This window comes from Peromyscus leucopus, chromosome 2, assembly GCF_004664715.2.
Source record: "Peromyscus leucopus breed LL Stock chromosome 2, UCI_PerLeu_2.1, whole genome shotgun sequence".
NCBI classification, from domain to species: Eukaryota; Metazoa; Chordata; class Mammalia; order Rodentia; family Cricetidae; genus Peromyscus; species Peromyscus leucopus.
The window spans coordinates 26,584,347-26,646,662 of NC_051064.1; the positions used below are offsets into that span (position 1 = coordinate 26,584,347).

The 62,316-nt window shown below is 42.0% G+C and overlaps 1 protein-coding gene across 2 annotated transcripts; it reads left to right on the top strand.

Moving 5' to 3' along the window:
* The first annotated feature begins 9,186 nt into the window (after positions 1 to 9,186).
* LOC114710231 (epidermal retinol dehydrogenase 2) lies at positions 9,187 to 34,395 on the top strand. 2 transcript variants are annotated; one of them, XM_037202440.1, is made up of 7 exons: positions 9,187 to 9,581; positions 12,632 to 12,978; positions 17,599 to 17,730; positions 27,202 to 27,301; positions 29,606 to 29,684; positions 31,085 to 31,210; positions 34,056 to 34,395. In XM_037202440.1, exons 2-7 carry the CDS (start codon positions 12,646 to 12,648, stop codon positions 34,147 to 34,149), a joined length of 864 nt encoding a protein of 287 aa, XP_037058335.1. In that variant the 5' UTR covers positions 9,187 to 9,581; positions 12,632 to 12,645; the 3' UTR covers positions 34,150 to 34,395. The 2 variants fall into 2 exon arrangements, with proteins under 2 accessions (XP_037058335.1, XP_028750166.1); XM_028894333.2 differs by having other exon boundaries at positions 9,202 to 9,581; positions 29,540 to 29,684.
* Positions 34,396 to 62,316: the final 27,921 nt, after the last annotated feature.

Here is a 62,316-nt window from a genome sequence, read left to right on the forward strand (position 1 = left end):
CAGGTATTTTGTCACAGTGGCAGATGGCTGACTGAGACATGTTCCATTCCTGGGATTGTTCTGCTCAAGGAGCACCAATGTCAGAGACCAGGTTGGGTTCCAGACTCACTCAGGAGAGCCGAGAGTAAGGACAAAGAAGGCAAAGGCTTCACAACACAGGGTAGACGTCAACTCCATTGGCTGCTGACCCAAGCAGGGGACAGGTGTCCTTGACCACACTGGAGAGGATGGACCTCCTTCTATAACACATCTGAAGAACACATACTCGAGTTTATTACTACTGTCACCTTCAGACTGTGATTGAAAGGATATATGCCAATGCTATGCATTTTATCATGTGAAAGCTCTCTGAAATGAATATGTCTGCTGTCAAGTTTTGGACCTAAAATCAAGAGATTGCCTCTTTTGGTGCTGTAGGTTAGGAACCTGATGCAGAGTACCCCAGGAAGCAGTGAAGAAGGTGTAAAGCGTGGGGTGCCAAGAGTTCAGTGGGTTGAGAAGAGAGGAGGAGCAACGTTAGTATTAGCCAGGAGTCCTGTGTCCCTCTGCCTAAAGCTCTGTCCACTGTGCTTGGATTTGTCTCTGACACTCAGCTGTCTGGAAACTCAGGCCCCAAGAAGCCCGTAGGGAATATTCAAAGTCTTAATCACATGACAGCCTCATAGCTGAACAAGAAAATCTTCCCATGGGGCTGGCATTATCTCTAGCCCTGGTTCTTTCCCATCAGAAATGAGAACTGGTGCAAGCACACAGCTCAGGTGAAAATGCGTTACATAAAAACCCTGCACACAATTGCACATGTCCAGCAAAGATTGTATGCGCTGGGTCTACAGATAGGCTTAAGTCCTTGACCAGGTGGAACTTTGCCAAAGAGAAAAAAAAAAAAAAGAAAAAACATTGTCCTGAAGTAGCCTATGCTTGTGGCTATGACTATGTATTCAAACTGGTCATTTTTCACCTGAGTACTACCAGTGACACAAAGAACCCATGTTGTCTGCATAGGCTTAGGTTATATATTCTCACCAATATTTCCTGGGTAGGACTGGCCCGCAGCAGTAGCAATAAAAGATAAATAAAAGAGATTGGGGGGTGACCCGATGGAAGAATACTCTCTAAGCATGTAGGAAGCCCTGGCTCAATTATCAATATAACTAATTTATTAACTAATTAATTAAGTAGTTAAAATAAATGTTTTTGGTGGCTAGAGAGATGACTTGATGGTTGAGAGCATTTACTGATCTTCCAGAGGAAAAACTCTTCTGAGTTCAATGCCTAACACCCACGTGGGCTGCCCCACAACTGTTTATAACCCCAACTCTGGTAGCTCCAATGTACTTTTCTCGCACATACATGTGGCATGCATATACAAAGACACGTGCATACATACACAAACAAAAATAAATCTTTAAAAAATTTCTTTGATCACAAACAGTCTTTTCTTTTTAAGTAAAGTTTTTATTGAAATAGAATTTACTTCCAGAAAAAGCCTGTGCATAGATCAGGTGAGTTTTACATACTAAACACAACTGTAGCCACCACCCATGTCCATCTGAGGACCACAAGACGACTCCAGAAAACTTTCTTGTATTACCTCTCATCCATGAGACCTCAAAGGTCACATGTGTCTTTACTTTCATCACACAGATTTCTACCAGTGGCTTGAACTTCACAAACATGAAATTACACAGTATTTATTTAAATGGGTCACTTCACTCAGCATTTTGTTAATGAAAATCATCCACAGATTTTGTGTAGTGGAAACACATTCCTTTACATTACTGTGTGAAATTCTGCTGCAGGAATACTTCATGTGCTTTCTGAATATTAGGTCCAGGTTTAGGTTATTACAGACAACACTAAAATGAATACTTGGTACATGTCATTTAAATGAGTTTGGTATAAGACAAAATTTATTTTCAATCATACCTGTCCTGTATTTGGTAGCTAGATTGTCTTTCTGATCTCTTCCCATAGTTTCTAAATAAAAATCAGATTTCAAAGTTTTGCTGGCCAGTTAGGTGAATTATCAAGTAAAAACACTTAACCACACAAGCTTGAAAACCTTGTCAGTCCTCAGAGCCCATGATGAAACGGGGGAACTGAGTCCTAAAGTTGCCCTATGACCTCCAAATGTGCACTGAAGCACGAGTTCCCATATGCACACAATCATAAATTTAAAAGTTCATAAGTTTCACAAATTAAGAACTAGAAATCTCCAAAAATTATTACTAACATTAAAAAAGTGATAAAATGTTAAAACATGAATTATGAAAATACAAAGACAAAACATGGAAAGAAGAAAAAATGGAATATGCCATGGGTCTTCAAATATGACTACCCCAAAAATAATTTATCTATCACTTTAGGTGTTTTAAACTTGGCACCTAAAACTTTTTAAATCACTATTTTAATTGAAAGATATGCATTCAATCGGATGTGTATTTCATATACACTAAGGGTATTTTTCATAATAACTTTGAAGCTATACATTTAGTCCATCCAATTGGTGTTCACAGTGTGACTTTAAAGGACAATGCCAGCCTTCAGTGCCGTGGTGGTTTGAATGAGAATGGCCTACATAGACTCCTAGATTTGAATAGTTAGTCACCAGGGAGTGGTACTATTTGAAAGGATTAGAAGGTGTGGCCTTGTTGGAGGAAGTGTGTCACTGAGGGTGAGCTTTGAGGTTTCAAAAAGTCCATTCCAAGCCCAGAGCCTTTCTCTTCCTGGTGCCCCACTGACCTGGATGTAGACCTCTCAGCTCCTTCTCCTTCATGTCTGCCCACATGCCACCATGCTTCCTACCATGATAATAATGGAGGAAACCTCTGAAACTGTAACCAAGCCCCAATTAAAGTCTTTCTTTTATAAAGTTGTTGTAGCAATAGAACACTGACTAAGACACGTGTCAATCCAATGCACAACATGATCACACACTTAAACTGTTCCAAAAAGTTTGATTTGAAGCTGGGTGTTAATATGCAATCCTGTGATGCTAACCACACTCAACTTTTCACTCTGAAGATAGACTGAGAAAGTGTCAAGAATTACAGTGAAAAACTGGGTGGGGGATTTATGTCTGGCAATTACAAAGACTGGGGAGTGAGGAGTATCATGTAACAGTGGTGTCTTAGTGTCTGAAGTACTCAGACCCGGGGAAAATAGATCAAAACGTGAAAAATGTGGAACTTCATGTATTTTCTACTGCCTTAACAGACTTCAACTGGGAATGACACAAAGAGAAGAAATCTAGCAGTCGCAGAGGCTAAGAAGTTAGGTGATGTCTTCCTGCTGCACCCTACCACAGTGGTGCCTCTTCTCCCCATATCCCACTTGGGGCAGACAACACAGTGCTCTCTTTAGCACTTTGCACTGCAGCTAACTTTGGGTTTGCTCCTGCTGATTTCTTCCTCAGAAGCTTCTTGGATTTCTGAATTCTCCAAGAGTCACTCACATTTTGTAAAGTGGAATGAGGCTGACTCTAAAAAGAGGTAGAACTCCATGAAAGACAGGAGACCTCAGGCTTTTCTCAGGCAGATCTGTTTGAGGAGAAGTACATGTTTAAAGATCTGTAAACCAATTTCCTTAAATTCCTTTAACTCTAAATATCACCCCACCCTATCCCAGGTGCATCTTAGTGCACCATCTGCCACTATCTCAGAATACCACACTCCTGAGAAAATACAGAAAATAAAGTTATTTCTCTCAGGTCTGGAGACCGGGAAGTCACCAGCATTTGGTGAGGCGATCTTAGCATATTATCACATGATGGCAGGCACTCCATGAGAGAAGCTCAGTGGCGGTATGTTCAAGTCTCCTCTCATTAAGCCATTATTCCAGTAATAGGGGCCTCTCCTTTACAAGTTTACATACCATCGGCCGCTGAATCTAGGTGTTAACTTTCCAACAGATGAACTTCTAAAGACAAGTTCAAATCCTAGCAGCCTGCGAAATGAAAGAGAATGGACTTGAAAACATCCATAGGAAATGAGAATCCTGGGAAGTTCAGACTGTCATAGGGTTGAAAGGCAGAAAGGGGGATGCTGAGGGATGGCCATAGAGAGGGACACATTGAAGAAGCTCCTCATCTCAGAGTTCAGTGAAAAGAAAACTGGGCAAAGCATTCCTTGGAGTTGGTTATCACATGTGTTTAGGGTCTGAATCTTTATCATCAATTTTATTTCTACTACCCAATAAAATTTAAGCCAATATGTGGTTTAAAGTGTCTGCAACAGAACTTATTGGTAAAGGTGTTAACACAAAACTGCACAACAGTCGGGCAGTGGTGGCACACACCTTTAATCCCAGCACTCGGGAGGCAGAGCCAGGCGGATCTCTGTGAGTTCGAGGCCAGTCTGGGCTACCAAGTGAGTTCCAGGAAAGGCGCAAAGCCACACAGAGAAACCCTGTCTCGAAAAACCAAAAAAAAAAAAAAAAAAAGAAAGAAAGAAAGAAAAGAAAACTGCACAACATACTAACACTCAGGCAATGTGCTTAAAATGCATGAGCTTTATAATCACAGCAAAATAAAACCAGGAAAGATAGACAAGGGGACAGAGACCGTCATGCTCCCCACCTTGATCACTTATTCACTAATAATTCTTTCCATAGCCAATATAAACAATTAATGTCCTTTGTTAGTAGTATTTCCAGTGATCCAAGATGCCAAAAGAAAAGAAATCTCAGAAAAGAAAGGGAAACTGGGCCATGGGCACTGGCTCTGTCTGAATTATCTTCCAACATGATTTAAATGCAGCAATCTGGGTCACATCACATAAATTCATTACTATGCCATTCACGCTGCAATTACTCAGGGGGAAAATTGTTAGCAGTGATAATGATCTTGAAATAAATAGAAGAGCAAGAACCAACATATAACAATACGTCCTTTTGTGTTTGAGTGAGGTGGAATGAATGTCTGGCTTCCTGCCCAGCCATCCTGAGAAACGTAGTTTATAGCGAAGTCCAGTCATGTGCCTGTTCCGATCAGCACCTTCCTCTGGTCTCAGGTTACTGACATGTCTGCATCTCTTTCCTATGCCCTGACTTTCCCCCAATAAGGTGGCAGGACAAACCCCCACCCACTCGGCCCTTGATGACTCACAGGTACTGTTTGCTCCACTGTTTCCCAGGACAGATGTGTTGCTCTCTAGCCAACCAGCAGAGTTCTCTTGTCCTGGAACAAGCAAATGGAAGTTTTTTACTAATCAGTTCTCAGAAAGTTTTTAAATACCTCCTTCTAGCAGTACAATGTATTTTGATAAAATGGATATATTTTTAATGTATCAGCTGGTGACTGTATTTCAGTATTTTACAAAGTAAAACATCATAAGGAGGAGGTCGCCGCCGCCCATATCTCTCTTTTTTATATTCAGCGGCAGCTTCCTCTAAATTTTCCTCCTCATCTGAATCTAATTCATTATCAGATAAATCAAGTTTTGCAAATTCCTCTAATACTAGATACAAAGGGTTCCCTTTCTTCTCTGAATTTTCTTCCTTCTCTGGCTTATTTTCTTTATTTTCCTTTTCTTTATTCTTTTCTTTCTTCTTTTTAGGCCTACTTAGGTTCTCCCCTTTAAAGTCTGATTCTGATAGACTATCCTGGTGCTTAATTAATGCCTTGCGTCCCTTTCTAATGATTTCCCCATTGCGTCCTTCCTTAAGACATGCATGTAAAAAACAGCAAAGAAGAACAACAAGGGTATGTTCTCAAAATTAGCCTTTTTAAATTGAAGATTTACGTGTTAATTTATTGTTGTTTTTAGCATCACTGACTAACTAATGAGTTTTTAAAAATGCCAAACATCATAGAAGCAGATGCTAACACATGGAAAGCTACCATTCACTCCCCAACTCAATCAGTTCCCCACCACCATGAATGTGAAGAATCCTTCTAGATGAAATGTTCTGTGCATCTCCATGCATATTAAACTTTTTTTTTTTTTGGTTTTTCGAGACAGGGTTTCTCTGTGTAGCTTTGCGCCTTTCCTGGAACTCACTTGGTAGCCCAGGTTGGCCTTGAACTCACAGAGATCCACCTGCCTCTGCCTCCCGAGTTCTGGGATTAAAGGCGTGTGCCACCACCACCTGGCATGCATATTAAACTTATCAGCAAGGCACAAACAGTGTGATTGTGAAATGACCTTGATGGAGTTAGTCTATGCTTTTTGTCTTAACTGCTTTCTGGAGATTTCCTGCAGTGAGTGTGGTGTTAGCCTTGGAGTTCTCTGACCTGACTGCAGCAGGTTAGCAAAGCAGCGGTGGCTCAGTGGTCTCTCGCTTCTTTGCTTTCACAAACAAGCCCCAGCAAAAATTCTTCATGCCCGGGGATCTATTCCAAGCTGTGAAGTAGCAGTCAACAGACATAAGTACTGTCCAACTGTCATCCATAGGAGACACACCAGACCATACACCCTCAGTTCCGGTTTCTCATCTAATTTTTTAATGTATGGATATTGTTAGCTGCGGGGGGGGGGGGGGGGGGGGGGAGACAATTCTTTCAACTGTTTTTTTCCAGAAAGTCAGTGAAATGTAGCCCCTTTTCAGAGGCTTCCCATTATTTCTGTTTTTCAGTGAATTTCCTGGTCATTTCTCTGTCCACTTTGCTTAGTTTATTCTAACTGTTCCACAGAAGCATTACTACTGTAGCTAGTTACCTACCTGTGATCATTTTCCACTGCTCTGCTATTTTACTTTGCTTATTTTCTTGCTGTCCAGAAATTTCCCTGGTTTAGATATGTACATGTGGCTTTTGTCCTGCCTTGCTCCAAATTATAGAATAGTCTCCTACATTTCATTCCAATCTCACTAGCTGCTTGTCACACTGACATTCTTAGTCCATCTGTGTGCCCCGTGGCCTACTTTCACTCTTGTGCTTCTTACTGAATCTGGTTCTCTGAGTTTCTGTGGGGAAGGGTGACTCATTCTGCAATGCCTTTTGGAGTGTGCTGCAGCTCTTGGTATCTTTTGCCTTTGCTTGGTTTCTGGACATGGGATCAATTACGGGCCAGTCTCTAGGTGGCCCTCACTGGGAGCCACTTTTCTTCTTTTCTTTTTCTTTTTTTGTCATACTTCTATGTATTTAACCATGTTGTGCCTTTTCTTTCATTTCAAGGAAATTTTGGGAAAAAGCAGAATCTAAACGCATGTGTGCAGTCCACCATCTAAAAAGAAAATATCTACATGTGTGCACCCTCAGAATCATTTTATCATGGAACAAAAGTATGTGAGAATGGAGCTCTTGAAGAATGCAAACAGAAGCCCAAGGAGATGGTAAAAATCAATCAAAATGCCATTGCTTCAGTGAGCAAAGGTGCTAAGCCTGGGGAATCTTTTACAGTTGCTTTAATGTCTGTAGGTGAAATTCTCATTAAATATTTATGTTTATAAATTTTGCATCTTGTGAAGAGTATTTTTCATAGCCTTGAAAACCTTGAGTTTATACAATTATCTAGAAACTACCCCATTTGCACATAATTCTTAGAAATAAATAATCAAAGGTTTTCCTTGATATAGTTATTTCCTGGACGGTAACAGATTCCATGATTCAGAGCAACAGTCTTTCCCGCTCTCTCCCTCCCTCCCTGAGACCCATTTTCTCTTCTGGAAAGCATCAATAGTGCCTGACTCTCTGGAGAGAACTGGGTCAGAAGGTGTATGCTTTTCCGGTCTAAAGTGTGAGTGTGTGTGTGTGTGTGTGTGTGTGTGTGTGTGTGTGTGTGTGTGGTGTAGGTGTTTGAGAATTACATAACTGACACCCTGTATCCCAATATGAACACCCTCTTCTTTCTCAAAATATCTGTCTATTTGAAAGGAAATTATCCTTTAGTGTGTGTCTATCCAATCCAAGAAACTCAGACTGCACTGAGGCCATGTTCTAATATGTCAATTAGCTCATGAAATGGTTTCCATCATAAACTGTCCATTTCTTTCCCTTGCAGAGGGACTCTGGTCAGGAACCCTCTCTTAGCTTTTGGGGTAGCAACCAAGCCTCTGGTCCCCCACCATCAAGTCAAAGCAGAACCTTCACCTCCTTTCAGGCTTCCGGCTGCTTCACCTGCACCTGCAATGCACCCACATTGCCCACATCCGTATTTTGTATTGATGAAATTTCTAATAATGCTCCATTGCTTCCATAAGGTCTATCCCTAATGTCTGGCCAGAGAGAAGGGTGACATCCCAGGATTCTGCTCAGAGGAACCATGAAATGATGGAAAGCTGATGTTTTCCAGTGTCCGTTGATCTGAACTCATAGACAGGCTGTATGACCTAGGCCCATCAGCCAGCTTCTCTCCAAACCTCAGTCCACCATCATTCCTAGGTGTTGCTAACCTGTACACCCTGGTCTGTTCTCCCTCTGCAGCACCTCCAAGCCCCTACAGCCTGCCACTTCCCCAGGCTGCCTGCCTGCCCTCTCTCATGGCCCCTAGGGGCATCTGAGATGACTCCTCACTATACAATCATTCATGGTCTCCACACTCCTTAGAAACTCTTCGATTCCCCAGAGTAATGTATGAGTGATGATGGCTAACCTAACAGCAATTTCCACACCCCGTCCCACAGGACAGCCACCCAAACCTTTCTCTGCCTTTGCCAGGCAAACTTCTAGACACTGAGAACACAAGGCTTCCCCTGCTCCTGCTTTTCAAGGCTTTTTCTTCTTGCCCAAGCCTGTCCCAGATAAAGCCTGGCTACGGTTGCACTCCTCTGGGCCTTGCCCACTTGCTCTGTCCCTTCCCACTCTTGAAATTTACATCCAGACCCAAGCTGGTCCTTGCTCCTGGTTTTTCCTGTTCACTGCGGTGCCACCCATGAAACCCTACTCTCTATCATAAGCATTTCGTTGGTGAGGTGCTGACATCGGATCGCTCACTAATTTTATTGACTAAGCTTGTTTTCTTGACTGTTATATTATAGCTATGTTTTGTTGGGGGTCTTTGTACACAAGCAATGTCCTAGAAACAGGTCATAGTACACACTGACACTTACTCTGCTTTTATTTCTCAACCCCATCTTGTTAAAACAAACTCTCTCTCCCTTGGCCACCTGCCCTAGCCACAGGCACCCCAGCCACCACCCACCCACCTCCTGGCAGATTCCCAGCTCACACCCACGTTCCTTACAGACACCTGAGACTTTAGGTTCCAAGTGGCAGAATCAGACAGCGTTGAAGAATTTCGCATCTGTGCCCTGAGCTGCAGTTTGTTTGGTCCCTAAACCCTGTGAAACCTTGCTTGTGCTTGCAAACACACCTGATGCTGGGAAGTTTCTTACCACTGACTGCATCCGGCCTGGCACTGGGACATTTTAAACGGGATGGGCAGTACTGGGGCGCGCGTCCAGTCTCCACTATCCAGTTACCACCTGTAGGAAAGGACTACGGACCCACGCGGTGCGCTGAGTCGTGCGTTCGCGGCCCCACCCCCGCGGGAGTCCCGCCCTTGGGCTTGGGCTCCAGCCTACACCCGGATAAACACCCGAACCTACCTCGAACCTTCTTGAGCTGCGAGCCAGGGACCTGGGTGCCTGAGGCCTGCGAAGTCAGCTTCTCCGTGGTGGCCAGAGAGGGAGCTGTGTGAAAGGTGAGTTGTAGAGATCCCAGAGTCCGGGGCTGCTCTTAGAGAGGTGGCAAAAGCCACAGGGTGAGAGTTTTAACCCAGGGGAACCTTAGCCACTGTCAGGGACTAGCACCAAGCCCAAGACAGCAACTTGTCTGCTCCCACCCACTGCAGGGCAGCAGTGTACCGGACAAACCCCTCAGGTGTGAACCGCTGGCTGCTTCTGAACAGAGTGGTGCCTGCTTAGCCCTTGTTCGTGCATTCTGCCCAGGCCTGCACAGACACAACCTCCTCCCTGCAACCTCTAGTTCACCCCTTTCAGGAGTTGTGGTTGTAAGTCTATCTGCCCCAACCATCTGCTCCCTGCAACCAGGCCAGTATTGCTGCCATAAGGGGACCCTGGGCTTGGGATCAAGTGTCATGGGCTTACTTTGTGCCTAGTTAGCTCAGCTTTCGGACTGGGGATGAAGATGCCAAGTTTTCAGCCTGATTAAATGGAATGCACTTGCAGCTTCCTAAGAAAGAATCATTACGATAAAATTGAGGTGTGCGTTCACTTTTTGTTTGTTAGTGTACTTACTGTAATCACCTTTCAAGGGTATAGCCAGAGAACATTGATCCATTTGTTCCCACGAATGCCCATGACAGCACTAGAGAATTACTATGCTGTCTGGGGGCCACAGTTCCTAGTGAAGCATTCATGTCCTCCATATGCCACCTCTGGAGACTGAGGAAGAGATTCGGCGATGATGTGACTAAAAGCCAGCCAGCTCCTCTCCATTGCATTCCCTAAATGGCATCTGTGTACAGGCTGATGCCTACCTTTATTTTTTCTTAATTTGTCCAAATGGTTTTGAAGACTAATAGTAGCCATGTGCTGCTCCTACTCACACCTGCAGCCCCCAGCACATTAGCTTCTTAGAGAAGACTGAGATACCAGCAATGAAATAATTCTGAGCAAAGTTGCCAAGTAAGACCCTGACAGAGGTAGCATTCCATTCCGAAAATCACAGTGTCTGTCCTCACTGTGTGTGAGCACACAGAAGACACCCTAAGTGGGGACTACTGCATGCTACCAGGCTCCTAAATACCTAGAACACATCCTCCAGGGCAGGGGAAAGCCGGTCCTTATTTCAGGGTTTGCGTCATCCTGACACTTCTCCACAGGGCTAGAGACCACCACCGAGGAGAGCTGTCTTCTGGCAGGAGATCACATGATGTTGTACCAGAAAGGGGACATAGTGGCCTGACTGGGTCACCTGCTGTGCGTTTTCTAATGGGAAGAATAATGGAAATGAGATGCTGCCAGGTGGGAAGGGTGGCCAGAGTGTCCCTTTACTATGTACATAATTTGGCATACACCCTGACAGGGCCACAGGTACACACCCTATGACTGCATATTAAAATAGAAGTCTTCCTTCAAGACATTACAGATTGCCTTGGTGGCCTGATCAATCATCCAAAAGTTACTCTGGAAATAAATCAGAGCAAATCTGGCAGAGGATTTTAGTTGGTGTCTCCAAAGTATAGTAAAACCCACTGTTGAACCACAGATCAGTACCTCAGTCCCCTCCCAAGAGCATTATTAACCCCTGAAAAGCCCCAGATGCACAGATCAAGCCCACCCCAAGACACACCAAGCTCTCACCCAGTCTCTGATTCCTACTGCCTATCCTAGGGAAAGTTGCTCCCCAGCAACCCTTCCTTCTTGCTTCTTTCCAATGAATCAAGTCTCCCATCACTCAGAACTTTTCTTTATGACACTCTTGCTTGTGATGAATTCAACTATGTACTTAACAATTTGTTTCTTCACCTAGAACAGTTAAGAGTCCCGGTGCCGAGGTAATGGGAAACCAAATTCCAGCTCCGAAGCACAGAGAACCAACTGAAGCTGATAAGCATAACCTGGACCCAGCCTAGCCTTATGCTAGCACAACGGCCTTGGCAGATCATGTATACATTCTCTTATCTGTCTTATCTGTAGAATAAGCCAGAAACTAGTTTCAGCCATGCCAACTTTGTGTTAAACCCTTGTTATCCCATGTGGTAAACCCTTCTAAAAATGAACTGAACCACCCATTATCATCAACAGCTCAGCCAGCCAGCAAAATGAAGGCCTGCTACTGCTTGCCTTTCTATCTCTGGAAACCTATACCTGCATCTGAACCTCTCAATGGAACACCTTACTCAGGGAAACCCTTTACCCCATCACAAAACCGGTTGCGTGCTTTTTTGGTGATCTGCACTATGAATCCAAGAAAACTGGTCCCATCTATCTGAGCCAGAGCTAGGATAAGTCATGGTGCATTCTCTGTACGGAACTTCCCTTAGACCTGAGCCTAGTAAGGAGGAGAGAGAGGGGTCCAGAAAGACAGGATGGCCTCAAGCCTCACAGAGGCAGAGAAGGCAGCCAAATCTGTCTCACCAAATCTTGCAAGTGAAGGGGAGCTGACCGAATGGGGCCTTCAGCTTTGGGAAGGGACTTGGGGTGTTGATGGAAAACCAGTCACTTCTCTTCAAATACTTCATGCAGATAGGATTTTACAATTTCCTCTTTTGCATTTTTGCTGGGAATCAGATAGAAGTTACCTGCTAGGCAAGTACTCTTACACTGAACTAAATCCTTAGCCTTCAGCTCTTAAATTGCATCACTAAATGAAAGAATTGTACTGCAAATGAGAAGAAAGAAACCTAAAAGGAGACAAAAATGTAGCACCATAAGAGTTATATCATACACATCATGATGTGACAGAGTCATTGAATATGGCATCAGTAGTAGTTAGTAAGGCAAAGGTTAACTAGGAAGAAATACTGGCGTGCCCCTTGGCATAAGTTTGGGTGCAGTGGTTTCAGCTGCCAATTAACAAGCATTGTTGTTATGTGTGACACATAGCTGGCACGCAGATCTGAATGGAACTGGAGAGGGTGTGTGAAAGTTGTGCCGGATATCATACACTGCTGTATTCCTGCCTGTCCCTGAGTTCAGTGTCAGCTGCCAGAAAGAACATTTGCATCACATTCTCAGCACTTTCCTTCAGAATGGGGAACTGAGCAAACTTTGTCTTACTTTAAAGGTGTTGGCCAGAACATGTCTTCCAACCTGGAATCAGTGAAGGACATGCTTGTTTTCTTGGGGAAGTCACTGTTTAGTATTTTGGAGGCGCTATTTTTTCAACTTATCCCAAAGCCAAAGAAGAATGTTGCTGGTGAAATAGTCCTCATAACAGGTGCTGGGAGTGGACTTGGAAGGCTATTAGCCTTGCAGTTTGCCCGCCTGGGATCAGTGCTCGTTCTCTGGGATGTAAATAAAGAGGCAAACGAGGAGACGCTACAGGTAGCTCGGGAAGCAGGAGCCACCAGAGTGTACGCCTACACCTGTGACTGCAGCCAACGGGAAGAAGTGTACAGAGTGGCTGACCAGGTGCGTCTTGGGGGCTCATTCTTTTTGTGGGTTGTCGGAATCCTAGGCAATTACTTTGGCATGCATCAGTTTTGTTCATTGGCCTCTCTGTCTCAGCACCTTCCAATTGTCTCCAGTATCCCTCAACTCTAAAAATGATCTGAGGGAATAGAAGTTAGAAATTTTTCATTCTTACTGAATGCAAAATGTTTTGCTAAAACCCCTGCATGTAGCATATCATAGCACTACAAGGTAAATTATTACCTCCCTTTGAAAATAAGAACAGTGAATTCATGTGGGCATGAATTTAGTTTACTTTATGAAAAGAGGTGACAGTTAACAAAGGTGTGGCCAGAACTTGAATTTCTTGATTCCTGTGTGCACCCTGTGCTCTGGATCACACCCCTACCACATGCCAACTGTGCTACTGTAGTGTAAGAAAGAGCAAGATGTGGAAGCATCATTCTTTAAGGGGTCAGAAACAGATGTCAAACACTTTGCCCAAGATCAAATAGTTAGAATATGTACATCCTGTTTAGTCTGAGTTAAATTCAGGCTATGTTAATCCTCTCCATGGCTTCCATTAGAATATGTGTTTTTCACAGGTAATGATAAGAAAATAAGAATTCTCATCCTGAGAACATTTATTTGGTGGTAATTGGGCTTGAACCCAGGGTCTTGGTGCTTACTCTAGCACTGAATTACACCCAAATCCTCTTAATCAGTGGTCCTCAACATATGTGTCATGGCCCCTTTTAGGGGTGGAACAACCCTTTCACAGGGGTTGCATATCAGATAGTTACATGATAGATATATGATTCAGAACAGTAACAAAACTGCAGTTATGAAGCAAAAAAAATAATTTTCTGGTTGGTGGTCACCAACATTTTTGGTTGGTCTCAGCATTAAGGAGGTTGAGAACCACATATTAAAAGGTCACAGCATTAAGAAGGTTGAAAACCACTATGTTAAAGGTTCTCAGCAGTAGAAAGGTTGAGAACAACTGCTCTAAATGCATCTTTGGTGATAACATAATGGACTTCTAAAGTTTTAGGAAACTGAAACTCTGGTATATTGGCAAAGAGACTGTTACTTCATCAAGGAACAGTTTTGTCCCTCATAAGGACTTCTGTGTCCTTATATTCACAGTAAGATGCATATGCCATATCATTATATCCACACTTGGATGCATATATCCATGCACTACTCTCCCAGGCCAACTAGAGGACTTAGTGTTGCCCAAGTTAGTGAAAAGAGAGGACCCAAGCCAGCTTGCTCCAACAGCCTTTCTGCTTCCCATCTTTCTTACCACTAATTCCAATTACAGGCTATCTGATGCTGTCTGGGGATCCAAACGTGATAAACTCACCTGGGCTTACTCTGGGACCACATCCCAAGTGCAGCCAACTGGCCAGCTGCACCTGTTTACCTATGAAGCACCTATCACCTAACATGTTGACTTGCACTAACTACAAACAACTTCCCTAGCCAGGTTTCAGCCATCATGAGTCTATACTCATACACTGAAGACCTTGACCTTAATGGCAAATTAATACAGGGTTCTATAAATAATTACATGTGGTGATATATTGTGCACCCGAATAAAGCTTACCTGGGGATCAGAGGACAGAGCCAGCCATTAAATTAGACATAGAGGTCAGGCAGTGGTGGCACACACCTTTAATCCTATCACTCAGGAGGCAGAGATCCATCTGGATCTCTGTGAGTTCAAGGCCACACTGGGCTACATGAGAGAAAAGAACCAGGCAGTGGTGATACATGCCTTTAATCCCAGGAAGTAATATGACTGGACACAGAAAAGTATATAAGGTGTAAGGAAATAGGAACTCACTCTCTTGAGGCTGAGGATATCGTAGAGGTGATCTTTCAGCTTTCACCCCAATATCTGGCTCTGGGTTTTTTTTTATTATTAATAAGACTGTTTAGCAATTTCATGTTACAATTACCTCCCTATCTCCTAAATCTGGAACTGCCTGTCCCAGCTGCTTGACTTCTGAAATGTCTACCATGCCGTATTCTAGCTTGTTCACCTTTTGTCACTTTGTGGTCTTGAGAACTATTGACAATGTGCTCTTCTGCATTTAGGAGAAATGACTTGACTTATAAACTCAAATTCCACTTCTCAGTCTAGATAGTAGGAAACTAAGACGTTTTAAGGCATGTTCCCAGAAGAACAACCAGGGAGAACAATTTGAAGTGATTCCTAGTGTTTTCTCTCTGCTCGGTCTTGAGTGGCTGGGTTGCTTCATGGAACATCTGGGTGACTGGTTATTTCAAACAGTAAAACATGAACAGGCTGGGACTATGTAATTTTCACATATCCCTGATATAGCACTAAGGGATCCTAGCTATGTGTTCAATGACTGTGGCCTTCAGACAGTCAGACACAATCATTGGTTTATCATATCTCTGGCTGAATAGCCTCTTCTCAAGTTAGAAAAAAAAAATGAAGGAAGAAAAGAGGAAGGAAGCAAAGACAGGAAGGCAAGAAGGGAGGAAGGGAGGGAGGGAGGGAGGGAGGGAGGAAGGGAGGGAGGGAGGAAATGAAAGGAAGGAAGGACTGACAGACTAGCATCTTGAATTTCATTTGTAGTATCTGAAATTTTCTTAAAATTAATAACTGATTTCCAAAATCATGGACTCAGAATCAGACATTTTTTGCTGTCTTCTAGCACTAATAAGTAGGGGATGGGAAACCTATGCTGTTGGAGAATTCACATCAGCCATCCTGGAAGTATAGAGTAAGATACAGCATGATTGACAACCCCGGGCCTTCCAGCAGGTTCTTTTTTACACCCCAAATCTCTTTCTGAAGTTTTTGACATTTGCTCCTTGTGAGGCTATCTAATTTCTAATCTTGACTGCTATTCAAGTTGAATTTGATGAACTACTAGCTAGTTTTCAAAGCAGACATATATTTAGAATTTTTTTTCCAGTGCTTTATCTGAAAACGGGCACAAAACATAGGTTCCCACTGTTCCTGTGTCCACAGACCTATTCAGCTGAGGTAAATGCACAGCCATGTCACCCTGTTGCTGAACCTGAGACTTCCACAGTTTCCACGTTTCCTCAGTGGTATGTCCTCATCAGCAACATTCTCTGGTACTGTGGTTCATCTCACACTATCCATCCTGTCAGGTGCACACACACACACACACACACACACACACACACACACACACACTCATACACACATGCACACACACATACATGTGCATATTGGTGGAAGTATTAAGGCAACTCCACGTAGTTAAAAGGGAGGTTTATTTGGGGGTTCTGCTTACAACAAGTAAAGGGATAGGTTACAGGGCCCGGAAGAGGTGAAGTGCAGTCCAGTGGTGTTCTCTGGTGAACTCTGTTCAATCTACCGCCAATATCCAGGATCCAGGAACCAAGGGAGCCGGCATATCAGGATCTCAGGTGTTAAGGGCTCGTGTCTTGGCCCGCCTTATATGTGTGACAGTTACTGGAAGCCTCAATGAGTGTAATACTTCCAGGTCAAAGCTGGAACAGCTACCTACTACATGTGTGTACACACCCATATACACAGACATGTACAAACACATATACCCATGAACACACACATATACATGCATACATATACATACACAAGCACACACATGGACACACACAGCTAGTGATACAAGAGGAACTGCTGTGAGCCTCCTTTGTGAACACATGGTAGCTGCGATGGGTAATTCTTTCTCAATGGTGGGGCCAGGACTGCCAGGGTATGGTCTAAACTGCACTGATGAAATTCAGAACACAGCGGAGAACATAAGGATAGAACCATCTTTGTCTTCATCCTGGAAAGGCTCACATGCACTAGGAACCAAGATGACTAGCTGAAGGCTTGTTAGAGGGGAGGGGTCCACTGTTACACCTGGAGCCCTTCGTTTTAAAGTGACCTGATGCTGTTTCAAGCTGGTGTTTCAGCAACAAATACGACTCACAGATGTTGTCCCTAAAAGTTTGAGGTGGCAAGAAGAAATCCATTCTGCTGAGGAAAACAAGACAGCAGACACCAATCTGCCTTGTCTTCAAGATATATATTATCTTTTTTTCATTGGCTCCTGCCTCCTCATCTTTGTGTGTGCCAGGGTGGGGTCTGTGTGATATTTGGTTATAATAAAGCTGTCCTTATATCTATCACTTGACTAAAATGATGTGCTACCAGCCAGAACACAAGACAAGGTTACCAGACACAGGGGAAAGACACGCTGAGTAGAGAAGGAAAGTAGATTTCAGCACTCAAGTCTGTACCGGAGAGGAGAACGAAGTGAGTGTGGGCTCAGAGATCTAGTGCAGTAGGGACTCTGCAAAGAGCACATGGATCCAGCCTAAAGCACGGATCAAGAATATAAAAATAGCCGGGCGGCAGTGGTGAACGCCTTTAATCTCAGCACTCAGGAGGCAGAGCCAGGCGGATCTCTGTGAGTTCGAGTCCAGCCTGGTCTACAGAGCAAGATCCAGGACAGGCACCAAAACTACACAGAGAAACCCTGTCTCGAAAAAAAACAAAACGAAACAAAAAAAAAAAAAAAAGAATATATAAATATTGGGAAAGAGATCATATACAGAATCACTAGTTTGATGGTGGCATTCTTCTTGTCAATTCAGGTTAAAAAAGAAGTCGGTGATGTCTCTATCCTCATCAACAATGCTGGCATTGTAACAGGCAAGAAGTTCCTCGACTGCCCTGATGACCTCATGGAAAAGTCACTTGATGTCAATTTCAAAGCACATTTATGGGTGATTTTTTTTTTTATTCTCACACAAAATGCAAACTTACTCTGGTGTTCAAAGTATTTTTCTATTTTTTTTTTAATTTTATTTATTTTATTTTACAATACCATTCAGTTCTACATATCAGCCACGGGTTCCCCTATTCTCCCCCCTCCCACTTCCTCTCCTTACCCCCAGCCCACCCTCCATTCCCACCTCCTCCAGGACAAGTCCTCCCCCGAGGACTGCAATCAACCTGGTAGACTCAGTCCAGGCAGGTCCAGTCCCTTCCTCCCAGACTGAGCCAAGTGTCCCTGCATGAGTTCCAGGTTTCAAACAGCCAACTCATGCAATGAGCACAGGACTTGGTCCCACTGCCTAGTTGCCTCCCAAACTGATCAAGCCAATCAACTGTCTCACCTATTCAGAGGGCCTGATCCAGCTGGAGGCTCCTCAGCCTTTGGTTCATAGTTCATGTGTTTCCATTCATTTGGCTATTTTTTTTTCAATAATTGAGTAAAAACGAAATTTATTATAAGCCACAGTCGTCCTAGGGACCTCATTGCTATATATATAGCCTCCATGGTTCTATGGGTTGTGGTCTGATTGTTCTTTATTTTATATCTAGAATCCACTTATGAGTGAGTACATACCATGACTGTCTTTCTGGGTTTGGGTTACCTCACTCAGGATGATTTTTTCTAGTTCCATCCATTTGCCTGCAAATTTCATGCTTTCATTGTTTTTCTCTGCTGAGTAGTACTCCATTGTGTATATGTACCACAGTTTTTTCATCCATTCTTCAGTTGAGGGGCATCTAGGTTGTTTCCAGGTTCTGGCTATTACAAATAGTGCTGCTATGAACATAGCTGAGCATGTATCTTTATGGTATGAATCAGCATTCCTTGGGTATATGCCAAGAGTGGGATGGCTGGGTCTTGAGGTAATTCGATTCCTAATTTTCTGAGAAACCGCCATACTGATTTCCACAGTGGTTGTACAAGTTTACATTCCCACCAACAGTGGAGGAGTGTTCCCTTTGCTCCACATCCTCTCCAACATTGACTGTCATTGGTGTTTTTGATCGTAGCCATTCTGACAGGTGTAAGGTGGTATCTCAGAGTCGTTTTGATTTGCATTTCACTGATGATTAAGGATGTTGAGCATTTCTTTAAATGTCTTTCAGCCATTTGTGTTTCTTGTTTTGTGAATTCTCTGTTTAGCTCTTTAGCCCATTTTTTAATTGGACTGTTTAGTATTTTGATGTCTAGTTTCTTGAGTTCTTTATATACTGTGGAGATCAATCCTCTGTCAGATGTGGGGTTGGTGAAGATCTTTTCCCATTCTGTTGGCTGTCTTTTTGTCTTATTGACTGTGTCTTTTGCCCTGCAAAAGCTTCTCAGTTTCGAGAGGTCCCATTTATTAATTGTTGTGCTCAGGGTCTGTGCTGTTTGTGTTTAATTTAGGAAATGGTCTCCGGTGCCAATGCGTTCAAGAGTGCTTCCTACTTTCTTTTCTATTAAGTTTAGTGTAACTGGATTTATGTTCAGGTCTTTGATCCACTTGGACTTGAGTTTTGTGCATGGTGACAGATATGGATCTATTTGTAATCTTTTACATATTGACATCCAGTTATGCCAGCACCATTTGTTGAAGATACTTTCTTTTTTCCATTGTATAGTTTTGGCTCCTTTGTCAAAAACCAGGTGTTCATATATGCATGGATTAATGTCAGGGTCTTCAATTCGATTCCATTGGTCCGTATGTCGGTTTTTATACCACCAGTACCAAGTTGTTTTTATTACTATAGCTCTATAGTAGAGTTTGAGGTCAGGGATGGTGATGCCTCCAAAAGTTGCTTTATCATATAGGATTCTTTTAGCTATCCTGGGTCTTTTGTTTTTCCATACGAAGTTGAGTAATTTTCTTTCCACGTCTGTGAAGAATTGTGTTGGGATTTTGATGGGGATTGCATTGAATCTGTAGATTGCTTTTGGTAAGATTGCCATTTTTACTATGTTAATCCTACCTATCCATGAGCATGGGAGATCCTTCCATTTTCTGATATCTTCTTCAATTTCTTTCTTTAGAGATTTAAAGTTCTTGTCAAAAAGGTCCTTCACTTGTTTAGTTAGTGTTATCCCAAGATATTTTATATTATTTGTGGCTATTGTAAAGGGTGATGTTTCTCTGACTTCTTTATCAGCCCTTTTATCATTTGTGTATAGGAGGGCTACTGATTTTTTTTTTAGTTGATCTTGTATCCTGCCACTTTACTGAAGGAGTTTATCAGCTGTAGGAGTTCCCTGGTAGAGTTTTTGGGGTCACTTATGTATACTATCATATCATCTGCAAATAGTGAAAGTTTGACTTCTTCCTTGCCAATTTGTATCCCTTTGATCTCCTTTTGTTGTCTTATTGCTCTAGCTAGAACTTCTAGTACTATATTGAATAAATATGGGGAGAGTGGACAGCCTTGTCTTGTTCCTGAATTTAGTGGTATCGCTTTGAGTTTCTCTCCGTTTAATTTGATGTTTGCTGTTGGCTTGCTATAAATTGCTTTTATTATGTTTAGAAATGTTCCTTGTATTCCTGATCTTTCTAAGACCTTTATCTTGAAGGGGTGTTGGATTTTGTCAAAGGCTTTTTCAGCATCTAAGGAGATGATCATGTGGTTTTTTCCTTCAGTTTGTTTATATGGTGTATTACATTGACTGATTTCCGTATGTTGAACCATCCTTGCATCCCTGGGATGAATCCTACTTGGTTGTAATGGATAATTGTTTTGATGTATTCTTGGATTCGGTTTGCCAATATTTTGTTGAGTATTTTTGCATCAATGTTCATGAGGGAGATTGGTCTGTAGTTCTCTTTCTTTGTTGCATCTTTGTGTGGTTTGGGTATCAGGGTAATTATAGCCTCATAAAAAGAGTTTGGTAGTGTTCCTTCTGTTTCTATTGTGTGGAACACTTTGAAGAGTATTGGTATTAGTTCTTCTTTGAAAGTCTGGTAAAATTCTGCACTAAAACCATCTGGTCCTGGGCTTTTTTTGGTTAGGAGACTTTTGATGACTGTTTCTATTTCTTTAGGGGTTATTGGTCTATTTAAATGGTTTATCTGGTCTTGATTTAATTTTGGTATGTGGTATTTATCCAGAAAATTGTCCATTTCTTCCTGGTTTTCCATTTTTGTGGAGTACAGGTTTTTGAAGTATGATCTGATGATTCTCTGGATTTCTTCATTGTCTGTTGTTATGTCTCCCTTTTCATTTCTGATTTTGTTAATTTGAGTGCTCTCTCTTTGCCTTTTGGTTAATTTGGCTAGGGGATTGTCTATCTTGTTGATTTTTTCAAAGAACCAACTCTTTGTTTCATTGATTTTTTTGTATTGTTCTCTTGTTTTCTATTTCATTGATTTCAGCCCTCAATTTGATTTTTTCCTGGTGTCTATTTCTCCTGGGTGAGTTTGTTTCTTTTTGTTCTAGAGCTTTCAGTTGTGCTGTTAATTCATTGGTATGGGATTGCTCCATCTTCTTTATGTGTGCATTTAGAGCTATGAATTTTCCTCTTAGCACTGCTTTCATAGTGTCCCATAAGTTTGGGTATGTTGTACTTTCATTTTCATTGAATTCTAGGAAATCTTTAATTTCTTTCTTTATTTCTTTCTTGACCCATTGATGTTTCAGGTGGGCATTATTCAGTTTCCATGAGTTTGTAGGTTTTCTATAATTTTTGTTGCTGTTGAGGTCTAACTTTAAGGCATGGTGGTCTGATAAGATACAGGAGGTTATTCCAATTTTTTTTGTATCTGTTGAGATTTGTTTTGTGGCCAAGCATGTGGTCAATTTTTGAGAAAGTTCCATGGGGTGCTGAGAAGAAGGTATATTCTTTTGTGTTAGGATGGAATGTTCTGTAGATATCTATTAAGTTCATTTGAGTCATAACATCTGTTAGGTCCTTTATTTTTTTGTTAAGTTTCAGTCTGGTAGATCTGTCTTTTGGTGAGAGTGGTGTGTTAAAATCTCCCACTACTAATATGTGGGGTTTGATGTGTGTTTTAAACTTTAGTAGTGTTTCTTTTATAAATGTGGGTGCTTTTATATTTGGAGCATAAATGTTTAGAATCGAGACTTCATCTTGGTGGATTTTTCCCGTGATAAATATGTAATGTCCATCCTGATCTCTTTTGATTGATTTTAGTTTGAAGTCTATTTTATTAGATATTAGGATAGCTACACCAGCTTGTTTCTTAGGTCCATTTGCTTGGAAAGCCTTTTCCCAGCCCTTTACTCGAAGGTAGTGTCTGTCTTTGAAGTTAAGGTGTGTTTCTTGTGTGCAGCAGATGGATGGGTCCTGTTTTCTTATCCATTCTGTTAGCCTGTGTCTTTTTATAGGTGAGTTGAGACCATTGATATTGATGGATATTAATGGCCAGTGATTGTTAATTCCTGTTATTATTTGTGGTTGTGTTGTGTTGTCCTTCTGTGGTGTATGTTGGTGTGGGATTATCTATTGCTTGATTTTTCATGGATGTGTTTAGCTTCTTTGGGTTGGATTTTCCTTTCTAGTGCTTTCTGTAGGGCTGGGTTTGTGGACATGTATTGATTAAATCTGATTTTATCCTGGAATATTTTGTTTACTCTGCCTATGGTGATTGAGAGTTTTGCTGGGTATAATAGTCTGGGTTGGCATCCATGGTCTCTTAGTATCTGCATAAGATTTGTCCATGATCTTCTAGCTTTCATAGTCTCTATTGAGAAGTCTGGTGTTATTCTGATGGGTTTGCCTTTATATGTTACTTGGTCTTTTTCCTTTGCGGCTCTTAATATTTTTTCTTTGTTCTCTGTGTTTAGTGTTTTGATTATTATGTGGCGAGGGGATTTTTTTTTTTTTTTTTTTTTTTGGATCCAGCGTATTCTGTGTTCTGTAAGCTTCTTGTATCTTCATAGGTATTTCTTTCTTTAGGTTAGGAAAGTTTTCTTCTATGACTTTGTTGAATATATTTTCTGTGCCTTTGAGTTGCTATTCTTCTCCTTCTTCTATCCCTATTATTCTTAGGTTTGGTCTTTTCATGGTATCCCAAATTTCCTGTACGTTTTGTGTTACAACTTTTTTGTCTTTAGTGTTTTCTTTGACTGACAAATCTATTTTCTCTATTGTGTCTTCAGTGTCAGAGATTCTCTGTTCCATCTCTTGCAATCGGTTGGTTATGCTCGTTTCTGTAGTTCCTGTTCATTTAGTCAGGATTTCTATTTCCAGCATTCCCTCAGCGTGTGTTTTCTTTATTGTCTCAAATTCATTTTTCAGATCTTAAAATGTTTCTTTCATCTGTTTAATTGCTTTTTCTTGACTTTCTTTGATTTCTTCCCATTTTTTGTTCGTTTTTTCTTCCATTTCTTTAAGGGAGTTTTTTATTTCCTCTTTAATGGAGTTTTTCATTACCTCTTTAAGGAAATTTTTTATTTCCTCTTTAAGGGAATGTTTTATTTCTTCTTTAAGGGCCTCTATCATCTTCTTAAAGTTGTTTTTAGGGTTGATTTCTTCTGTTTCTTCTGTCTTGGTATGTTCAGGTCTTGCAGGTATAGAATCACTAGGTTCTGATGTTGCCATATAGGTCTTTATGTTGTTGCCTATATTTTTGCACTGGTGTTTCCTCATCTCTTCCTCTGCTCGGTTCAGGTGGTGTCTGTGTCTGAGAGTGCCTCCCTTGTTCTAATTTTTAGTCTTGGTTCAATAGGAGTTCTTGCTTAAATTGGTGCTATTGGGCTGTTTCTTCAGGGGCAGGTGATCTCAGTCGGTGAAGTATATACTTATGATTCTGGTGATCTTGTTTGGTGGCTGGGTAGCTTCTTCTTATGTGTTTCCAGGTCACGTTTTGTTCATTCATCAACTCCTCAGCTGATCTTGTTTCTTCAGACTTCAAACTGTAGGGCTCTGAATCCTCTCCCGGATGGATTTCAGCTGAGCGGGGTAGTCTCACCAACACCTCCAAGTTGTTGGGTTTTGCAAGATCAGCAGCTGGGCCCTGGGTTGGCCTCAGACAGAGTGTTCAGATTCGTTCTGGTTCCGTCCCACAGAGATAGCTTCTTCCCCGGTGTTGGGGTTAGAGGCATCCCTGCCTCTGCTTGTCGCTGCTGCCGGGCTCGTCTACCTCTGCAGGCCGCTGCTGGGCCTGTATGTCCCTGTTGGCCGCCGCTGCCAGGCCCGTCTACCTCTGTGGACCACCGCCAGGCCTGTATGTCTCTGCCGGCTGCCGCCGCGGGCCTACCTGCCTCTGCTTGTCGCTGCTGCCAGGCCCATCTACCTTTGCGGGCCGCCGCCGGGCCTGTATGTCCCTGTCGGCTGCCGCTGCCGGGCCCCCAAAGTATTTTTCTCTTGATCTGTAACAGTGTTATCAACCCCTAAATATAACAGACATCTTAATCATGGGGGAGGTTAGGAATCCTCACAGGTCCTTACACAGCCTAAGGTTAGGAATCCACACAGGCTTACACAGCCTAAGGTTAGGAATCCACACAGACTTACACAGCCTAAGGTTAGGAATCCACACTGGTCCTTACACAGCCTAAGGTTAGGAATCCACACAGGTACTTACACAGTCTAAGGTTAGGAATCCACACAGGTGTATTTCCCTTACACAGCCTATGGAGGCACTGAACCACTGAGATTCATCTCAACTTATCATCTTAATTTTGGGTCTGTCCACTCAGTTGTTCCCTCTTGATCCAACCTGGCCTTACAGCTCCCAGAAACTCTACTCAGTGACAAAGCTGTCCTTCAAAGGCAGAACTGTCCTTATCACTGATTACAGCAAATGTCAGGGACTGACCCCATGTCTTACCTGCACAGTCACTTTCATATCTGCCAGTTTCACATCCATGTATCCACCAAACCACAGATTTAAAACAGTTTTTAAAATAGTGTGTCTGTGCCAAACGTGCAGACTTTCCTTACGATCAGTCTTAACTAATACACTTTATGTCCCAGCTTTCCATTGTCCTGGATATCATATCATCTAGAGGTGGTTTAAAGGATAACAAGGATGTGTGTTCTTTGTGAGCACTTCACTAGTTTATAAAAGAATTTGAGTGTCCATGAAATTTGTCATCTACAGGAGTTCCTGAACCTGATCCTTTCTTTTTTTGTTTGTTTGTTTGTTTTTTGTTTGTTTGTTTGTTTGTTTTTGTTTTTCGAGACAGGGTTTCTCTGTGTAGCTTTGCACCTTTCCTGGAACTCACTTGGTAGCCCAGGCTAGCCTTGAACTCACAGAGATCTGCCTGTCTCTGCCTCCCGAGTGCTGGGATTAAAGGCGTGTGCCACCAACGCCCGGCAACCTGACCCTTTCTTAACAAAGGGGATGACTATATTTCTTGTAGCAGGTTGGAGAGGTATTTGTAAGAGACCACAGAAATTAAAATATTTTTTTCAAGAATAGGTAGTAAGTAAATTACTTTGGCATGACTAGGGTAATTTACAATTTGCCTCTGCAAGGACACTTTTGGAAGTGAAAGTAGCATTATTAATGAGCAAACATTATTAATCAGGTGTGTCCTGGGCAAACCAAGACCTCACTCGGTACCTACCTGGAGAAAGCATAGGTTTTCTCAGTATGTACCACACGGCACCATCACAAAGGGACTCAGCCCTGACTTTCATAATACTGCCCCAGGCCCAGAGAGTGAATTTTCCTGGCTTTGCCTGCGACCAACCATTTCCCACACCCACAGTCCACACCTCTTTCTGTGGCCTCTTCCTGCCTCTCTGTTGCCCAGTTGGTTTCAGTCCTGTTCACAACTCAGCTTTCCCTAAACAAGACTTTCTTGAGAGGGCTTGCTGAAGATCACCCTCCCTTCTTCTCACATCTTCCCCAGCTCTCCTTCAAGCACTTTGACTCGTGTTTGGAGGTTTTGTGTTTTCTATCTCCACTTTCTCTACTGTGTAGTGGTGCTGCTGCCATTCTTGATGTCCTGCAAGATCTTCAGGAGAAAAATGGAAAGATCCAGATGTTAGTAACTACTGTGTCCTCATTGAAGCTACTTCTCTTGTCCCAAATGTCCTCTCATTTGTGCTTTATGTGTGCAGTGTGTGTGTGTGTGTGTGTGTGTGTGTGTGTGTGTGTGCATCAGGTGAATTTACTTTCATCATTGTGTCTAGATAGTTCAGTCTCCTTTCGAGTCTCCTCCTGCGGCTTTCATGTCCGTCCTACTTCTTTTTTCCCCTAGTCTCTTCTCTTTCTGATAGCTACTACTTAAATATTGTTGTTTCCCTGGCCCCTTCCATCCCCTCCTGTCTCTTCACTCTGGTAGTTCATATCTTTCAAACTCTGTGTGTGACCAAGCACAGGGCATGTGACTTACTTGCCAGAGGCTCAAAGAACTGCCTGATCACTGGGCTCCAGCTTTCATGGCAGAGTCACAGAGGGGACACTGGACCCTGAACACAGGGTCCCTGTTATGATGCTGTCTGTCTTCTTCACTTGATTTTCTGCCTCCCTCTCTGAAACAAAACAGTGAAAAGCAGGTGATTGAAGAGATGGGGCCTTTACAAGAGGATCCTTTTATCTCTTTATTTTATTATTATTGTTACCTTTGATTTGTTTTGGTTTATTTTGGGTTTTTTTTTTTGCTTTTTTTGTTTGTTTCTTTGTTTTTGTGTGTGTGTATGTGTGTGTACATGTGTGTATGTGTGTGTATGTGTGTATGTGTGTGTGTACGTGTACACAGCAAACACCCACAGAGTTGCTTCTTGAGCCTAGAACTCATTTTCTTAACCTTCTTGTCTATATCTGTGGTTGATTTCTGCTTATTGCCCAAGCATTGGGCATTGCTCTTCCTGTACCACCTTTCTCCAGGTTCCCAGTAAAAAAAAAAAAAAAAAGTGAAGATATTCTGTATGACTGAGACACAGCCTAAGCACCCATTGTCTAAAACATATTTTACTTTATGAATTAGTATTAAAGTAAAAGACCACCATTCAAAGAAGTATAGACTGGTTTAAAAGAAAGTTCTTTCTCAATGGAAGCAGGATGTCTTGTGAACTGTGTTCAGGAAAAGTTTTAAAATCAGAATTAAGCCAAGGAAGGTAACAAAATGTACACCTAAACAATGACGTCATAGGTATTTGTGGGTTTGTGGTTATGGCTGTCAACAATTCAGATTTTCTTGAACTATGTTGATTGTGATCTTAATGTTGTATAATATGTATACATGTACAACATCATATATTGTATTAATGGATATTATATGTATTATATATAATACATATATAAACAAAGCATTAATGTGGATAAACTGTTTTTAATATTGTTGACAATGTCATGGTGAGATAATGGTTTAATGATATAAAATATTCTTTAATGTGTGCTTAGGTTCTCATATCCAATGTCTTTAGATAATTTCATTAGCTTAAAAAAAGTTTTAATCACAGTACCCATATACACATCTGAGAAAAGCATGGAGTGTGCTATTAGGTATTAAAAGCTTCCCTTTGCTCTTCTTAGACATATAAAGCCTTCCTGCCTGCCATGATTGCTAACAACCATGGCCATTTGGTTTGCATTTCAAGTTCAGCTGGACTAGTTGGAGTAAATGGGCTGGCAGGTAAGAGAATTCCTGACAACCTTAACTTGCAGAATACCACTAAGTCACTAGCATTTACTCATGTCCTAATAATAAGAAGGTCAATGAACTAACGGTCTGATCAGGAAGGTAAATGAGGATTGCTTTGTGTAGCAGAACTGCTGTCAGCTGGACTGACATCAACCTGGACTATGTGCTCTGGAGTCGTGTGGTCTCATGCAGCCCCCTATATTTAAGAGAGAAGGGAGATAGGTAGAGAGGAAGAAAGCTCACCAATGCAGTTGTGTGCACAGAGATCAAATTCACTGTTGTAGGATACTAAGGAGCCCACCAGCCTTCTCCTGAGCTTCCATTAACTGATCCCTAACTGTGAACCTACAGAATTTAGAAAATAATGGAACCTCCTCACTTTCCCACTGGCTAAACGCCTGTGTGGAATATCAGTCTCACCTCTCTTCCCACACCCAGCTGATTTGATAATCCCAGTAGGCAGATGACGAAGAGGTAACTAAGAGCTCTAGTCAAGAAGGCCTAACTTGGGACAGGTACCTTCTCCAGGAATCTGCCTCACATTGTGTGTGCAGGTAGGTCACAGACACACACCTTCTCCAGAGTCTGGTTTAAAATGGTTTTAAATGGTCACACTGACATTATCTGTACCTGTGTGCAAAACTGCCAGGTTTTTTTTTAAAACTTTGGCATTACCAGGAGGTTGTAGAACTGTTAGAGTACATGGCCTGGTGGAAGGGAGTTAGGAGGCCACTGGGAGTATGCCCATGGAGGGGAGACTGAGGTGGCTCCTTCCTGCCACCGTCTTTGTCTCTCAACTGCCATGAGGTAAGCTGGTTTCCTCTGTCAAATGCCTGTGCTTGAGGATATCGCCTTACCTTGGTCCAAAAGCAACAAGACCAAGTAACCATGAAGAAAAAGCCTTAAAGCCGTGGGCCACAGTAACGCCTTCCTCTTTTCAGGCTGATTATCTCAAGCACTTGTCACAGGGTGGGGAGCTAGCAGAATCCTGGTCCTGGGGAGGTGACTATGGAAGCTTCATCTTGCTGTGTTTCAGAAGCTCTTTATACTGGCAATACAAGGTTTATGGTTGGAAGGACATTTATTTCTGAGGACCAGAGACCATGCTGAGCTTTCTTGCTTAGATCCCCGTATAATTTACTATTGTGTGTATTTTGTATGTATTTATACTTACTGAGGTTAAGTTACTTGAAATAAGGACTGACCATCCTATATCCTGTTTAATAGTTTGACACAGGCTCAACATAACATTGACTTGTAAGTGAATCTAGCAGTATGGTCTAGAAGAGCATTCAGCAGCCTTTCTCATCCTGGAGTCCACTTGTCTGCTAGCATATTATTTCAATGGCCCATGTTCCTACTTACTACATATTCTTCCCCATACAATCATTCTGAAATGATTGCCACATTTTCTGTCACAATCAGTATTGTGAGTGACTTTAATGTAATGCCATTTAAAAACTTGACAATACAAATAGAAATATTAGGCATCTGGTTCTAGATTACTACAAGAAAGCAAGTCATGTAACATTACTCCGAGCATATAAAAGTTGTATGTATATCACTCTGTAATCTCTTAAAGGTACCATGCCATTATAGCTTTAAAAAATTCTGTGCATACCTCATTTTAAAATAAAAGTTATCTTAGTTAAGATTACTATTGCTGTGATGAAACACTATGACCAAAGCAACTTGGAGAGGAAGTGGTTTATTTGACTTATGCTTCATCATCACTGTTCATCACTGAAGGAAGTCAGGACAGGAACTCAAACAGAGCAGGAACCTGGAGGCAGGAGCTGATGTAGAGGCCATGAGGGGTGCTGCTTACTGGCTTTGTTCTCATGGCTTGCTCAGCCTGCTTTCTCATAAAACCCAGGACCACCAGCTCCAGGATATCACCACCCACAATGTACGGACCCTTCCCCATTAATCACTAGTTAAGAAGATGCCCTTGAGTGGTGTTATCGAGGCAGTTTCTCAGTTGAGGGTCCCTCCTCTCCAAAAACTCTAGCTGCGTCAACTTTACTTAAAACTGCCCAGCACAACGGAACTGCTGAAAGTTGGTACTAATGATCACCTGAGCAATTGGGAAAATGGAGGCAGACTTGCTCAGTGCAAGGTTATCATTAATCTTTGAATCATAAAGAACTCAATCACTGAGCTCCATGATGACACAGAATGTAAGGAGACAACACAGACATGTACACTTCAGCTCCCTCTCTCTTCCAGACTATTGTGCTACTAAATTCGCAGCCTTTGGATTCGCTGAATCTATGTTTGTCGAAACATTTGCAGAAAAACAAACGGGGATCAAAACTACAATTGTGTGCCCATTCTTTATAAAAACTGGAATGTTTGAAGGTTGCACTACTAAGTAAGTATGTCTTTTGATTTTAAACTGACTGTCTGCCTATCCAATTTGATTCTTTTCTTGGAGTTGCTTGGGTCTTTTTTCTAAAATATTTTCTGATCCACGAGTGGTTTCTGAATTGTCTCCCACACATGTATTTAAGGTGCTGATTGACACATGCAGTTTATCATCAGTGGCCAGCTAGTATGCATTCTGTGGTCCTAGCTCTGCTTTTTTGTTTCCTGTCCTGACCATAGTCCCTCTCTGCACCCAATGCCATTCAGACCTCTTTTCTGACCCCAGGTAAACTAGAACTCATTAAAGGAAAACAGCCCCAGGATTCTTTAAAAGAGCACCACATGTCTGGATTAACAACAGAATTCCTCAAATAATACCATGCATGGATTAACACAGAAAGGTCTTACTCATAGCACTACAGTTCAAGAGCCAGGGTGGAGGGAGGCTTATGGCCACCTTCTTATTGTCAGTGAGACCTTGGTTGTTTTTTGTTTGTTTGTTTGTTTTTGTTTTTAATTTTGATGATTCTTTTTATTTTTATTTATTTATTTTTGATTATTCTTTTTATTTTTATTTATTTATTTTTGATGATTCTTTTTATTTTTATTTATCCATTCATTTATTTATTTATTTTATTAAGAGATTTTTCTATTCGTTTTACATATAACCATGGATTCCCCTGTCCTGCCTCCTCCCACCCCCCAGCCTCCCTCCTTCAACCCACCCCCCATTCTCACCTCCTCCAAGGCAAGGTCTCCCCTGGGGAGTCAGCAGAGCCTGGTACATTCAGCTGAGGCAGGTCCAAGGCCCTCCTCCCTGCACCAAGGCTGAGTAAAGTGTCTCAGCATAGGTGCTAGGTTTCAAAAAGCCAGCTCATGCACTAAGGACAGGTTCTGGTCATCAGTGAGACCTTGTTTGCCAAGGAAAAAAGGGAGGAAAAGACAGAAGGAAGGTCCACCTCTGCTGTGGCTCTTTCCATAAGGGCATTAAACTCATTCACAAGGGCCCCACTCCCATGACCTAATTATTTTCCAAGATCCAACACCTGACTCAGATTCATCATGTGGAGATTAGGCTTAAGTGTAATTTGAGGGGGACAAGTTCAGGCCCTTACAGACACAGAGACCCAGTTTTGCATCTTATGAACAGAGCCCAGTTTGCTTCCACCGACTCACTACACTCTTAGACCATTTAATAAAGTTACATGGCTATTTGTAACATGAACATATTAATTACAATGGGTTTCCATTTCACATTATACTTGTTTTATTACTACTCTGACAATAAGTGAGTAAATATAGAAATAGATGGGGATTGAGAAAGGGGTATGTCTTATAAATTCTTTATTCCTAACCTTAAGCAATGATTTTTTTTTTAATTTATTTAAGTTTTTTGTCTTACCTTAGGTGTCCTACTCTGTTACCAATTCTGGACCCAGAATATGCAGTCAGAAAAATAATTGAAGCTATTCTGCAGGAGAAGTTATACTTGTATATGCCCAAGTTTTTGTACTTCATGATGTTCTTAAAAAGGTAATGGCATCATCTTCCATGTTTCTATGTGGGCCAATCACCAGATTATTCCAGATCCTACCAGGAAGAGCCACTGAGCAAATACTAGTTAAATTAATGGATTTTTAAAGGAAAATCTTCTCCATAACACTTTTCATCTCTATGACCTTTTATTGACACAGTCTCAAATGTATTCAGTTGCAATGCCTCGCACCACAATTCTAGAGACCCTCTCTAACAAACAGCTTAGTATTATTGTCAAATATTAATGGTCTTACAAAATGATCTCTGGATAGACTAAAAAGTTATTTGGTTTTTGCTTAGTAAAGATCTTCTTACAGACATCATGAAATGATCATGTCAGCATAGATATGGGATCTGTGCTTCCTCAAGTGCAGTCAGCCAGATGCCTTAGGAATCTGTAATATTGGTAAAACTGGCAATTGCTATTAAATTTTTTAGCAAGATAGTTAAAGAACTTGAGAAGAAAAAATTCTTAAAACCAGGCAAAAGAGGGCTGGGTGTAAGTTAGTAGTAGAGTGCTTGCCTGGCGTACACAAGGTTCTGGGTTTGAATTCCTGCACCAGAAAGAAAGAAGGAAAAGAAGAAAGGAATGAGGAAGAAAGGGGAGAGGGAGGGAGGGAAAGTGGGAGGGAATAAGAAAAGAAGGAAGGATAAAGGAAGGAAAGGAAGCAAGAAAAAAGAAGGAAAGAAAGTAAGGAAGGGAAGAAGTGAAAGAAGGAAAGGAAGAAGGAAAGGAAATAAATAGAAGAAAGAAAGGGATGAAAAGGGAAAGATGAAAGGAAAGAAGGGAATGATGGAGGGGGATAGGGATGGAAGAGGGGTGGAAAGAAGGGAGAGATGAAAGTAGGTATGAAGTAAAAAGGAAAAACAGGAAGGAATGAGGGAGGGAGGAATTAAAGAACAGAGGAAAGAAGGATGGAAGGAAGGAGAAAGAAATAGGAAGAAAGGTAGGGAGGGAAGAAGGTAGGGAGGGAAGAAGAGAGGGAGGGAAGAAGGGAGGGAGGGAAGAAGGGAGGGAGGGAGGGAGAGAGGGAGGGAGGGAGGGAAGAGAGCATCATTGCCTACCCCCTGTGCCCTAGTGCAGGCCGCTGCTGGACTGCTGAGTCCACTGCTCATTCCTAGTCCCTCAGTTCAGTTTCAATGATGTCTCATGTGTTTGTGCCTCCCCTCACGGGGACCACACCTTTACAAAGAACACATTCCATGGCCAGCCACCACTTTCTGTTGAGTTGAATTGGTTTCTTCCGTATCTCTTGTTACTTCTCTCTTGGTCCACCAGTTCTGTACACAGCTCTACTCCCTATGACAATGACAGTTCTTCAAATGTTTAAGTGTAGACATTATTCTTCAAGTTTGTCACATGACTAACAGTCACAGACCTGCTTTTCCCATTGTGCAGTGAAACAGAAATCATTCTTCCACCCTTTCCCTTTCCACACTTCTCTACATAGGAGGGATCCCTGCAGCTGACAGGCTGTGGTAGGCCACACAAGGGGTCTCTGAGTAGCAATCTGAAACCCAGGGTTATGATCCTGCTCTTTATCAAGTCTTTGTGTTCTCCAGCCTCAGTTGCCTTGTCCACGATGTTAGTCTTTGGTCGTGCATACAGATTAGCTTTTTTTTTTTTTTTTACTCTGAATAATTGTGGAAGTTATATTAATTTAATGGCATGCCCGTTCTGGGAAATGTTTTGAGAAAAGACTAGATCATTCTGGAGAAGTAGAAGAAAAACAAACAGGATCATGAAATACTCCTTCAAACATGTAGAGAGCAGTGTATGAACCATGCACCACTCACCATTCAAGGATCTGGGGTTACATAAAAGAACAAGACACAAAGCAACCCCTATCAAGATCAAAATTGTCTTCTCAGGGATAGATGTCAGGTGAGAAGACAGAAGGAAATGGAAACATAGGCTACGTGGGCAGGCTGTCTCTCACCCATGATGCTAGCATTAGGGAAGCTGACGCAAGAGGAGTGCTGAATCTGCAGCTAACCTGCACTGCAGAGTGAGACCCTGTCTCAAGACCCTCCCCCCACCACAAGAATCCATCCTGGGCATCATGAGTACCACACATAAATACTAAGCCAGAAAGGGGCATCTCAGAGCTGCAGTGACAAAGGGGAGCTTTAAGTACTAATGGAAAACTCCCCAGTATGTTAACAGTTTACCAGAGCCCTGGAGCTGTGGATGACACAGACCACTTGGAAGCCTCAGTGTGCCAAACAGAGGAGTGGGCACAGATCCTTTCCCTCATCCCAGCCCTAAAACAAAGCTCAGGTTTTCTGCATCTGCTTGCCAGTTTACTCACTCTGAAGTGTTAGGTGTCATGGTCAACAGGGGCAGAGTGCTAGATAGTGGTCGGGGGTCTCTGTGGGTCTTCCCAGGCACAGATGGGGGTGGAAGGGATAAACATCTTAGTTTGGTTGGCCAGATGCAAGAGGATCCTTTGCATCTTCACCGTGGTATTAGGAAGAAGGACACCCTCAGTTTATATCTGAGGACATGGAACTGTACAAGCTGGTAAGTCACCTAAGCTGGTATTGAAAGTGCCAGAGCCCAGTCTCTAGGCAGACCTACTTACTCCAAACATGTGTCGACAATCCCAGTACTCTAAAGTGCATCTTCAGAGTACACAGTACTCTAAATCGGTGATATTTTGGAGATCAAAATAAGTGAACTGAATGTCCTAAGCAGCGCAGGAGACCTCTGAGCCCAAGCCTGCATGATGAGTACATGAACAAGTGACTTCGTCTGCAAAAATGACAATCCTCAGCTGACCTGGCAAAGATGTTTTCACAGATGATAACCAAAAAACATTTACTCTTGTGCTCTTTTTAGCTTCTTGCCTGTCGAGACAGGAATGCTTATAGCTGACTATCTGGGAGTCTTTCATGTGATGGATGGCTTCACTGGTCAAAAGAAGAAAGCTTAAAGAGAAGTTCCATGCCTGATGTCATCTGACACCCATGACTACAGCAGGCTTCTTTCAAAGAAGAAGGGTGATTCTGTCTGACTGAACCCAAAGACAAGTACCACCCTTGTTCTTCTACAGACCAGAATGTCCCTCCAGTGTCTTTTAAATGCAATGTTATCTTTTCCTTTTTTGTTGAGTGTTTTGTTGTTGTTGTTCATTGTTTGGAAAATAAAATTGACCCTTTTGTCATTTCTACTTCAACAATTATGTCAGTGAAACTGTATACACACAAATAACAAAAACAGACTCAGCAAGTCCTATTTATATATATTTGTGCATGCACATATATGTGTATGTAACAAATATAATCAAAGAAAATGAGGCTATGTGAGGGATGATGTGAGAAAGGTTGGAGAGGGAAGGGCTAGAGGGAGGAAAAGTAGGGGAGGGGTGTTTCAGTTAAATTCTATTTCAATTAAAAACATTTTTAATATAAAACAAAAATTTTCATTAAAGGAGAGAGAGGTAAGATCAATGAGCTGCCCTAAGTATGGTGGCTCCTGTGGAGCAGGTGACTGCGGCTGAACTTCTGTGGGGCAAAGGAGGTGTGACAAGTGTCTTGCTTCAAGACCTCTCCGGAGGACACAAACAGGCAGATTTTCTGTTACCTTATTTTCAGTTTAGGCTTCTTTGAACCTGGGCCTCGTGTGTGCCAGGGGCTTGCTGCTTCAGTTGTGTGAGCTGCTGAGACAGAGCAGCCGACAGAAGTCGCTTGGAGAAGAGAACATTTATTTTGACAGGACAGTCCATGGGGTGGGGAGTTGTGGTACCCAGAAGTCAGGGAGTAGAGATGAGTGCTGGTGCTCAGCTAGCCCTCCACTGTTTATGTAGTGCAGGACCTCTGCCCATGCGGTAGTGCCGCCCATGGGGTGGATCTTCCTACCTAGTGTACCTACTCTGCGTAACCGCTCATAAACAGAGCGTTCTCTCAAAGTTGGTTGGATCCTGTAGCCTCGCAGTATTAAGCATCCCAGTGCCCTAACAAGTGCCACTTGTTAGATGAGTGCCTGTCAGACACAAGGCACCAGGGATTTCCTGGTGGTGACATTAGTCCAGACTTTCAGATAGGATCACATTTTATCCAAGATGAGATTAGAAATTGGTTGTTTCTTATTTTGAAAATGAAATTCTACTGAGTTAGATTTGTTGTTACTAACTGATCCAAAAGCCACACCCAGAGTTAATTCCACTGTTTAACTTAATAATGCAAGCTGGGATTCACAGTTATGTGTATTTCACAGAATGAACAATTTCATTCATCTGTATTCATTAGAGGCACCCTCATCTCCAAGCTATTGCGTTCTTGAAGTCTAATCAACAGGCAAACTGCTTTCATGCTTTGTAAATTAACTATAAAAGCAAGATTAAGAAACATATGTTAATTACCATATCACAGCAACTCATTCCCAAGCTGCTGGAGCCTCCACCCTGTGGGAGAAACAGGTTCCTTTTGGTATCTTGCCTCTGGCAGGACTGGAAGAGTAAGTTATCTTGGTCGACTCTGTAAAAGATGAAAGAATCTAGAATTTAAGTATCTTCTGGGTGAGATGCTCTTTGAGGTGTCAGCCATGCAGCGCAGGTCCAGAGATGTTGCAGACTGGTTGCTCTTGAGTGTTCTTCATGATCCTAGAACCTGTTTTTGTTCTTTTACATTCAACCTCAAATATCACATCATGATAGCGATGATAACTAATATTTATTTTGTTCAGCCCTAAGCTAAGTGCTTCCCACACATCATTTCATTAAACAAAAACACTCTATCATGCCCCAAAGAATTAAAAAGGGGATTTCGTGTATGCCAAAGAATACAAAGCACTTCATTTCACACAGGCATCCTTCACCACTGTGGATGCGTAGTGAGATGATCAAAGACCCCTCAGACCAACCAACTGATGTTGTAAATCCTTGGCTAACAAGGTTAATTAGGAGAGAGGCACAATATTGCTCCTATACTGTGATTCTGAGAGAATGTATTCTGAGGCCTGTCTATTTAGTTGAAGGATAAAGAGGAGACTCTTAGGGAATTCAGCAGAACAAAGGTCCAAGACTGAGTGGGCATCCACCACATCATAACAGCATTAACAGCAATTACTTCTAATTGGAGTGCATCTCAGCTGGGCTGCTACAAAGGTCTGAAATTCAATTGTGGTTTTATAATACCCATAAAATTGTCTAAACAAATTCAGATTAACTTGAGGCACTTCTATGAGAAGAGACCACATGTAAATTAGAGGATTCTAGAGGGTGATAAATAACAAGGTGATTTAATGGCCCTAGGGAGCAACTGTTCCCAGCATATTACATACCCGTTTCTAGCTGAAATTCAGTCCTAATAAAGCCATGCTCAAGAGCCAAGCACCTAAACAAGTCTGAAGAAACAGAGGCTACAAACTACACTGAGTCCCCTAGACAGGCCACTCTGCCTTCTGGGGCATGTTATCCAGCATTTGAGATACTTGCTGCTCAAAACCAAGAAGAATTCTCTAATAAGAACTAATTTGACTGAACTGTATATGTGGCCTTTTTAATGTACGGGTGTTTTTATATTATGATGCTATCTTTAGTTGGTTTGAGTTGCCATAACAAAATACCACTGACTAAGCAGCTTATACAGCAGAAATTCCTCTTCAGTTTGGAAGCTAGAAGTCTAGGATGGAGGAGCCAGCTAATTTATTTTCTGGTGAGAGTTGTGTTCTTAACTTTCAGATAGCCAGCTTTTCACTACATCCTCACACAGTCTTTTCTTCAGGTACATGGAAAGGGAGATTTTCGTCTTCCTGTAAGCATAAGTACTCCATCCTGAGAGCCCATCCTTGTGTCCTCCTGTAATCATAGTCACACCCACAGCCTCTTCCAGTATCATCACACTGGAGGGTATTCAACATATGACTCCCTGGGGACAGACACTATAGATGCGAGATGGAAAAGTTTGTGCCTGACTTCAGAGACCTGGTGCTAAAATTGCCACCCCACATCCAATGCAGCCACACAAGTGGCATCTGGGAAACAGGATGAATTGGAGATGTTTTTAAAGACTAATTTTAGTTTCCAAAAGTCGGAACTTGAGAAAAGCATGGTGGACTATTTGGGCCACTAAACAAAACCTGACATGGGGCAAGTTGTGCTGATTGGAGCCACTGTGTGATGAGAGTGAATGGCAGCCTCAACCCCCTTCACATTAATAGACTAGGGACATGCTAGGCTTGTTTAAGCATCCCTTCCTAGCTGGTGGATGATATTCTTCTAGTGTTGTTGTTGTAAATGCCACCACTGGGCTGTTGAAGAAGGCTTCCAATCTGTATTCTTCATTTTTCTTATAACCTTGCTACCTGTTGAAAAACAAACCAGTAAGTACACTAGCCACTGTTGCTCATCCCTTGTGGGCAGTTGCTTGTGAAGGTGGACATGAAGAAGGCCCTGTCCACACATCATCTGTGTTCCTAGACATCCTTGCTATACAGTCACACAAACTGAAGCCTTGACAACAGAGGTACTAGGCAGCTCATCTCTGCATCATTAGGAATTGCATCATTCCTAGGACCACACTGCTGTACTTAGTATTTTTCCTTGCCATCAGTGAATATTAAAGTCACACTGACACTACAGAACCCATAGGCCATCTGCCTACTTCTATATGATTCTGACTGGCTTGTTTTCTCCTTCCCCAAAGTACTCTTTCAGACCTTTTTTTCTGCCTCAAGCCAAAACAGTACCACTACCTTCTCTTCCTCAAGTGCATCTGTCTCTCCTACCTCATCAAGAGAATTGATCCTGGAAATTATAAACTCCCACAGTTTCCAAACCAATACCTCCAAGGCATTGTTTCATCCCCACCCTACACAAACTGCTTTTCATCAGCTGTTGCTGGAGGGCTTCTCTCCAGGTTCCCCAAGCCCCGAAGTCCCACAATCCACTTATAAAATAATCACTCAGACGCTTATATCACTTATAAACTGTATGGCCGTGGCAGGCTTCTTGCTAACTGCTCTTTTATCTTAAATTAACCCATTTCTATAAATCTATACCTTGCCACGTGGCTGGTGGCTTACCAGAGTCTCTACATGCTGCTTCTCCTGGCGGTGGCTGCAGTCTCTCTCCCCCAGCCTTCCGCCTCCCAGAATTCTCCTCTCTCCTTGTCCCACCTACCTCCTGCCTGGTCATTGGCCATCAGTGTTTTATTTACATAGAGTGATATCCACAGCACTTCCCCTTTCTTCTTTTTTTAAAAAGGAAGGTTTTAACTTTAACATGGTAAAATTACATATAACAAAACAATTACCGAGCAAGAATTATAGTTACAATATTAAAGAAGATGTCCTATCTATCTTATATTTGTGAGTTTAAGGTTTTATAGCTAACTTATCTTTTATCATAACTGAGGAAATTACGACTATCTAGCCTTCAACCACATCAAAGACCTGAGAAGGAACATAATGGTACCTGAGAAATGGTAGACGGATGCAAGCAACTTCGGGAATCTTGCAAGAGTAGACCAAGACAGCTGGCAGCCTGGACAGTCACCTGATGTTTCTCAGCATTGTTGGTGCATTCAAATTGGCTACAGGCCTAGAGTATCTGACAGACCATTTTTAGAAGCAGGAATTTTAAGAGACCATCTTACCCTGTCTTGGCAGAGTACAGTGGTTGCTTTCCTTGTGTCCCACTTGTCCAGAAAGGACAGCATTGCATTTGTACTGTCAGCCATCAAGGCAAGGGCAGTTCTTTGCCAGTAGGCCATTTTGTGCCAAAAGACAAACTTCCAAATGGAAATGTCTTAGAAGCCCAACATTCTCTCGGGATCAATTGGTGCAGCCAGGAGCAATTGTGTCTCACGTCAACAGAATTCTAAGTTATTTAAATGCCATATTCTCTAGGTCTATGAAGTGTTTGAAGATTACCTATCTATCTGAAATATATCTATGTATACCTAGAAGACTTAACTAACATGGCTACAAATATGATTATCATAGATGACTAATTATTAATCTATTTTTAATTATCTATTACAATTTTAAATGAGTTACATAAACATAATATCTCAAACAAGAATAGAAATATATATATATACAGTATAACAAAATTAACCCCAAGCTTGCATCAACAAACCAAAACTCATACCAATGTAAAACATTTTAAACATAAACTAAAATCTATACCAATGTAAAACATTTTAAACAAGTTGTTCTTTAAAAGTAGGTTCATTAATCTACCCTTTTATCTTATCATCTCCATATCCTTCTATATACCATATCCCCTTTTCTTTTTTAGAAAGAGATCACATTTATAATCAACCTGTTTTAAATAAAAATATTGGTTTTTCTCTGTCCCACACCAGAGGGCTCTTCTGATTTGGGACACAAGAATCACTTAACCATTTTTTTTTTTAAAGCAATATGTCTGGGTTTAGAGGGGGAGTGAGCCAATTCCACCTCCAAAGCCAGCTTGGTATATTTGGGAATTTGGGCGTAGCATCTCTTACTACTTCCTGCTGGAGGGGGGCGCTGTATCTTATGGGGATGCAAAGAAAATTTTAGACCTATGGGGTAGTCCGTGAGGCTGTATTGTGTGAACCAGTTGCCTTGAAACCGATCTGGATGTTGGATCATCTGGGCCATGGTGTCATCGGAGTCCTTTCAGGGGGTCTTGGCTGGTGAAACCTGATGTATCTTAATCTGGAACAAGTCCACAGCCTCTGGCTTTCTGTGGAAACAAAAGCAGAACCTCTTTTCCAAAGTAACATATCCTTATATCCAAATTTTGAAGTCAAGGTACCTTTAAAATATACATTTTGGCATAACTCAACAGGTTTTGTAATCAAATGTTTTTCTTTAGTTATGAATATCAAAGAGAACATAATCCAGATTCTCTGTGTGGTAGCCATCTTTATGTGGCTTATGTTTTATATTACCTTGAGCCTTGAGCCTATTGCTTTAAACTGTACCATTGTAAGCCTGAAACGGCGCTGTGGCTGCTGGCTCCGCCCACTTCAGCTTCCCAACATGGCAGTGGTACGTTTTCCGCCAGCTCTGGGAGTCATCAAGTCTCAGAAATAGTGGGTCTAAGCTTTTATCAAAGCAGCGTGTAGCCCAGAAACCTTTTTTTTTTTTTTTTTAAATAATAGTAAAGACTAAATCTACCACACAGCTTAATTTGCCACTGGCAGATGCCTCATTTCCGCCATACTGCCGGTCAGACGCACCCACCAGGAACCCGCCAGTGTCCAAACTTGCGTTTTGCCACATCTAGCTGCTCATATGAGACAAGAAGCAGGAACCTGGTTTTGGCTCTGTTTAGAATTGGTTATTAAATATTCTCAGGTTTAAGGTGGAAACTCGAGCCGTTGGGCGCCATTTGTTGCTGGAGGGCTTCTCTCCAGGTTCCCCAAGCCCCGAAGTCCCACAATCCACTTATAAAATAATCACTCAGACGCTTATATCACTTATAAACTGTATGGCCGTGGCAGGCTTCTTGCTAACTGCTCTTTTATCTTAAATTAACCCATTTCTATAAATCTATACCTTGCCACGTGGCTGGTGGCTTACCAGAGTCTCTACATGCTGCTTCTCCTGGCGGTGGCTGCAGTCTCTCTCCCCCAGCCTTCCGCCTCCCAGAATTCTCCTCTCTCCTTGTCCCACCTACCTCCTGCCTGGTCATTGGCCATCAGTGTTTTATTTACATAGAGTGATATCCACAGCAATCAGCCTTAGAGGAACCAGAGCACCTAGTCAAGGCTCCTCCCCAGACTGTGATCCCCATGAGGTACCTCCAGTGCTTCATCAGAGATTTTGCTTTCCCATTTATAAATATCCCATGTTTGTTGTTACCTCCTGTCCTCCCAACATCCTACAGAGCATGTGTACTGTAAGAGTTCCACTATGACAGCAGCATTCTCCCCTCTTCATCACTAACATTGTTTAGAGTGGATCCCAGATTATCTGTCCATCTCCACCTCACACTGATTCCCAAGCCATTTCCATGTCTTGGTGGATTTTATGAAAAGATCTTCAAGGGTTGAGTTCCGCATCAAACATTGCTTCCCACAGTGACACTATTCATCTCTCAGTCTTTTGTCCTGGGATACCCTCTAGCCAATGGACTCTTTAGCTGCTCACTCTTAATTTGTCAGTATTCCTCAAAATTAAGGATTTCCCACTTGACCATCCAATACAGAAGCCCAAGTGCATGTTCTGCCTTTCCTTTTACTTTATCCTGTTGTCAATCAAGCTGTCTCACCCTCCCCCAAATCAGGCAGAAGCTCTCCTTACCATCTAAGCTGCTACTTACAAGTTCAGGCTTTCATAAGAAATTTCTGCTGCTTTGTTGGTCTGCTGGCCAGTATCTACATCAAGGCTTGCTCATTCTTATTGAAGACTACAATTAAGTGACATAACTAAGCACCCCAATGTGACAAGAGCTTGAAGAAAGCAGGTAAGCATTGTTCTCTGATGGTTAAATGTACATAGATGTAATGGGGGGAACCCTCCATTTTCTGCTAGGCATCCATCTTGGTAACCACTAACTGTTTGTCTCTGACTCCAGTTCCTGGAAGATAAGTTCCAGTAACCCTGACTCAGTGACCATCCACCCAGAAATGTATAGCTGTAACCATTTTGTAGTCAGAGTTTTTCTGTGCCCCACCCAGTCCACAGCCACTCAGACCCAAGTAAACACAGAGGCTTATATTAATTAGAATTGCTTGGCCATTAGTTCAGGCTTCCTACTGACTAGCTCTTACTCTTAAACTCAGCCCATTTTTTTAATCTATATGTTGCCACATTTTCCATGGGCAAACAGCTCCCTGGGCAGTGGGCTGGCATCTCCTGACTCAGCCTTCCTTTTCCCAGAATTCTCCTTATTTCTTTATCCTATCTATACTTCCTGCCTGGCTACTGGCCAATCAGCATTTTATTTATCAACCAATCAGAACAACACATATTCATAGCATACAGAACATCCCACAGCACCATCTACTTGTTAAGTTATGACTAACTGCTTTTGGTTTCTGTGAGCTGCTTGTGCAGACATTCAGGTGGCCTTGACTACCTAATCTTGGGAGAGCAAAACCGCACTTGTCTTGTTGTTGCTGATAGTGGTTCTTCTTGTGGTTTTCAACTTTAAAAATCCTTCCCTTGCTCCCATTCTTAAGTTTGGCTCAGAGATTGTCCTGTTAGCAGTAATCAATAAATCTTTAAATTATAATTGGATTAAGTCTATGGTCTTTTTCGCATGGGTCAGGAATTCTATAGCATTTGGAGTGCCCCAGCAAGATCTCCAGAAGACATCAGACTCTGGACCAGGGATCTCAGATAAGCCCTGGTGGACTTGGAAGTCCAAGGATCCCAAGACCACAGCTTCCATAAAATTAAAGTGGATAGACCCCAGAAGGAGCAATCCCAAAGGGGACTTGATAGGCCCCAGGAAGTCCAGATTGCAATTGACCCAATTGAAAGCAAAACTGAAATAAGAATTGCTGGCCAAGATGCTTTAGGAGCTCAGACCTTTAAGAGTAGATTCAATAATCTACCTCTTATTAATTGGTATATAAGACATGAGAAAACAGAAACTCATGCTCCTGAGGCTGAAGATTTCATAGAGATAAGCTAGTGGCTGAATGTTCTGCTTCTCTGATCTTTGAGCTTTCACCCCAATATCTGGCTATGGGTTTTTTATTATAAGACTTTTTAAGTTTCGTGTTATATCTGGCATCTAACATATCTGGTAGCACACATTCACAAAAAGTCGCTTTCCTGTGGCCTTGCAGTCCTCCAACCTCAGAAATAAACCATAAACTATCACATGTTTCTGAGAAAAATACTAGAAGGTATTACAAAGAACAGTTACCAGCCATCCAAATTGTATAAGAACAGGGCACAACAGCTGCTGATCTTTCAAAGATACCAACAACCCTACCTTTAAAATGGTTAACAGACAAGCCTGCATGTGTTCAGCAATGGCCTTTAACAAAAGAGAAACTAGAGACCTTGGAAGAGCTGGTACCAGAGCAGTTAAACGCTCAGCATATTAAAGAATCAACCAGCCCTTGGAATTCTCCTGTATTTGTTATTAAAAAGAAAGTTGTAAGTGGAGAATGGTAACAGATCTAAGGGCAATTAAAAAGGTAATTCAGCCAGTGGGCTCTCTACAATCTGGACTTCCTTTGCCTACTCTGTTATCTAAAGGATGGCCTCTTAGAGTTATCAATTTAAAAGATCATTTCTTCTCAATACCCTTACAAGAAAAACAGAGAAAAATTTGCCTTCACAGCACCTACTTATAATAATTCCTAGCCTGTCAAGAGATACCAATGGAAGATTCTCCCACAGGAAATGTTAAATAGCCCAACCCTGTGCCCATATTTTATATGACAGCCATTGGAAGTAATACGTAAACCACCTCCTAAATCTATAATTTATCATTACATGGACAACATTTTACTAGCTGATTCAAATGTGGATATTTTAGAAAGAATGTTTGAAGAAGTAAAGCAAATTTTGCCCTGTTGAGGATTGCAAATTGCTCCTGAAAAGATACAAAGAGGAGATTCTACTAATTATTTAGGATATAAAATAGATCTACAAAAAAAAAAAATTAGACCCCAAAAGGTGCAAATTAGGAGAGATCAATTACAGACTCTTAATGACTTTCAAAGATTATTCAGAGACATTTCCAATGTATGAACTATTGCTGGAGTAAAAAATGATGAACTGAGTAATTTGTTCAACATCTTAGAGGGCGACAAGGACTTAAATAGTCCAAGAGAATTATCAGCTGAAGCTGAGAAAGAATTGGCTTTGGTGGAAAAGAAAATGATGCACATGTTGGTGCGTGTGGATCTTGTGGATCCAAAGCTTGATTGCATTTTGTTTATTTTACCCTCTAAGCATTCCCCTATAGGAATTTTAATGCAGAGGGAAGATATTATAATGGAATGGATATTTCTACCAAATAAACAGAGTAAAAAATTAAAAACTTAGGTGGGGACTGGAGAGATGGCTCAGCAGTTAAGAACACTGGCTGTTCTTCCAGAGGTCCTGAGTTCAATTCCCAGCAACCACATGGTGGCTCACAACCATCCATAGTGAGATCTGGTGCCCTCTTCTGGCCTGTGAGCATGCATGTAGGCAGAACACTGTATACATAATAAATAAATTAATTAATTAAAAAAAACTTAGGTGGAAAAGATCTCTGAGTTGATATTAAAAGGAAAATTAAGACTTCGTCAATTAGCAGAAGTTATAGTACCTTTAACTAATGATGAAATTGACAAATTATGGGCAGAAAGTGAAACTTGGTAAAGAGGTTGCAGTAATTTTTTGAGAGATATTAACAACAAATATCCCAAAAGTGATAGAATTAAACTTATAAAGAGAGCTGATTTGATCCTGTCTTACATTGTACAGGAAAACACCAATATCTGAAGCCCCTACATTTTATACAGATGCAAATAAACAAAGAAAGGCAGGTTACAAATCAGAAAATTTAAGTAAAGTGGTTCAAAGTCCTTATAATTTGGTCCAAAAATTAGAACTATATGTCATTCTGATGGTATTAATGGATTTTTTGAACCTCTCAACATAGTTACTGACCCTCAGTATGCTGAAAGAGTGGTCTTACGTATTTAAACAGCAGAATTTATCCCTGATGAGTCAGAATTAACTTTGCTATTTATTTAGTTACAAGAAATAATCAGGAATAGGAAACATCTCTTATATATAACTCACATCTGATCTTCCAGGCCCTCCTGCACAAGGAAATGGTGAGATCGATCAACGATTGATAGAAAATGTGCTGGAGGCTTCAGAGTATCGTAAAAAAAAAAAAAATCATGTCAATAGTAAGGGTTTAAAAAAGTATTTTTTCATAGCCTAGCAACAAACCAAGGAAATAATAAGGAAATGTCCTACTTGTTCTTTATACAATCAAACTCCATTACCAGCAGGATGTAACCCAAAGGGTACTCAGAGGAATGAAATCTGGCAAATGGATGTGTTTCATTTGTAGAATTTGGAAAATTGAAATATGTACACCACACCATTGATACCTATTCAGGATTTCAATGGGCAACTGCTCTGAGTTCCGAGAAGGCTGATTCTGTAATCACGCATTTGCTAGAAGTTATGGCCATCATGGGTATACCTGTACAAATTAAAACTGACAATGCTCCAGCATATGTCTCAGGTAAAATGAAACAGGTTTTTTGTTTTGGTTTGGTTTGGTTTGGTTTGGTTTGGTTTTTGGTCTTTCGAGACAGGATTTCTCTGTGTAGCTTTGCATCTTTCATGGAACTCACTCTGTAGCCCAGGCTGGTCTCGAACTCACAGAGATCCACCTGCCTCTGCCTCCCAAGTGCTGGGATTAAAGGCGTGTGCCACCGCCACTGCCACCACCACCCAGCTAATGAAACAGTTTCTTGCTTATTACAATATAAAGCCTATTATAGGTATACCACACAATCCTATGGACCAAGCAGTCATAGAAAGATCAAATAGAACTCTAAAAGATAAGCTAAATATACAGAAAGGGGTGACAAAAACCCCCAGAGATAGATTACATAATACTCTATTAACTTTCAGTTTTCTCAGTGCTAATGAGAAAGGAACAACAGCTGTGGAGAGACATTGGATAATAGAAAAAACTACAGAATTAAAACAGCCTATATACTTTAAGGATGTGCTGACCTCAGAATGGAAACCAGGATATGCATTACATTGGGGATACTGTTTTGCTTTTGTTTCTATAGGAGAAAAGAAGCTATGGATACCATCAAAAATTGATAAAGATTCAATTTGAACAGGAGAGACCTCTTAGAAAAGGTGATAGTTCATCAACCAACATGATCATTCAATTTAAACTAACTTATACCACTAGCAAATGCTTTTCATTTAATCAGTTATAACTTGACAAAAGGGAACCTCCCCAAAGATAGGGTTGGGGAAGGGTTTTTGTTTTTGTCCTTCAGGAGAATGAAGTCTAAGGAATCTGAAGAACGCTGGAAAAATGAGACATCTGAAGAAAAAAGACAAATCATTCAGAAAAAAATGTCCCAAGTAGAAGAGTAAATTGGCCTATTGGTATATCACATTTCGAACAGGATAAAATTTCATAAGTCTTCCTAAACGTTTGTTTCTGCTATTCTCTACAGACATATAATGCAAATATTCTTTATGTAGTCCCAGTTCAATTAAAAATTAAAGCTGGCTTTGGAGTCAGATAATGGCTCTCTCCTTCTCTAAACCCAAACATGCTTGTTAAAAGAAAATGCAAAATCTCTGTATCATGTTGGAGGAGCCACGTGATATGAGACAGAAGAAAACCAAAATTTAGGGACTATTCCATTGCCACTAATCTCATAATTCTTTGGTTTTATTTTGACTATTTAAAACTTTTCCTAAGGTATGAATTTTATTTCAAAATTTATAAGACTGATATATAATATATATATGGTATATAATATATATTAATATTATATATATTTAAACTTTTGTCATGATATTAATGGTCATATACAGTACTAACTAATCCTAGAAAAAAGGCTTCATCTAGCTTCCTGTACATGATTTCAGGCTTGAGTCTCCATCAGTTTTCTGCAGTGAATCATGACCACACCTAACAGTGACTTTGAAGTCTCCAAAAAGATAATATGGCCCCATAATGACAATTCCATCAGGAAGATGCTGATACCACTGTGCTGACAAACACCACCCAAAGATCAGTTTTGGACTACAAACTGCTCAGGACAATTTCAAGATGGCTAGCTGATTTGATCCAGCCTCACAGACTACTCAAGCAAGGATTTGAAACAAGCCCTGCATTTTCCCATTATGCAGAGACTGGACAACAAATGATACAGCTAACTCTCTAGGACTTGACAATTAACCCAAAATTTTTCTTTTCAGCATCCCTAATGGTGTCATCACCCCCAGACAGCAGGAAGTAATTTTAAGAACACAATGCCTACATTCCTAAGAGGTGGGGAGGGTTGTTTTTGGTCTTTCAATGGGTTATTGATAATTGTCATTGTTTACAATGGTTGGTTACAAGTTGTTAATTGACAATAGTCAGGAAAAAAAACTAAACAATGAGATTAGATTCAGGGTTCTTGTTTGAAAAAAAAGAAAAAGAAAAAAGAGGATATAGGTAAGAGGTAGATTATTGAATCTACTCTGAAAAGAAAAAGGGAAGGATATAGATATAAGGTGAAAAGGTAGATTATTGAATCAATTTTTAAAAGGCAACTATTAATTTTAAATATTTTACATTAGATTAGGTTTTAGTATATTATACACAAATTACACCTTGGGTGACTGTCCAGACAGCCAGCTGTTTCTATCATTTTTCACATTTTTTTTAGAAGTCGCTTTTTTGCACTTCCTGCTTACTTAGATATAATTATTTCCTTCTCTGGTCTTTGAGGGAGATGAAGATTAGATAGTTATAGTTTTCCTTGTTAACAAACGCAGAAAAGAAACTCACTAAAGAGGTGTAAAGTTTATAAGTTTGAAAGACATCAAATGTGATGATACTGTCTCCCCTAATATATTATGCACCCTAATAAGCTTATCTGGGGTCAGAGAACAGAACAGCCACTAGATTAGACATAGACCAGAAAATGGTGGCACACGCGCCTTTAATCCTAGCATTCCAGAGGCAGATATCCATCCGTATCTCTGTGAGTTTAAAGCCACACTAGAAACAGCCAGGCATGGCGACACATGCCTTTAATCCCAGGAAGTGGTGGCAGGAAGCTAATCTTTCAGCTTTCACCCCAATATCTGGCTCTGGGTTTTTTATTATAAGACCTTTTAAGATTTGTGTTACGCAGACTAAACAGCAACAGTTGCAATTGTTGTTCAGTTCTGTTTTGGAGTCCAAACATTTGGAGCGATAAAGGGGAGATGGATGTGATCGTAGACCCAGTATCTGGGGCAGAGGGGATGCCCTACTGTCCTGGTTTGGTCACCACATCTGAGTTCATCTGGTCTTCCCTGGTGGTGTTGTTATACTGTCTTTTTCCATTGTTCTCTGTTGTCGGATTGTGTTTTCAAGTTTTTTTTTTTTTGCTGAGATGAGCATCTGACTGAGCTGCATGCCACGTTTTCAGGGTTTCTACAGGGCAGACTGTTCCTGGCTGCCTCCACACTAGCTCCCCTCTGGACCTTGCTCCATCTCTGTCCCTCTCATTGGCTTGCTGGAGCCTGGTGCATCAGACACTTCCCTACAGTCTCCTGTTGGCGATCTCTCCCCCACCCCCCACCCCCGCCCCCGGCTCTGCTTCTGAAAAATGTCTTTTTTCCCATTTGCTCTGTCTCTCAGTTGGCTCCTGCCTCTGACCATGAAGCTCTGGCTGTTGCTGCTGCCCTACACCCCTGCATTACTAGGCTGGAGCAGAGGATACAGGTTTGGTTTCCAGCACTCACATAATAGCACACAACCGTCAGTTACTCCAGTTCTAGGGGATCTGACACCCCATTCTGACCTCTGTGGTCATTAGGTACACACATAGTGCACAGATATACATACAGTCAAAAGTGTCACAGAATGAAATAAATCTTTAAGAAGAATATTTACATAATACTTACCAAATGTTTTTCTATAATAACATACATAAATTTTAAAGAAAAATGCATTCCCATGTAGGAGATATGTTTCTCTTTAGTGTTTCCTATATAAGTCATTTATGTTGGTGCTTGTCTATTCACAAAACGATCAGCCTATCTGTTCATCAACCAAGAGAGGATAATGAAAATGTGGTAGATGTACACAATGGAATTCTATTCAGCTCTAGAGAAAAAATTATAAAATTTTCAGGTAAATAGATGGAACTGGAAAATAGTATATTGAGTGGGGTAACTCAGGCCCAGAATGACAAACCCCACATGTTCTCTCTCATCTAGAGACTCCAGTTTAAATTTTTAGATTTCTATCTTTATTTTGGAGTTAGTTAGACTAAGAAGCAAGAAGGGAGCCATGTGAGTCTGGGGACAGGTCTTAAGAGGCATGCTACAAAAAAGAAAGAGAGGAAGAAAAAAGCAAAGAAGGGAGGGAGAGAAGGAGGGAGAGAGATGATGTATGATGATGTGCAAAAGTGGAAGAAGAAATACTAAAAGTGGAAAGGTTTAATCAGGCATGGAGCAGAGGAATGAGGGAAAAACAGGGATGGGATCAAGGGTCAACCAAAACTAAGAACATATGGGCAAGCCATATAGAAACCTACTGTTTTATATGCTATCTAAAAAGTATATTTAAAAAAAAAAAAAGAGTTTGAATGTAGTGACCTTACATGAGTGGATAATGCTGTGCCCAGAAGCTACAGATTTTTAAATCAAAATCCCAATGTAAGATTGTGAGTTGTCAACCAGGGAGATAAAAACGACACAGACCATTGCCATTGTTAAATAAAATGGGAAGCAGATGGTAAGCTACCATTACTAAAAACATCTCGTATAAGACACCAAGCTGGAACTGAGCTGAATGCTTCCTCCTTGCTGCCTAGCATTCATAGTTCTAAAAGGTCTTGGCAGGTTGTGGGAAGAAAACTCTCCAGTAATCTGACCCCATGTGGATCCCCACTGCTCTAATATCAACCTGTGAGGCCAGGTGTCCCCACTGGTGTGACAATGACGTGACTGTTCGGTTTAACCAACCACTTCCTGATTTGATGCCACCTTAAAGGGAGGAATACCTGACTGGTATTGTACATAGAAGAAATTCTGTACCATTAAATACATCAAATAGAAAAGGAAAAAGTTCTCAAACCAGTAACCTAATTCTCTGCTTTTTCAAAAACAGAAAAATTAAAGCAATTTGCATGCACAAGCTGTAGATTAATGGTACACCATTTGCCTAGGAAATGTAAGGCCTTGAGTTTGCTCCCCAAAAGTAATGTGTGTGTGTGTGTGTGTGTGTGTGTGTGTGTGTGTGTGTGTGTGTAAAATAATGTAAATATCTGGCAAACAGAAGAAAGATAAGACTTATTAGAGCAGAAATATATAACACTAAGTATAATACAATAAAGAAAATCAGTGAAATGCTAAGAAGGAACATAAAACAGATTCACAAAAAAAAAATGCACAATTAACACAAGAGAAGGCCTTCTGGACTGCAAAAACTAGCTGGCAGAAAGGAAGGTTTCTGGTCAGTTCCAATTTGTTTTCCAGGTCTGGTGACCAAAGTGTGTGGTGTGTTTAGTGATAGGGTTTTACCATGGTGTTCTGTTGGGCAGCCAAAAGCAATGGCAGCAGCCTGTATCATCCTGTATTGTTCAGGGAGGCCTCTTGAACAGCTCTGACCAGCAACTCAAGCTGAGACATCCTACACCCGCACTGGGATATTTATTTGACAGTTTATGACTTCTGTTTTGGGATATACATAATACACATACATTTATATATAATGAAACTTATAAAATAGTAGTTTTTTTGTATGGCCCTTTCAACAACCTTAATGTTAGTTATTTCTCCCCCATCTTCTTCCCTACCTTCCCATCCCTCTACTTATTTAAAGCTTCCTCCCCAACATTCCCTCTTCCTCTTCTTATTATCTGTTTCTACCATCCCCCTCCCTAAGATCTTTCTTCCTTCTAAATACCAGTGGTCCCTTCCTAGTTTACTGGCTTCTACAGGTACTCCAAGTTAAACACACAAATCTAAAGATATGATGCTAGGATCCACATGTGAGTGAGAACATGCCACATCTCTCTTTGGGGTCTGGACTACATCACTCAGCATATCTTCCAGTTCCATCCACTCACCAGCTCCATCCATTTACCTGCAAGTTTCATAATTTCATTGTATATAGGCACTACATTTTTCATATCCAGCCATCAGTAGATAGACATCTAGACTGTTTGCACCTCCTAGCTAGTGTGAGAAAGCAGCAATAAACATGGACAACTGTGTGTGTGTCTCTGTAGAAGGATATGAAGAGTATAGAAGTATATACCCAGGAGTGTGACAGCTGGGTCACATGGTAGTTCTATTTCTAGTTTTTTGCAGAATTTCCACACCAGTTTCCATAGTGACTGTAGCAGCTTGCACTCCCATGAACAGTGCGTGAGGGTTCCCCCTTTCCACATCCTCAACAGCACTGTTGCCATTTGGTTTCTTAACATTAGCCATTCTGGTAAAAAAAAAAAAAAAAAAAAAAAAAAAAAAAAAAAATCACAGTAGTTTCTATCTGCATCTCTGTGAAGGTCTGGAACTCAGAGCTTGGCACATGCTAGGCAAAATTCTGCTGGTGAGCTACATCATGAGCCCCGGGTTTTCTAAGAAGATAAGAGTCTCAGTGTGTGGCCCAGACTGGCCTCAAACTCACAGTCCTCTCCCGGTCCACTCCCCCATGTGCTGGGAAGTACAAATCACAAAGACGAAACTGGGAGCAGGGCAAGATTCTTGGATTACAGACTAGACTGGAATCTTGATTCTACTGTCCACAGAAGGTTGTCACTCCTGTGTCCTCCTTCTCTGCAGGATACATGAGTGACAACCGTGGGGATGCTTCCAGTGTGTCCTCCTAAGCAAAGCCATTGCCCTACTGGTTGTCATTCACTGCTTGAAAGAGCAGCCCAGACTCCACTTGTGCCCCAGCTCTCCTTATCTGTGGTCATTGTATTCTGTGAAGCTGTTTGGACACTGAATTGGTGAAGACTGAAACATTGCCCCTAGGGAAAACACAAAATACAATTCCCACAGCCCCCAGGTCATGTTCCTGTCAACCTATTAGCACACAGAGGTGCTTTGTGTGTGTTTCTCTTTAAAGAGCTCTAGCTAAAGGCTCTAGAGCTCAGAACTACAGAGCCAAGGCATAGCACAGCCTCCCTGCACTGAGCAACATGAAGCAACACTTCAGTACTATACTTAGAGGCAATTTTAAACCTCAAAATCACCAAAAAGCAAACAAGAAATACACAAACATGCAAAAAATGTGGCACTAAACGGACCAAGAAAAAGATACTTGTTCCCAGCGTGGGAGCACAAGTAAGAAAGCAAAATGTTCCAGTGTTCAACTTCAGCCAGCAGTGTACTTATTGGATGACTCAAATATTTTGTTTTTATTTTAGATGTCCACAGATAACCACAAATGTGCCACAAGATTTGGGAGTTGCAAGTAAATTTTAGCAAGTAGATGAATTCATAAATAAATAATCCATAATGGATAAGGATCAACTATGCTGGGTTCTGGGCCTCTTTGAGGCTGGGCCTGGGCTGTGGTCAGGGATGGAAACCTTGCTTGACATTGTTCTGACCCCTAACATTGATCAGAACAACAGCTCAGGTCAAACCATTGTTAAAAAAGATGAGCGTGTCTCTGGTGCTTTAGCCTTTCTGGGGCGCATACAAGCTTCCGGCAAGTCCTCGCCTGTCAATTACCGGTTCCTATACTTTGCCACAGTCTGAGGGAGTGGCTTAGAGTCCTCTGTCCATGGAAGACACAGATGGCTTGTTCACACTAGATTCAACAAACAGCTAATCCCATCCTGTCATCTCACCCACTGCCGGCCTTCCACAGCCTTCAGTAGGAAGCTCCTCCCACACAGCTGACAGGGCTGTTTTCCATTGCCACTCAACTCTCTAGGGTTCACATTTGGGCTTTTTTTCTCCCCATGCAGCCAGCCTTCACAGGTGGTATCCAGTACAGCCTGGTTCTCATGATCTCTTTGCTCCCCATCATTTCTCTGTCATGTTTTGGGTGTCACAGGGAGCTGAGGCTGTCTCTGAGCTCCCCGTTCTCCACACTTCTTATCTGCCTGTACCAGCCCTAACTGTTATTCACGCCAGAGCTTTTGTGGTTTTCCTCATGGCTGGTAGAAAAGGATTAGACGTTCTTTCAAAGGTGTCCACAAAACTTTAGATTGTTTTACAATCTAGCTGTATTTTTTATTTCAGGAATTTATACATTTTTTCCAAGATTTTGTACCTCTGTAGTCTTTAACTGCTCTGTTCCACCCCCATCCAAAAGTACAGAATTCCTCTATGTTCATTTGGATAATTTAAAATGTCTTTTTAATTTTTCAGTATGAATTACAGTTACCCTCAAACTCACAATCCCTCTGCCATTACACCACCACATCTGGCTTTCTCTCCTTCCTCCTCCCTGCTGCCTTCTGTCCTAGATGACAACATTGAGGAAAAACACACAGAATTATCCAAAGAAAGACTCGTCACACTCTCCTTCCCAAATACAGACCTTGCACAGTTTTGTGGATCAAACCAGGACTTTGTACTTGTCAGGAAAGCAACTCGCCCCTAAGCTACATTCCCAGACTACAGTTTTTTCAGACAGATCTATCAATGCAGCCCAACCTGTCTTTGAACTACTGAGAGCTAGAATTACAGCTATTCACCACTGTGCCTGGCCTTTTAACATCTTTTTTAAGATTTACTTTGTATTTATGTTTATGTGTATGTTTATTTACTTTTTATTCATGTATAAGTGTGTGTCTATTGGTAAGTGTACATCACAAATACACAGATGGCTGCAGAAGCCAGAGGAATCATCAGATACCTGGAGCCACCCAATGTGGGTGCTGGGAACTGAATTCTGGGTCTGTGGAAGAAGAGCAAGTGGTTTTAACATTTGAGCAAGTTCATTACACTTCCACACACTCATCCATTTTAATATGTTTTAATGGCTTTAAGGGGGGCAGAGGAGAGGTGAGGTAGAGAACGGGAGGAAAAGAGAGAGGAAAAACTGCAGTTGGGATGTAAAATAAATTTTAAAAAATAATTAATAAAAAGAAAAAAGAGAGTGAAAGAAAAAACAAAAAGTTATTCTCTATGGATATCTTGCACATTTTGCTTAATTCTTAGATAATGTGATAAGTAACCTTTGTTACTGAGTATAACCGTATTTGTAATGAGTTTTTTTTTTGTTTGTTTTTGTTTTTTTTTTTTTGTTTGTTTTTTTTTTTGTTTGGTTTTTCGAGACAGGGTTTCTCTGCGTAGCTTTGCGCCTTTCCTGGAGCTCACTTGGTAGCCCAGGCTGGCCTCGAACTCACAGAGATCCGCCTGGCTCTGCCTCCCGAGTGCTGGGATTAAAGGCGTGCGCCACCACCGCCCGGCTGTAATGAGTTTTTTAAGTAATAATTAAAAGCTTTTGCATTTTCAGGCTGATTTTCATACCTGGGAAACTGGCTGGCATCTCACCACTGATCATTTGTTTGCCTGGTTGGCATGCAGCTTCTCCAGGTAAGGCTTCACCCATGCTTTCATTTCTCTTTCCTTTCTGTACTGGATCTGTCCTTCCATCCTTCCATCCTTCTGTCCTTCTTTCCTTCCATAGTGGTGATCAATAGCATTCCCAGCTTGTTGTTAGTAAGAATGTACTCAGGGTCAGAGAATCTGAGCTTGCTTTACCCAGCAGGGCTGCCTAGGAGAGGATTTGGCCATGGACGTGGTTGCCAGGTGTTTGGAAGGGTCTGCATTTGGCTGTGCAGTACGCTTTGATCTAGCAAGGGAGAGGTCTTTTCCCCACCCCTTGGCATTGTTATAAAAAGCCCTTTTGAATAAATGAAGTGGCTGTTGGATGTTGACCCAGGCCTTCCTGAAGCTATCATGTGTTTCTGTCTTTCTTCTCATCTTTCTGTCATTTCTTAATTCCTCTCTCCTCTACCTAAGAACCCTTCAAAAGGTGGGAGCAGGTTGGAGCAGTACTCCTACAGACTCCCACAGCTTGTCCTTAATTAGAATACAAATGTATAGACAGTGTCTTCATAAGTATAGAGTTTTCTGTCTTTATAAAGCAAAGAGAATGCTTTTTCCATACCTTTCAAGTATTATTAAGGTCATAGGTATGATTTTTCAGTGTTTCACATAACTCATAACTCACAAAATAAGAATTACTTGTAAACTGCTGATTGAGCTAATGAAACTGTAAACTGCTGATTGAGCTAATGAAACTGTGGGTTGTAAGTTCTGGGGATGAGGAGACCGTTGGTCTTTACTTCATACACCCAACTCTCACTGGGGATGAGGAGACTGTTGGTCATTACTTCATACACCTAACTCTCACTAGTGGATTCAGGTTCTCTACTCCCTTTTGCATAAATTTTGAACTTGCACATTTTTATAGGAATTAAATTGTTTTCCTCAGAGTTTTGTTATGATACATCTATGGGCATCTATGAAATCATTAATTATAAGTCCCATTTTCTGTCTGGCCCCAGCTTTCTTAGACAGTATTATCTTTATTAGAAGTTGAAGCTTCTGTGTTTATTTTTAAATCTAGAGAAAAATTAAACTGAACTTGGTCTTTACTTGAGAGGCTTCCTTTTGAGTAGAGATCACAGTAGAGTTCACCCCTGTGCCTCCAGGGCTAGTTGTGTGGGTTGACTCGGTGTAGCAGGGCTTCTTGGAAGCTGCAAGAAAGGCAGAGCCTGCTGGCAGGGGAGGTTTGAGAGGGTCACAGTCAAAAAGGAGGAGGGCGGTTGAGAGGTTAGGGAGCTACTCATGGTCATTGCACAACCTTGTTTCTTAACCTGTCACCTACAGTCTGCGTGGCCTCTGTAACAAGGACAGCAAGGGTTAGTGTGAATGTCACCCTTCCTGCTGAACTTAATCTACACTGTCTGAAGAAAACATAATGGGTTAGTCTTTCTTCCTCACACTCTTTCTGCCCCCTCCCCCATGTTAGCTCCCCTCAAATCACCACAAAGTACCACAGGGCAGCCTTGGCTCTAGCAGCATCCCCGTTTGTGTGTTCCTTCACTCTGATTTGATGTGCATATTGTGTGTTACTGTATTCTAAGGGGGATATGTGAATTTGGAGGTGCTAGTATAATATATTCTCCCTTTATTACAATTATGAATCCATTACCCATAAATGTAAGGTCTTTAGCAGACCCATCTTCTGTCTCCTCTCGTGTACGGGCAACAGCAAACATGCTTTCTGCTCGTGCCTGACAAGTTACCTTAGCAATCTCTTAGGACCAGACAAGCTCTATCTACAACCTTAATTTTTACGTGTCATATGAAATTAATGTTTCATTGTGAGAAAAACATGTTTAAATGTTCGTGTTGTGATTTAAAAATCATATTTCTAAAAATCTTATAATGAATAGGAAGCACTGTGACAATAAGAACTCTAAGAAGTAGAATAACAAATTGTGTACAATCCTAAGTGTGTAAGTAAAGATTTAAAAAGATCATTCATGGGCCAGTAAATGGCTCAGTGGGCAAAGGCACTTGTAAACAAATCAGATGACTTAGTTCAGTCGTGGGAATCCTCATGTCTGAAGGAGAGGACATACTCCACAAGCTGTCCCTTGACCTTCAACTCAAGTGCACCTATGGTGGGTGCATGTGCTCACACCTGTGTACACAAATAGAATAAACATAATTTTTAGAAATCACTTGTGAAAAATATTACAAAAATAAACAAAAAATATTGGCTATTGTCTCCATTATTAATATTGACTGTGGATGACAGGCTTTTCCTGTGTCTTTCAATTGAAATGAGGGTGCTATAGGTTCTTTGCTGCCCTACCCAAATCTCCCCCACTGATGCCACTCAGAGCTGCTGCTAGTCATTGCTAATAGCTCATTCCTGAGATTGTCTCCCAGGATGCCTCCTTACCTAGCTGAAGCCAATCAAACCTGCCATAGTTACCAGGGTCTGAGTCTGGATGAAAAGGGGAAAATTCCGTGGAGCAATAATTCACTTTCTCACATTCTTGCTCTGCTTTTCTTCTTCCTTAAGGCTTTACTCACTGGCCTATGGCTTTTTAGGAACAAACATATACACTGGGTGATATCCTCATCACTAATAGGATTAAAGCTGCCAGACCGAGTGGTTCAATATCAGAAAGGACTCTACACTACAGTCAAGCTGTGTCCAGATGGCACTACTACTACCCTATATGACCCTGAAGATCTCATGATACGAGACATTCATCAGAATGATGCAGGTGAATCTTTAGGCTCTGAACAATAGCTTTCTGTCTGTACTTTAAAATCAGCTATCAGTGTTCAACTGTGTTTGTGGCCAGAGCTTCTCATGTGGATGGGAACTTTCAAACGCACCAAGTAAAACTCACAAAATCAGGCAAATCCAGCATCAGTAGACCTCACACATTCATATCTCATCTGAGCCTCCGCTGCTAGGGATTCTGATCTAAGGTAGCTGATGTCAAGACTAGGCCAAATAAGCAGGCACTAGAGAAGGAAGTCTGAAGTTGAATCATCTGCTAGCAAAGAAGCCTCCACTGGTGGAAATCTGGATGTGTTGTAGCAGTGCAATTGCTCAGGGGTCCCTGTGGAAAAGCAGTACGACTATACCGATGGGCACAGTCTCTTCACATGTGACACAAAGAGAAAAGCAGAGATTTCCAAGGGCTGTGTAGCTCAGCTGGATTTTAGGGAGAGAACAGCTAGCCCCACTTGGCTCATCTTTGTGTGAGAGACACTGTGAAAGCCAGAAATCCCATGGCAGTGTGTAAACGCCTCTTGTTATCTGTGCTATGGGGTGAGAACAGCTCAGTAAGGCACGGAACTTACCTGAAAAGGTTGCAAAACTTCAGAGGAGAAAATCTCTTACAACAAAGCCTTGGCTGTGGCAGGGAAGCAATGGAATTTTGAAACCTAGCCTGGAATGCCAAGGTAGATGCAGTTGAGAAACTTTAATCCCCAGATTCTCCAGCAAATTCCCCTTTGAAGAAAGAAAAAGACCACCTGCATTGGATAAGGGCTTCTCCCCATACTGGAAGACTGGGCAAAGTCTCAAATTCCAGCTTTTATGAGTCGATGTGATCTGTTTTAAGATGACTTCCTCTCCAAGTCACCACACCGAGAAGTAGTATCCACTCTCAGCAGAGTCCTGTGAGGCAATTTATCAGACTCTAGAAATGAACAAACATGTTATACAGCAAAATGACCATAATATTTAGTCTAACACATGGCCAGAACTAGGAAAGGATCCCTAGAAGTGAATTCTGAAGATGCTTAGTGAAGAGACCAAAATAAGGGGTTAAGAAAGGGAAAATTCAGAAATGTATGTAAACTCTCCTATAGTGCTCACAAGGCTTGGTACTTTCAAGTTCCACCATCCAGTGAAGCTGGTCTCCTTAACCAAAGAAGAGATGCTGAAAATTCTCATGACTGAAGAGGAAGAAATCAAAGGGAGCAAAGAAGAAGGCTTAGTAGAGTGGATGAGAGCCCCTGAGTGATAATTCTCCTTAGGAGGGCCCAAAGGAAATCTGGCTTCATGAGGTAGTAACAGATGTACTTGCAAGAAAGATCAATAAAAGTTTCAGTAGTGTCTTTCCTTTATAGGCTAGAGCTGGAGGAAAAAGATGTTACTGAGAGATGTTACTACCTCACAGACTAAAGAATGTCCCAACAAGCAGAAAAGTTAGAACACTGACTACTGAAGATCTCAGCATGAGAGACTAAACCAAACTGGCTTCAGAGCAGTCACACTCTTTTTCTATTGGTGTTGCTTGTTTGTTTTGTTGTTTTAGCAGACTCATTCTTTAGATAACCCAGTAACTGATTAATCCATTGATTGCATTAATGGGTCAATCCATTCTTGGAGGCAGAGTTCTAATCCCTTGTCTCACTTAATCTCATTTCTTAATATCTCATAGTTGAGATTAAATCTTAACATGAGTTTTAGAGGGGACAAGATCTAGTCAGACCACAGTAGACTCTGGGACCTAAATCTGGCCTGCAACACAAATTAATATACAGCTGACCTCAGACTTTGGATTATCCAATTGTGCTATCTTTTCATTGTATGTATCAAGCAATCCCTTAGGGCTTCCTACCTAGCTTTTTTGTGAAGTATGAAGCTTTTAAAATGATGCCTAAAATGTCTCATGATGTCATGAGTCCCAGCTCCACAATCGTCCCTTTCGCCATTGTGTAAGAATGATAGCAGCTAAGCTCCGGGAATCCAATTGATGAGAGAGAGGAGGGATTCTGCCGGCGAGGGACATCGAGATCATGCCGGGAGGACGTGCAGAGATGATCACCCACACTAGTGGAAGCCCATGAACTGTGGACTGCTGGCTGTAGAGCCCCCATGGGACTGGACTAGGCCCTCTGGATACAGAAGATGCTTGTTTGGCTGGAACTGTTTCGGGTGCACCCAGGCAGGAGGATTGGGATCTGTCCCTGGTGCATGGGCAGGCCTCTGGGAATCTGGTGCCTGTGGTGTGGCGCCTTGCACAGCCTTGGTGCAGTGGGAAGGAGCTTGGACCTGCCTAGACTCAGTGTGCTGGGCTCTGCTGACTCCCCATGGGAGACGTAGAGGCTTGGGAAAGAGGCTGAGGGATGGGAGGAGGGAGGAGGGATCTGTGGGTGGTATGTGAAGTGAATAGAAAATTGCTTAATAAAGAAAAATGGAAAAGAAAAAAAAAAAAGAATGACACTGGTTACCACACAGAAAGGTCACAGCCACCACTACCCCAGTATCAGTATCAGAGCTTTATTAAGAGGAGGATGGGTGGGGGCAGAAGTACCAGGCCTGGGGAGATGCGCCTGCAAAGAGCAGAGAGAAAGGTGGTGGGGGAGAGAGAACAGAACAGAGAGAGGGTCGTGTCTGTGTCCAGCTTTTTAAAGGTTCCTGGTGAACATGTGCAGGTGGGCTTATGGAGCTACACCATGCATGCGCTGATTGCATAACCACACTGCATGCATGTAGTCACCAATGCACATTTATGATGTGAGATGAACGACCCTTTACTTAACTTCTGAACTGTGCGTGTGTGGTTATGCAGCTGGAGTGAGGGCAGAATTCTAACACATTATCCATTCTCACCCTGGAGAGCTCCATATAGTTCTGTAATGCACTCACCTGCCTGCCACACTACATTCTCTGTGGAGACCCACAGAGGTTTCCTAGTGAGGTCTGAGCTTGCTTCATGAAGGGTTCACAACGCGGTTCCATTCCGTCCAGCCACTTCTGTATCAAGAGCGTCCCGTAGCTAGGATACTGGTGGGCCCGGATGTCCCGGGCCAAGGGGTCTCGCGTGATCAGAGTCCCGTGACGTTGCATGGTGATGCAAGCGCGCGGCACCACTATGTGCCCTACGTACACACGTAGAGTAGTGACGTGACCTGGCCACGCCCCCAGCCGGTTTTAAAAGCACGGCGCCATATTCCCCTTCCCCTTCTCCACGCACGTGTCTCTCCCACAGGCCTGCGCACTTTCTATCCTCTGTTTCTAATAAACTCTATAAGCGGATTCTGTCGTGTTTCGTGACGTTCCTTGCAGGGTAAGAACACAACGCAGCCAGAAAACTAACATTTGGTGCTGTGAACCGAGCGGGCGCTGCCGGCGCTTCCGCCGCCGGCAGCCCGCGGACCGGGGAATCTGCTCCGTACGCGATAGACCGCTCTCCATTAGCCTGAATCGCATCCATACTCCATCCAACACCGGACCGGATTGGTGAGTGCACCCCACTTTCGGCCGGCGTAAACGGTTTCCTGAACCGGTGAGAACGACCGGATCTTGAGACCAGGGGAACCCCCGACCACGGTCTTCATTGGCTACGGTCGGCCCCTATCGCTGGCCAACTGGCCTAATTTTTCTGGCCTCTCCCACGTCTGCAGCCTGAGGTGTTTTTTTTTTTCAATTAGGACCACCGCCGTTGGTGCGTCCTGGAGAGCCACGTGAGGCCGACACGTTTTTTCCCCTTGACGGAGGGGCAAACGCTGTCTGGATTCCCGGGGGATCCTTTCCTCACCGTGGAGGGGGCCCCTGCTTCTTTGGCTGACGAGCCCAGAAGCAGCCTGTGCCTGAAATCCGTCCGGGACCCTGGGGACGCCTGAGGTCTTGGCTCCGGATTACGTTTCTTTTTATTTTTCCTTTATTTTTTGCCTCTGCTGCAGACATGGGAAACAAGGCTTCCAACTCTGTTACTCCTTCCTCTCCGTTGGGCTGTCTTGTTGAAGCTTTAAAACCTCTCAGTTTAATGCCTCACATAAAGATTTCTAAGCTAACTCGTTTATGTTAAAAAAAAAAAAAAAAAAAAAAAGGAGATGGCCAAAGTATGTTTTAAAAAAATAACAAAGGGCCACTAAGCGGCTCCTTGGATCCCGATATTTCATGGGAACTATCCAATCACTGTCGGCGTTCAGGCAAATGGAAAGAGTTGCTTTCTTCTCTCTCTCAATGCTAAACTGTCTCTTCTCGTTTCCTTCTCTCCTGCTCATATGCTCCTAGCTATACGTAAACCAGAGGATTCTCTGACTCCGGAATTTCTGACTCTAGATCTTGCTAAGGAACCAATAATTAAAATTCATGTTCCATCCACTCTCTCAGATAAAAAGTAAGCTGGGTTCTTATATGTCTAATTCTGCTTCCTTCATTAAACAGTTTCAATATATAACTCAATCTTATAGTCTCACCTTTCATGACCTTCTGAGGAGCTCAGGCGGGTATGGGAAGCAGGCTAGGATTCATGCAGACGAAATTCATCAGACTAACCTTTCACACCCCCCAGGAGCCGAAGCGGTTCCTGACCGGGAACCACACTGGGGCTACAACACCCAGAGTGGCTGTCCAGCCAGAGATAGGTTTATTATCTGTCTCCTGACAGGCCTCCGTAAGGCTGCCCTAAAACCAGTAAACTATAAAAAACTAAAAATGGTAATTCAGGATAAGGACGAATCTGTCTCTTGTTCCCTAGACCTACCTGACTAAAACTTAAGCATCTGGAGAGCGAGGCTCCTGACCCCACAGGCAAAAGAGTCACTTGTGGCATTTAAGGTGTGCCAGGGAAGAGATAAAAGCCCGAAAACAAAATTGCCAAGTGCTGGCACTCGCTGACTTCCAAAAGCTGTTGGGTCCCTGTTTTAAATGAGGAAAAGGCCACGGGCTACCGAATGCTCTGCTAGGCCATCAACAGCCTTGTTAAAAGTGTCGCCTAGAAAGACAGAGTCAGCTGACTGCCCCAGGCACCAAGATGCATGGGTACATCAAGCTAAGACCTCCAACAGACCTAGGCTTGGCTACAGACATGACAGGGAACCCAGAACGCAGCAGGGAAGCGATCCGTTTCTTTCCTTCTGGACACCAGAGCCATTGACTCAGTCCTGGGAGTCTTGGGATGCCACCTCTCCTTTATTGTCGGGTACAGGGGACAGCCTTATCTACCTCAGCAGACACCGCCATTTAATTGTATTT

Coding starts and splice junctions, on each gene's coding strand:
- LOC114710231 (XM_028894333.2), top strand. CDS start 12,646: ATGTCTTCCAACCTGGAATCAGTGAAGGACATGCTTGTTTTCTTGGGG. Junction 12,979..17,598: donor TGTACAGAGTGGCTGACCAG/GTGCGTCTTGGG, acceptor TTGTCAATTCAG/GTTAAAAAAGAAGTCGGTGA. Junction 17,731..27,201: donor ATTTCAAAGCACATTTATGG/GTGATTTTTTTT, acceptor TGCTCTTCTTAG/ACATATAAAGCCTTCCTGCC.